This window comes from Pseudophryne corroboree, chromosome 7, assembly GCF_028390025.1.
Source record: "Pseudophryne corroboree isolate aPseCor3 chromosome 7, aPseCor3.hap2, whole genome shotgun sequence".
Classification (NCBI taxonomy): Eukaryota; Metazoa; Chordata; class Amphibia; order Anura; family Myobatrachidae; genus Pseudophryne; species Pseudophryne corroboree.
In genome coordinates, this window is record NC_086450.1 from 440,330,612 (window position 1) to 440,402,700 (window position 72,089).

Consider the following 72,089-nt stretch of genomic DNA (forward strand, 5'->3'; position numbering starts at 1 on the left):
AACATAGCAGCAGACAGCGTACACTTTTTACACATAACGGCAGACAGCGTGCCCTTTTTACACATAACGGCAGACAGCATACACTTTTTACAAATAACGGCAGACAGCGTGCCCTTGTTAAACATAGCGGCAGACAGCGTACCCTTTTTACACATAACGGGAGATAGCGTGCCCTTGTTACACATTACAGCAGACAGCGTGCCCTTGTTACACATTACAGCAGACAGCGTGTCCTTGTTACACATTACGGCAGGCAGATTCCCCCTTTTTACACATTACGGCAGGCAGATTCCCCCTTTTTACACATTGCGTCAGGCAGATTCCCCCTTTTTTCACATTGCGGCAGGCAGATTCCCCCTTTTTACACATCGCGGCAGGCAGATTCCCCCTTTTTACACATTGCGGTAGGCAGATTACCCCTTTTTACACATTGCGGCAGACAGTCCCCCTTTTTGAAGAAAGAAAGAAAGAAAGAAAGAAAGAAAGAAAGAAAGAAAGAAAGAAAGAAAGAAAGAAAGAAAGAAAGAAAGAAAGAAAGAATTATACTTACCCTCTCTGCTGGCTCAGGCTCCTCAGTGCAGCTTCTGGTCACGATTCCCGGGCAGGAGAGAAGGCGGAGGAGGGAGGTGGAGGAGGGAGCAGCAGCAGCGCTGTGTTATTGGTGGAGGCGCTGCTGCTGCTGTCCTTCTGCTTCACTATAGGCTGTTCTCGGAAGACAGCCTATAGTGAAGCAGAGGGACAGCAGCAGCAGCGCCTCAACCAGTAACAAAGCGCTGCTGCGGCTCCCTCCTCCACCTCCCTCCTCCTCCTTCTCCTCCGTACCGCTGCACTGTTCTTCTCTCCTGTCCGGGCGGCTGTGTGCTGCGGGCAGCGGTTGCCTGCAGCACACAGCGCATGTAATGAGTCAGTTTGACTCATTACATGCTTTGGGCCCCTGGACAGTGGCGGGCCCCAGTGCAACGCACTGGTTGCACTGGCGGTAGTTCCGCCGCTGAGTTGGATACCAAACACCACCTTATAACCTTGTTCTTTCCCCTCCTATCCTGTAAAGGTGAATCCCTTTGTTCTGATGCCATTTAAACTGTTGTAACTTGCTGGTGCGGTGCAAGGAGACTATGTGTACATTGTGCACTATTTGGATTAAATATGTAATGTGTTTTGATGGCTTTTCCATGCGTTCACAAACTCTACCGTAAATACTCATACCACGCGCTAATGCGCAGGATCGTGGGAGCGACCATACGCAAATTGCGAATATGCGCACGCACGGCAGAACAAGTACACGCACGGAGGCCATCTGTGTGTAGTTTGTACGTGATGTGTGTACTGCTAAATTTTTCGACTTTGACAGTATATATTACTGGCTTATATAAATGTCATTGGTGGGCAGTGGCGCCAGTAATACATACGTTGCTGGCCTGTGCCAGCAGTGTATATATTACTGGCTTATATAAATGTCATTGGTGGGCAGTGGTGCCAGTAATATATACATTGCTGGCCTGTGCCAGCAGTGTATATATTACTGGCTTATATAAATGTCATTGGTGGGCAGTGGTGCCAGTAATATATACATTGCTGGCCAGTGCCAGCAGTGTATATATTACTGGCTTATATAAATGTCATTGGTGGGCAGTGGTGCCAGTAATATATACATTGCTGGCCTGTGCCAGCAGTGTATATATTACTGGCTTATATAAACGTCATTGGTGGGCAGTGGCGCCAGTAATATATACATTGCGGGCCTGTGCCAGCAGTGTATATATTACTGGCTTATATAAACGTCATTGGTGGGCAGTGGCGCCAGTAATATATACGTTGCTGCGTTGCTGGCCTGTGCTAGCAGTGTATATATTACTGGCTTATATAAACGTCATTGGTGGGCAGTGGCGCCAGTCATATATACGTTGCTGCGTTGCTGGCCTGTGCCAGCAATGTATATATTATTGGCTTATATAAACGTCATTGGTGGGCAGTGGCGCCAGTCATATATACATTGCTGTCCTGTGCCAGCAATGTATATATTACTGGCTTATATAAACGTCATTGGTGGGCAGTGGCACCAGTAATATATACATTGCTGGCACAGGCCAGCAATGTATATATTACTGGCTTAAATAAAAAAGCATTAAATAAACATTGGTGGCCAGCTTCATGCAGCGACTCACTTCACTGCTGTAAATATAGGATCCGTACCGCTGCATCTCTGCGTCTCGCTGGAAGTAGCAGGCTTCGCTGGAGCAGGTGGGATTTCAGGCGAGAGCAGGGCGGGTCTACTGGGCAGATGATGGTTCATCTTCCAGCCATTATCGCTCACGGCCGTACACACTGAGCGATGATGGATGGAAAATGACCGTCATCTGCAAATATGCTGGTACAGTAAAACCAGCAGATGGCCCACCTCGCTAGCGATGATGCGGCAGCGTTCATCATCGCCAGTCCTTCGTCGCTAGCCCATACACACTGGGAGACTTTGACCTCAAAATCGTTCACAACGGCCAAAATGAATGATTTTGAGGCCAAAGTCGCCTAATGTGTATGGGCCTTTTGGGGAAAAAAATAGAATTGCCTACGCTGTAACAACATAAATTCCAGGTCAGCAGAACAATACATTAGCTCTCAATTAGGTTCACATCCGAACACCAGTTATTGTGGGTGTATATGTAAAGGCCGCCATCTTTTTTTGACAGACTCCAAAGTTCTATCGGCTTTAAACAAAGTCCTTCCAGGCAACTCAAAGGGACAAACTGGATCATTCCCCCACAAACAAGTCTGTAAATATCAGTAAATATCAGACATTGGCTAATGTCAGATTGCAGGCAATTATCAGCCTAGTCTCATCCATCTACGGGGGTAATTCCAAGTTGATCGCAGCAGGAAATTTTTTAGCAGTTGGGCAAAACCATGGTGGTCATTCCGAGTAGTTCGCTCGGTAATTTTCTTCGCAACGCAGCGATTTTCCGCTAATTGCGCATGCGCAATGTTCGCACTGCGCCAAGTAAATTTGCTATGCAGTTAGGAATTTTACTCACGGCATTACGAGGTTTTTTCTTCGTTCCTTTGATCGTAATGTGATTGACAGGAAGTGGGTGTTTTTGGGCGGAAACTGGACGTTTTATGGGTGTGTGTGAAAAAACGCTGCCGTTTCTGGGAAAAACGCGGGAATGTCTGAAGAAACGGGGGAGTGTCTGGGCGAACGCTGGGTGTGTTTGTGACTTCAAACCAGGAACGAAACTGACTGAACTGATCGTAATGGCTGAGTAAGTCTGGAGCTACTCAGAAACTGCTAAGAAGTGTCTATTCGCAATTCTGCTAATCTTTCGTTCGCAATTTTACTAAGCTAAGATTCACTCCCAGTAGGCGGCGGCTTAGCGTGTGCAATGCTGCTAAAAGCAGCTAGCGAGCGAACAACTCGGAATGAGGGCCCATGTGCACTGCAGGAGGGGCAGATATAACATGTGCAGAGAGTGTTAGATTTGGGTGGGGTGTGTTCAAACTGGAATCTAGATTGCAGTGTAAAAATAAAGCAACCAGTATTTACCCTGCACAGAAACAAAATAACCTACCCAAATCTAACTCTCTCTGCAAATGTTATATCTGTCCCCCCCTGCAGTGCACATGGTTTTGCCCAATTGCTAACAAACTTGGTGCTGCGATCAACTCAGAATTACCCCCTACATTTGCTAAAAACACACTGGGCAGAGAAGGTTTAAAATGGCTGATACCTCAGTCTTGCTAAAATGCCAACCTTCTTTCCCCTTTTTGGCTTTCTCAGCCTGCAGGGGTACCAAGGCCATACCTCCCAACTGTCACGATTTTCGCGGGACAGTCCCGTTTTTTGGGGACTGTCCCGCTGTCCCACCCGCGGGCCGCAGTGTCCCGCGGTGGGGGGGGGCAGTTGGGAGGCTCTGTCTCTCGCTGCCCTGCTTAGCAGAGCAGCGGTGAAAAGACGCTGTGCGCATGCGCACAGCGTCTATTCATTGGAGACAGAGGGAGAGGGGGCATGCCAGCAGCTCACAGAGCGCTGGGCATGCCCCCTCAGTGACTAAAAAAGGGCGTGGCTCACGATTGCGGGTCCTGCCGTGAAGCCACGCCCCTTTTCGTAGGCCACTCCCCCTTTTTGGGAGTGCGCGGCTTCGCCGCGTGTGTGTCCCTCTTCAGGTAGGGTAAAAGTTGGGAGGTATGCCAAGGCTGCTGGAGATCTTGCTGCCAACTTTGCCTCACCTCCCAGTGCCTGGCACGGCCCTGGCTCTGGTAGTCTCCATTTCTTCAGCAGCAGTGATGGAAACTTTCTCACAGAGCATGGCTGAAAGCTGCAGGAGGCGCGCCCACTGAAGCGGCCTCTGACACATCCAATGCTGCAGTGATCCTAAAAACTGACTGCTGCTGCGACCTCGGTGACCCCAGCATCGTCAGCTGGGGATGCGCCGCGCCCCCGGGCTGAGGGAACACAGCCTGGTGTCTCCAGTCCCCGCAAAAGCCAGTGCACTCAGTGCCAGAAGGACGCCATGGATATAAGCAAGAGCCAGAGTAGTAGTCCAAACTCCCGAAGCATGGGAACTGAAGCCGCTTCATGTGCACGCGTCACACATCAATGTGTGTGTGCATAATTATAGTGCTTGTACACATATATGTATTGTTACAAACACAGTAGAAATTGAATGTCCAAACAATTCTTTCTGAACCTACTTGCGGTTGCCTATTCAGGATTATGTCAGGATGGCACAGCGTCTGCATTGGTTCCAGTTTTATAATAGCAAAGTATTCCTGCATCCCTGTCACGGACTAGACATAATGGTTTCCTGACTAACTGGCATCAGTCACCCCACACCTAAAGAAAACAATCTACTTACCTTTTCGCAGGCACTCACTAGCTAATTAGTAACACCCATGTGGTGCAGTGACGTGCAGTGAGGTCAGTGGTTGGGGAGGTACCGGCAGCTAACCATCCGACAACAACCCCACCCCACGGGAAAAAAATAAAAGTGTAGCCCCCCCTACATCACTAAAACCAGCACTAGGCCGAACCAGCCAGGAGGGGTAATGCCATAGCAGGGGAGACACTCAGTGTGGGGTCCCCCTGCCATAATATTAATCAGCCCCCCTAGCCAGTGGGGACACCAAAAATTAAAATGGGGTCCCCCCTCCCGAGCAACAACCAGCACTGGGCTGATAGCCCAGTGCTATGCCCCACACCCCTGGTGGCGGTGGGTGCGGGGTTCATTGTATGCTAATATTGTTCTTTACAGGCAGCCTACAGGTGCCAGCAAGTCTGTCCCAGCATGCCGGCACTTGGAGAATCACAAGTGCCAGCATGCCCGGACATAAAGGGCCCGCTGGCACCTGTAGTCCGCCTTTTCATGGCCACCGCCCATCTAGGACTTCCACGGTGTCTTCTTTCTTCAGGAGCTCTTCACCGCTCCTCCTCCGCCGTCGGACTGACACCGCTGCCTTGCACTGATTTATATAAGTCAGCCAGAGGAGGAGGGACGATGACGCAGTGAGCCGTGACTGGCTCGCGGCGGCCATCTTGAATTTAAAAAATGACGCCCGGGCACCATTTTAGAAACTGGTACCGCTCCCCTGCCAAACTCTACCACTAATGCCCGCACTGCCGGTGCATCATTCCGTCTCTAACACAGGCACCTCAGCCATACCCCTCCGCCACCGCCACCCGCACCTCCGCCGCCACTGACGATCGCACCTCCGCCATCCTGCCCCACCCACACAGTGATGACAGCGGATCCAGTGACGGATCCGTTGGCCAATCACTGTGGCCTCACTGACAGGGGTGTGCTTTCATGGGTTGAAAGCACGTCCCTGTGTCACAGCGGCACTTCTAATGGTGCCGCTTTTCAATGTATTTTCATTTGGCTTTTACAACCCGTGGCATGGCCCAACCCGCACCTCCCCCCCCCCCCCCCCCCCCGCTCTGGCCCCTGTCCCATTGACAACGGGAGGCACCACGATCGGAGCCTCCCAAACACATTTTCAGTGAAATAACGATTAAATTAATATAAAGCAGATACTTATGACACAGAATATGTGTCATAAGTATCTTCTTTGTATTATTTTAATCATTAATGACAGGGGAGGCTCTGCCTCCCCTGACTGCACGTCCCTGATGTGGTCCACCTGTGAAGCTGATCTGTGTCTGCAGGGACATGTGAGGGATTCACTCTGTTTTTAACATATCTGCAGACCCCAACAGAAAGCATTAGTTTCTCTTATAAGAGGCTGGGACAAACTACCTTGTAACAGTATAGTATGTCCCAGTATATATAATGTGTGTATGTATGCATGCATAGTTATGTAGCTCTCAGTTGACAGATGTCATGTTGGTTGTCTCCAAGCCCCGGACAATGGCTTCTGTGAATCCATTGGCAGCCTCTGATAATCTTCAAGAGTTTTCCAGCTTACTTGAGTGGGTAGTGCAGGACCTGACAGCAGAGGAATGGGGACACCCGGAGATTGGGGTTGCCATCTCACGCTTGCGAGAGGTAAGTGAGATCTGTGAGGCTCTGGTCAGATAGCTTCCCTTGCCTTCCACATACCGTACCAATGTGAGTGTGTGCTCCGCAGGTCCTGGAGTACAATGTTCCTGGAGGAAGATGTACTCGAGGTATGATTGTAATGGCCTCCATCCAGAACTTGTTGCCGTTGGCCATGCAGGATGTGGAGACCAAAAAGAGGGCCCTGGTGGTGGGCTGGTGTGTAGAGCTGGTGAGGACCCAACTGTTTCTGTGATATCTATGTCACATCATTGTTATGAGCTGCTGTAGCTCACAACTTGTTTTCCAGGTCCCAGACTTTGCTAGGAGGCCGAAACGCTGATGTGCTGTGTCAGTACAGCATGGCATTCTGGTCCCGGCCATCACTAGGAGACCGGGGACACTGGCTGTGGACAGCGCTGCTGCATTGACAGCATCCCAGCTGGTTCTGATCAGCTGGGACACTCTATACTGCTCCCATAAGTTCAGCTCCACACCTGCAGATTTTTATTTAGTTTAAGGCCCTATCTCTGTGGTGGTACATTGTTTGGCCTTTGTGTGTTAAAAGGCAGTCAGGCTTTCACCTCCTGGTCAGTTTTAGCTTCATGTCCTGGTGTTTAGCTCGCTGATCCATGTCTGTTTATCCAACCTGAAACCCTGTCCTGCTGAATTCCTGAACCTTGTCTGTTTCTCCATCCTGAAACCGTGTCCGTCCGTAGTCTTGAAACCCTGTGTGTTATAGATGTGAGACCTCTAAGGTGGTTCCAAGGGTCTTATGCATATATTCAGGTGTATCACAACATTCATATAACTGGTTCCTCCCTTCCCTAGATGACATGCTCCTTCCTGGTTACTGATGACATTATGGATAGGTCTGAGAAACGTCGTGGGAAGACTTGCTGGTACAAGAAGGTAACATTGCACCAACCTGGCACTAGGCAGAAGTTATCTGGGATCACAGGGTGGTATCGGGTAGATCATTAGGAGGTACAGGTCAGAGCTGGATGGTGCAGGTACTGAGTGAGGACTGTCCTGACACAGGAGGGAATCGGCCTGGACGCTATCAATGACTCGTTCCTGCTTGAATCATGTGTATATCGGCTCCTGAGGAAACACTGCCGAGGACAGCCCTATTACCTGAACCTGTTGGAACTGTTTCTGGAGGTGAGAACTGTACTGGTATTCCGTACACCCAGATACATAGTGTTATGCCTTATACCCATCTCTTCTGTGTTACAGATCTCCTACCAGACCCAACTGGGGCAGGCACTAGATCTAATAGTTGCTCAACCAGGGAAGGTGGATCTAGCCCAGTACACGGAGACCATGTGAGTTCCCTGCATCTCAGACACTAGATCTAATCACTACTAAGTCAGGGAAGATGGATCTAGCCTGGTACATGGAGACAAGGTGCATTCCCTGCATCTCTACCCAAGGGCACTTTCTGCCTAAAGTGTCTATGTGTGAGTCCTGGGCTAACATGGGACTGCAGGGCTGAGCTCATAGGCATCATGGACCACTGGACCAGGAATGTACTTTGGTCCTGATATACAGGTGCATGCAAGCGACACGCTATGCAGATGTTACATAGTTACTTATAACAAACAATTGCGCTATTGCTTATGGGAGAGCTGGTAACAGTACTTGAGAGGCAAAGCAAGGAGCCTTCTTGGGAGTGTCTGGGAGTGTCTCGGAGGTGGCCTAAAGGCAGAGGGCGTGCTATGGGTGTATCACGGGCGTGTAAGTGCCAATGGTGGACTGCCTGGATGCAATGGTGGTGCTACTCTGTGAAGGGACACATAAAATGGGCGTCTTATTACTTGCACAATCAGGCGCAAGGGGAGGCAACTCCAGCAATGGGTGATAAAGTGGACGCAGCATCGGCCACCTCTAAATCAGGCCCTTTTGTGTTTTAAATAATATATAAGAGCTGTGAATTATCTTAGAGGGCCTGTCATAGACCACAAGGGCAATAAAAGAGACCCCTAAAACTTGGGTGCATTCTTCATTACTGCCCTTCTCTCTAACCATCGCTGCTGCATTACAGTGTACGGTGCGGGTTGGGTATGGGTGACCGGCAGTTGGGATACCTCCGGTCACCATACCGACGCTGGGATCCCGGTGTTTAGATTGCCGGTGGGTGGGAGGCGAGTGCAATGAAGCCCCTTGCAGGCTTGCTGCGTTCGTCACGCAACGGGCTTGGTGACTCGCTGCACTTGCCACAGGTTCCATTCCCACTCTATGGGTGTCGTGGACATCCACAAGTGGGAATAGTCCCTGCCAGTCGGCATGTCGACTGTCAGGCTTTCCACTAGATGGGATTCTGGCATCGGCATAGTGGCCGGCGGTCACATAACCACATCCTGTACGTATGTATGATTTGCTCATTGCTGACTCTTAGGACAGGATGTATCATGCATGCCATATTGCATATGATGCATCCCGCCACTTAAATTCCTCCCAACTTCTGATTACTTTAAGGAGCGACATCTGTGCGCGCCCGTCCAAAAAGGGGGCGTGGATTCGCGGGAGGGCCTGCAATCGCAAGCCCCACCCCAGTTTTTGTCACTGAGGGGGATTGCCCAGTGCTCTGTGAGCTGCTGGCATGCCCCCTCTCCTCCTTTCTCCACTGAATAGAAGCTGTGAGCATGAGTACAGCGTCTATTCACTGCTGCTCTGCTAAGCAGAGCAGCGAATGCAGGAGCCTCCCAACTGCCCTCCCCCCCCCACCGCAGTATACTGCGACCCACGGGTGGGACAGCGGGACAGTCCTCAAAAAACGGGACTGCCCCGCGAAAATCGGGACAGTTGGGAGGTATGCACTTATCGCATGCATAGCAGCATCATGCATACTGGGAAAGCAGCAAACCTCCAAAAACAAGTTATTAGAGCTTTAACCACTTTTACCACTTAGTTCATCCCGGCCTTACTGTGTTATTAAAAAGTGGGACCCTGAATGGTAATAAGTGCTATAAGTTGATCGCTATTGAGGCCGAGATAGCGATTTTCACAAATCTGCTCTTGTTAAAAATCGCAATGTGAAGAGCCGCCCTGAAAAGATAAAAGACACCCACCGATGCATTCGCAAAGCTGCGTACGCATCTTGCAATGCATACGCAAAAAATAAAAACCATTGATAGTTGATGCTGACCTCAGCACACTCAACTCAATGAAAACGCAATTGCAGTTAGTTAATAGTCTCATGTTGTCGCAGACCACTCTTTTAGTAGTAGAAGATCATGGGGGTAATTCAGAGTTGATTGCAGCAGCAAATTTGTTAGCAGTTGGGCAAAACCATGGGGGTCATTCCGAGTTGATCGCTTGCTGCCGTTTTTCGCAGCATAGCGATCAGGTTGTTCTGCGCATGCGTATGGGCTACAGGGCGCACGCGCCAAGTAATTTCACACAAAACTAAGCAATTTTACACAGGGGCGAGTGACGCTTTTCAATCGCTCTGCTGATCGGTGAGTGATTGACAAGAAGTGGGTGTTTCTGGGCGGAAACTGACCGTTTTCCGGGAGTGTGCTAAAAAACGCAGGCGTGTCAGGCTAAAACGCAGGAGTGGCTGGAGTAACGGGGGAGTGGCTGGGCGAACGCAGGGCGTGTTTGTGACGTCAAACCAGGAACTAAACAGTCTCCAGTGATCGCAATCTAGGAGTATGTCACAGGCCACCGGGTGGTGAAGTGGCGGTGTTTCGTACCTTAATTTCCCCTGATGATGTCGGTCCCAGTCTTCTTGGACTTTGCTTTCTTGTCACCTCTGGATACCCAGCAGAAGGATGAGGACCCCCAAACAGACCCCAGACAAACAAGTCACCACACTTTTGGACAGTGACTGGTATTTTATTATCACCAATAAGGTGTCACTGCTATTGGGTTAAACGGGTTAGTAGGGTAGAATTGAAATTAAGCAATGTCACTATATATACTGTAGGAATAGATCAATATGCAGATCAGCAGTTCGAGATCATATGGTATCACAGGTAATATAGTCAAGCATTAAACCTTTTAGTTACAGTACATATAACAAATTCACGGCTTTTAGGAGAACTCACAATTGCAAGTATTTCTTCAATATACTCGTAAATGAACTTCTCACAAATTATTTATCATATACTATTACGTCACTATTAACCATAACCTTAAATGTCTACCAATTGACTGGCAGCAAGTAACCAGGAACAGTGTCCAAATTAGTGTCCCAAGTGTCCACACAGTTGCTGTAGAATTACTATTAACCGTAGTGTTCCTTACAGTATCTCAAGTGTCCACTAGAGGGTGTAGGAGTAGAATCCGGCAGTGACTAGTAACTGGGTTTTGTATATTATCTCAGATATCTTATATGAAGGCTTTCAGTACAAATCCTGAGGTGAATACGGACTAAGATAACTGGATGCAATTCTATCAGATAGCCACTCACTATCTAGGGTAAGGGGGGATCAATACTGTTTGCACGGGCTGGTTCTGTCGGTACTAGTGCTAACTAATATCACCTTCTTTAAGGTAACTCCTAATAGGCAGTAACCTTTTTTCTCATTCCTTGAACACAACACTGTCGCTGTCCCCGGGTGACCTTGCGCAGATTAAAAGCATCAAATTCTCCCCCTGGGCTCTGCCTGTTGGACACGGCTGTGCTGCTGCTGTACTGGTTGGCTGATAGATGTCATATATCTTGGGGCTCTTCCCCTCTCTGTCTGTAGTAACAAATGGGAATATTGCTGCATGAGGGAAGCGCCTGGCTGAGTTGGCAAGGGTTGGATGGCTGTCAAGTTGAGCTGCTGCTGAAATGGCCTCACTGACTGACAACACCTCTGTCTGTCTGACCCTGGCAGCCTCAGTTGATGGGTGACAGGGGTCTTAGGCTGTGCTGACAGACTTAAACAGGGCTGACTGGAGAATGACACAAAAAGGGGTTCTGGCTGTTACTGGGGTATGGCTGGCTGTGCTGAGGCACTGTCACTGAGGTATGGCTGGCTGTGCTGAGGCACTGTCACTGAGGTATGGCTGGCTGTGCTGAGGCACTATCACTGAGGTATGGCTGGCTGTGCTGAGGCACTGTCTCTGAGGTATGGCTGGCTGTGCTGAGGCACTGTCACTGGGGTATCGCTGGCTGTGCTGAGGCACTGTCACTGAGGTATGGCTGGCTGTGCTGAGGTACTGTCACTGAGGTATGGCTGGCTGTGCTGAGGCACTGTCACAGACACAATGTGAAGGGGCAAGGTTACTCACTGCTCCCCGCAGCTGCATTCCACCCTCTCACTGTCAGGCAGCCTCTTCAGTGCTTCCCAGCTGTGATGACAGGGACTCCCCGCTGCTTCACTTGCGGCTCGCACGCTGATATGATTCCTGTCAGCACTTCTCTCTCAGCAGCTGCGACGCTTCCTTCCCTAGTGTCTCACTCAGTTGTCGGGCACAGACGGCTCCACTTGCGACCGCTCACCTTTCGCCGCTGGTCACCCCTTTTAAGGCTCTCTGGACGACAACTCTCCACACTGCAGCCTCACACACTCTCCTCAGAGCAGTAACCCTGCCTCCTCAGCTTCCTGCTCTGTAAAGGTCATGGGGTCAGCCAATCGCAGGGTACTTTTCTCCCAGCTCTCTTGCTGTGACAGTTGGGCTCCTCTGATTCTAGACTTGACTCCCCTGGGTCCTAGTGCCCCCCAAGCTAAGATACACTCCCAGAGGGTGGCGGCTTAGCGTTTGCACTGCTGCTAAAAGCAGCTAGTGAGCGATCAACTCGGAATGAGGGCCCATGTGCACTGCAGGGGGGGCAGATATAACATTTGCAGAGAGGGTTAGATTTGGGTGGGTTATTTTGTTTCTGTGCAGGGTAAATACTGGCTGCTTTATTTTTACACTGCAATTTAGATTTCAGTTTGATCACACCCCACCCAAATCTAATAGGCCCTACACACTAGCCGACATCAGCCAAAGATATGAACAATCTCGTTCATAAATGAACGAGAACTCGTTCATATCTTTCAGTGTGGAGGCTCCAGCGAGGAATGATGCGCGGCCCCGCGCTCGTTCATCGCTGGTCCCCCGTCAGCTGTACATGATGCAGGCCAATATGGACGATCTCGTCCATATTTGCCTGCACTGCAATGGAGCCGCGTGACGGGGGGAGTGAAGAAACTTCACTCCCCCGTCACTGCCCCCCCCGCCGCCGGGTCGCCCGTCGGCCGTATCCGCCGTCGGGCAGGTCGGCGGCGGATCGGCCAATGTGTAGGGCCCTTAACTCTCTCTGCAAATGTTATATCTGCCCCCCCTGCAGTGCACATTGGTGGTCATTCCGAGTTGTTCACTGTTTTTTACGTTCGCACAAGGCAAATGCAAAATTGCAAACGCGTTGCACAATAGCGACCATACGCCACCAACATTATTTTGCAATCTCGTACACAGCAATACACAAAGTAGGCGTATGCCAAATGACCGCAAGAATGCGCTCCTATCGCATTACCACAAACTCCATTGTTAAAATCTGAACTCGTCATATATTTGCACAATCTTCGCTAAATTGCACACGCTATGTACTTTTGCTAAGAAACGCACAGCATTTTTTTTTAACACCTTTGAGTTCTAATTCTTTACGCCTTCCTCAATTAAGATTCCAATTAGTGTAATGAATTATAATGGTCATGACCAATTAAGTCTACAAAGATTACCTGCAGAACACTTTGTAGGCATAATTGTCCATTAACATTTTGTTTTTAAAATAAGTGTTATAGATATTGAAACTGTGCCTGGCCTAATGTAAAATTCCTGCTTTTTGCGTAGAGGTGTAGTGTGTGTATAAATGTGTTTAGATGTAAAACAATCAGCTCCTAACTGTCATAAATCAGTCTTTTTTTTAAAGAAATTATTAATTAAGACTATTCTTAAGTAAGATGTGTGAAATGTTTAAGGTAACCAATTTCTGGACGCCAATCTGCTGTTCCTTTATTGCATTAATAAACACAACACCCGCTTAAAATGAAAAAAAAATCTTTTTATTTTCATAAAACTTTTTGATTTTTTTAATAAACTTTTTTGTTACGAACATAAAATATTTTAATCAAATTTTTTTTGCAGGTCCTCAATGTCTGCCAGCAAGGCCCTCATATTTCGTTTTATGCGGGCAAGAATGCCAGTAATAGTTGTGGGATCTCCAACTGCACCATCTGAAATGAAGGGAAAAAATAAAAATGAATAACTTACATTACCTATTATAGAAGCAAGGCACAAAGCACACTTTAATGGCAAAGTGACTACATCATGGTTGTTTTTTTCATAAAACAGTAGCAGGCCAACACATACAAGCATGCTCAGCAATGTTTTAATTTAAAAAAAAATATAAGATTTTACTCACCGGTAAATCTATTTCTCGTAGTCCGTAGTGGATGCTGGGAACTCCGTAAGGACCATGGGGAATAGACGGGCTCCGCAGGAGACTGGGTACTCTAAGAAAGAATTAGATCTACTGGTGTGCACTGGCTCCTCCCTCTATGCCCCTCCTCCAGACCTCAGTTAGGGAAACTGTGCCCGGAAGAGCTGACACAATAAGGAAAGGATTTGGAATCCCGGGTAAGACTCATACCAGCCACACCAATCACACCGTACAACTCGTGATACTATACCCAGTTAACAGTATGAATAACAACTGAGCCTCACGAACAGATGGCTCATAACAATAACCCTTTAGTTAGGCAATAACTATATACAAGTATTGCAGACAATCCGCACTTGGGATGGGCGCCCAGCATCCACTACGGACTACGAGAAATAGATTTACCGGTGAGTAAAATCTTATTTTCTCTGACGTCCTAGTGGATGCTGGGAACTCCGTAAGGACCATGGGGATTATACCAAAGCTCCCAAACGGGCGGGAGAGTGCGGATGACTCTGCAGCACCGAATGAGCAAACTCAAGGTCCTCCTCAGCCAGGGTATCAAACTTGTAGAATTTTGCAAACGTGTTTGATCCCGACCAGGTAGCAGCTCGGCAAAGTTGTAAAGCCGAGACCCCTCGGGCAGCCGCCCAAGAAGAGCTCACCTTCCTCGTGGAATGGTCTTTGACTGATTTAGGATGCGGCAGTCCAGCCGCAGAATGTGCAAGTTGAATCGTGGAGCAGATCCAGCGAGCAATAGTCTGCTTAGAAGCAGGAGCACCCAACTTGTTGGGTGCATGCAGGATAAACAGCGAGTCAGTCTTTCTGACTCTAGCCGTCCTGGAAACATAGATTTTCAGGGCCCGGACTACGTCCAGCAACTTGGAAGCCTCAAAGTCCTGAGTAGCCGCCGGCACCACAATAGGTTGATTCAAGTGAAACGCTGATACCACCTTAGGGAGGAATTGGGGACGCGTCCTCAATTCTGCTCTGTCCATATGGAAGATCAGATAGGGGCTTTTACAGGACAAAGCCGCCAATTCTGACACCCGCCTAGCCGAAGCCAAGGCCAAAAGCATGACCACTTTCCACGTGAGATACTTTAATTCCACGGTCTGAAGTGGCTCAAACCAATGTGATTTTAGGAAATCCAACACCACGTTGAGATCCCAAGGTGCCACTGGGGGCACAAAAGGGGGCTGAATATGCAGCACTCCCTTAACAAACGTCTGAACTTCAGGCAGTGAAGCCAGTTCTTTTTGAAAGAAAATAGACAGGGCCGAAATCTGGACTTTAATGGATCCCAATTTTAGGCCCATAGTCACTCCTGACTGTAGGAAGTGCAGAAATCGACCCAGCTGAAATTCTTCTGTGGGGGCCTTCATAGCCTCACACCAAGCAACATATTTTCGCCATATGCGGTGATAATGCTTTGCTGTCACCTCTTTCCTAGCCTTTATCAGCGTAGGAATGACTTCAACCGAAATGCCCTTTTCCATCAGGATCCGGCGTTCAACCGCCATGCCGTCAAACGCAGCCGCGGTAAGTCTTGGAACAGACAGGGCCCCTGCTGTAGCAGGTCCTGTCTGAGAGGCAGAGGCCAAGGGTCCTCTGAGATCATTTCTTGTAGTTCCGGGTACCAAGTCCTTCTTGGCCAATCCGGAACGATGAGTATAGTTCTTACTCCTCTTTTTCTTATTATCCTCAGCACCTTTGGTATGAGAGGAAGAGGAGGGAACACATAAACCGACTGGTACACCCACGGTGTCACTAGAGCGTCCACAGTTATCGCCTGAGGGTCCCTTGACCTGGCGCAATATCTTTTTAGCTTTTTGTTTAGGCGGGACGCCATCATGTCCACCTGTGGCCGTTCCCAACGGTTTACAATCAGTTGGAAGACTTCTGGATGAAGTCCCCACTCTCCCGGGTGGAGGTCGTGCCTGCTGAGGAAGTCTGCTTCCCAGTTGTCCACTCCCGGAATGAACACTGCTGACAGTGCTATCACGTGATTCTCCGCCCATCGGAGAATCCTTGTGGCTTCTGCCATCGCCATCCTGCTTCTTGTGCCGCCCTGTCGGTTTACATGGGCGACCGCCGTGATGTTGTCTGACTGAATCAGCACCGGCTGGTTTTGAAGCAGGGGTCTTGCCTGACTTAGGGCATTGTAAATGGCCCTTAGTTCCAGAATATTTATGTGTAGAGAAGCCTCCTGACTCGACCATTGTCCTTGGAAGTTTCTTCCCTGCGTGACTGCCCCCCAACCTCGGAGGCTTGCATCCGTGGTTACCAGGACCCAGTCCTGTATGCCGAATCTGCGGCCCTCTAGAAGATGAGCACTCTGCAGCCACCACAGCAGAGACACCCTGGCCCTCGGGGACAGGGTGATCAGCCGATGCATCTGAAGATGCGATCCGGACCACTTGTCTAACAGATCCCACTGAAAGATCCTTGCATGGAACCTGCCGAATGGAATTGCCTCGTAAGAAGCTACCATCTTTCCCAGGACTCGCGTGCAGTGATGCACCGACACCTGTTTTGGTTTCAGGAGGTCTCTGACCAGAGATGACAACTCCTTGGCCTTCTCCTCCGGGAGAAACACCTTCTTCTGTTCTGTGTCCAGAATCATACCCAGGAACAGCAGACGCGTCGTAGGAACCAGCTGCGACTTTGGAATATTCAGAATCCAGCCGTGCTGTTGTAGCACTTCCTGAGATAGTGCTACTCCGACCAACAACTGCTCCCTGGACCTCGCCTTTATAAGGAGATCGTCCAAGTATGGGATAATGAGAACTCCCTTCTTTCGAAGGAGTATCATCATTTCGGCCATTACCTTGGTAAATACCCTCGGTGCCGTGGACAGACCAAACGGCAACGTCTGGAATTGGTAATGGCAGTCTTGTACCACAAACCGGAGGTACACCTGGTGAGGTGGGTAAATGGGGACATGCAGGTACGCATCCTTGATGTCCAGTGATACCATGTAATCCCCTTCTTCCAGGCTTGCAATAACCGCCCTGAGCGATTCCATTTTGAACTTGAACCTTTTTATATAAGTGTTCAAGGATTTTAAATCTAGAATGGGTCTCACCGAACCGTCTGGTTTCGGTACCACAAACATTGTGGAATAGTAACCCCGTCCCTGTTGAAGGAGGGGAACTTTTATTATCACCTGCTGGAGGAACAGCTTGTGAATTGCCGCCAGCACCACCTCCCTGTCCGGGGGAGTAGCTGGCAAGGCTGATTTGAGGTAACGGCGAGGGGGAGACGTCTCGAATTCCAGCTTGTATCCCTGAGATACCACTTGTAGAACCCAGGGATCCACCTGTGAGCGAACCCACCGGTCGCTGAAGTTCCGGAGACGGGCCCCCACCGCACCTGGCTCCATCAGTGGAGCCCCAGCGTCATGCGGTGGATTTAGTGGAAGCAGGGGAGGATTTCTGTTCTTGGGAACTGGCTGTACGGTGCAGCTTTTTCCCTCTACCCCTGCCTCTGGGCAGAAAGGACGCGCCTTTAACCCGCTTGCCTTTCTGGGGCCGAAAGGACTGTACCTGATAATACGGTGCTTTCTTTGGCTGTGAGGGAACCTGGGGTAAAAATGTCGACTTCCCAGCTGTCGCTGTAGAAACGAGGTCCGAGAGACCATCCCCAAACAATTCCTCACCCTTGTAAGGCAAAACCTCCATGTGCCTTTTAGAATCCGCATCACCTGTCCACTGCCGAGTCCATAATACTCTCCTGGCAGAAATGGACATTGCATTTATTCTAGATGCCAGCCGGCAAATATCCCTCTGTGCATCTCTCATGTATAAGACTACGTCTTTAATATGCTCTATGGTTAGCAATATAGTGTCCCTGTCATGGGAATCAATATTATCAGACAGGGAATCAGACCACGCTGCTGCAGCACTGCACATCCATGCTGAAGCAATAGCAGGTCTCAGTATAGTACCTGAGTGTGTATATACAGACTTCAGGATAGCCTCCTGCTTTCTATCCGCAGGCTCCTTTAAGGCGGGCGTATCCTGAGACGGTAGTGCCACCTTTTTTGATAAGCGTGTGAGCGCTTTATCCACCCTCGGGGATGTCTCCCAACGTACCCTGTCCTCTGGCGTGAAAGGGTACGCCATTAGTAACTTTTTAGAAATCACTAATTTTTTATCGGGGGAAGCCCACGCTTCTTCACACACTTCATTTAACTCATCTGAAGGGGGAAAAACCACTGGTTGCTTTTTCTCCCCAAACATAATACCCTTTTTAGTGGTACCTGGGTTAATGTCAGAAATGTGCAACACATTTTTCATTGCCGTAATCATGCAACGGATAGCCTTAGTGGAATGTACATTAGTCTCGTCGTCGGCGACACTGGAGTCAGACTCCGTGTCGACATCTGTGTCTGCCATCTGAGGTAGCGGGCGTTTTTGAGCCCCTGATGGCCTTTGAGACGCCTGGGCAGGCACTGGCTGAGCCGGCTGTCCCACAGCTGTTATGTCATCAAACCTTTTATGTAAGGAGTTGACACTGTCGGTTAATACCTTCCACATATCCATCCACTCTGGTGTCGACCCCGCAGGGGGTGACATCACATTTATCGGCACCTGCTCTGCCTCCACATAAGCCTCCTCATCAAACATGTCGACACAGCCGTACCGACACACCGCACACACACAGGGAATGCTCTGACTGAGGACAGGACCCCACCAAGTCCTTTGGGGAGACAGAGAGAGAGTATGCCAGCACACACCACAGCGCTATATAACACAGGGATTTACACTACACAAAGTGATTTTCCCTATAGCAGCTATAATACACAGTATTGCGCCTAAATTTAGTGCCCCCCTCTCTTTTTTACCCTATTGAGCCTGGAAACTGCAGGGGAGAGCCTGGGGAGCTGTCTTCCAGCGGAACTGTGAAGAGAAAATGGCGCCAGTGTGCTGAGGGAGATAGCCCCGCCCCTTTCACGGCGGACTTCTCCCGCTCTTATTAATATTATGGCAGGGGATTTTTACACATATATAGTTTATTAGACTATATTATGTGTTTTTTGCCATTTTTAAGGTATTCTAATTGCAGCCCAGGGCGCCCCCCCCCAGCGCCCTGCACCCATCAGTGACCGGAGTATGTGGTGTGCATGGGGAGCAATGGCGCACAGCTGCAGTGCTGTGCGCTACCTTAATGAAGACCGGAGTCTTCAGCCGCCGATTTTCTCCTCGGAATCTTCCGTCTTCTGGCTCTGCAAGGGGGGCGGCGGCGCGGCTCCGGGACCGGACGACCGAGGCTGGGCCTGTGTTCGATCCCTCTGGAGCTAATGGTGTCCAGTAGCCTAGAAGCCCAAGCTAGCTGCAAGCAGGTAGGTTCGCTTCTCTCCCCTAAGTCCCTCGTAGCAGTGAGTCTGTTGCCAGCAGATCTCACTGAAAATAAAAAACCTAACAAATACTTTCTTTACTAAGAGCTCAGGAGAGCCCCTAGTGTGCAACCAGCTCGAGCCGGGCACAGATTCTAACTGAGGTCTGGAGGAGGGGCATAGAGGGAGGAGCCAGTGCACACCAGTAGATCTAATTCTTTCTTAGAGTGCCCAGTCTCCTGCGGAGCCCGTCTATTCCCCATGGTCCTTACGGAGTTCCCAGCATCCACTAGGACGTCAGAGAAAACATGTTAAAAGTGTAGCACACCATGCTGGGATTCATTCACATCTGGAGTGACCCAGACTTGCCTTTTTTGGCGTTGGCCCTGCCTCATCACACTGCATCTCAACATCTTCAGAAGTACTACATATACTAGCATGCCCACACTCCCTGAAAGCCTGCCTTACTACATAAGGTGAGACAGGTCTTGTTGTAATGTTTTGACAAACAACGTTTTTGAAGTGACACTTTAACAACACATGTCCCCAGACTTGGACTGTCACACAGGGGTACAGAGGAAAACACCAGTGGCCCTAATTTCATGCCTGAACAGCCTAAGGATCAGGTTCCAGACTGTGGTCTTGCCTGTTGCATTTTGGTGGTCCTAAACATTGTCGACCCACACACTGTCGATCTAAAGATCCACACCCCTTACATGTTACACTGTATATTTTATGTTTGTTTTTGGAACACACTATTGTTAGGCAGTCATTTTTTTGTTAGCTTTGGATGGGCGTCAGCCTCTGTAGGTCGACATGTGCTAGTTCTACATGTCACAAGATCAACATGTTATTTATGGATACATGACAAATGTTAAAGTTTATTTTCACTTTATGCGGCACGTGTACTCCAATTGCAATGGAAATTGCGTACGATGTAAGCGGTAGTGTAGCGACTCACCTTGTCCTAAGCCTGGCAAAGAAAGTGAAGCATGCGAGTTGACTGTGCAAATATTGGGATACCCAGGCACTCTAAGTTAAAAAGGACAACAACATACCAAAATACCCTTAGGTCTAACTTTTTACCTGACAACCTAGCACATATAAACCCTGTTGTCCTGGAAACCCTGTCGACCTAATGAGTGTCGACCTAGAGTGGACAGCCTAAACATTGTAGACCTAGACACTGTACATCTAATGACCCACACACAAATGTAAATGCAACATCCATACCATGATGAAGAAGTCAATCAATTTTCCTTGGGCCAAGATTGGCCCCAGTACAACACTGCATGTAATTGTAATTGAAGTTAAAGTAGCTAACAAACACAATTTAAATGTGTAAAAACTTATTATCATCTTCCACATGTCCAGCACCCTCAAACTCCTTGGGGGCCTCTGCTGCCCATTCAGTAGGTGAGGAAGGAGGCTGGATTGGGGAAGGAGGCTGGATTGGGGAAGGAGGCTGGATGGGTGAGTTGTTTAGAAAGGGTGGGTCTGATTGAGGGGGGAGGGGGGTTGAGAGGGGGTTTGGGCCAGAGAGGGGGAGTGGAGCTGAGAGGGGCTTTGGGGCTGAGAGGTGGGTTAGGCCAGAGAGGGGGAGGGGGGCTGAGAAGGGCTTTAGGCCAGAGAGGGGGAGGGGGGCTGAGAGGGGCTTTGGGCCAGAGAGGGGGAGTGGGGCTGAGAGGCGGGTTGGGCCAGAGAGGGGGAGGGGGGCTGAGTGGTGGATTGGGCCAGAGAGGGGGAGGGGGGCAGAGAGGTGGATTGGGCCAGAGAGGGGGAGGGGGGCTGAGAGGTGGGTTGGGCCAGAGAGGGGGATGGGGTTGGAAAGGGGGGTTGGGAAAGAGAGGGGGAGGGGGTTGGAGAGGGGGTGGTTGATGATGAGGAAGGGGAAGTTTGATTTTGGGGTTCAGGGTGTTGAGGGGGTGAGGGAGTTTGGGGTGGGGAGGAGGCTGGAGGTGATGAATGCGCTTGAGTAGCTTGCTGTTGTGCTTGCCCTAGAATCACATTTAAAAAAAATTAAAAAAATCAGTTCCATGTGCATTCACAAATAACATTGTTATGTTAATTTATTAATACAAATACAAAGTTAGTTATGTCTCCAGCCTACAGCCTGTGTGCCGACTCACCACACCACTAAACATTATCCCCTAAGCACTCTGCTCCCCAGTCTGTACTGCAAGCCCTAAGCACACACACTCTGTAAACTGGTTAAGTGTGGTATGTTTTGGGTACTATAGTTTAATAATAATGTCTGCTAATAATCTCACTTTATCACATCTAAGCACAATTTTTTTGTGCTAATTAAAAAAAAAAAATTGTTAGTGCTAATAAGGCGCTCATAACTTTATTGTGATTACATAAACCTTTTCTTTAAGCTAGCTTATCACTAAATTAAACCACACCACACACTGAAATAAAGACATGGACACAGTAGCTGGAGTTAAAGGTCAGACGATGTTTATTAATCGCTGACCAACTCTTTAAACTATAATTGTGATCGAATTAGAATTGATTTTGAATATAGATTTAAATTTAGTTTGGAGGATGGCAAACAGAAAGTCACTGCCAAACACCAGCACCAGTCACCTAGATGAAAACCACCAAACCAAGGAGGGGAGTACACATACCCCGCCTCCTTCCCGCATAACCCGCATTGTGCTGGCCTTACCCCTCTTTCTCTGGCAAACGTTCGGTTCCCGCAGGGGAACGTCTAAATGTCCAACCGCAAGAAAAGGACACACCTGCCGTCCTTCTAAAGAGGGAGCCCCACAATGACCACTTATGCCTGTGTGACAGCTGGTTGGCAGCGACTTCCCGCCAATCTGGCTTTCAATAGCCCACTGCAATAACAAAAAACGTAGCCGAAATCCGGGAGGGCGGGCGGGCATACAATGAATGGCAAGAGGAAGTCTAGGAAAATGGCCCCCACCTATATACTATCCTAAGACCCTCCTATTAATCTTGATGCACAACCTTCTAATCCAATGGGAAAAAACCAACAGGGAAAACTGATCTGCCTAGCAACTGCTTAGTCATTTAAACAACCAATCACAAAAACGTTGATCTCTTATATGGCCTCAGGCTTATGCAGCCTTCAGCTTTTCTAAGGCGCTCATAACATTATTGTGATTACATAAACCTTTTCTTTAAGCTAGCTTATCACTAAATTAAACCACACCACACACTGAAATAAAGACACGGACACAGTAGCTGGAGTTAAAGGTCAGACGATGTTTATTAATCGCTGACCAACTCTTTAAACTATAATTGTGATCGAATTAGAATTGATTTTGAATATAGATTTAAATTTAGTTTGGAGGATGGCAAACAGAAAGTCACTGCCAAACACCAGCACCAGTCACCTAGATGAAAACCACCAAACCAAGGAGGGGAGTACACATACCCCGCTTCCTTCCCGCATAACCCGCATTGTGCTGGCCTTACCCCTCTTTCTCTGGCAAACGTTCGGTTCCCGCAGGGGAACGTCTAAATGTCCAACCGCAAGAAAAGGACACACCTGCCGTCCTTCTAAAGAGGGAGCCCCACAATGACCACTTATGCCTTTGTGACAGCTGGTTGGCAGCGACTTCCCGCCACCAAGGTTTACCAAACCGCCACCGCCATCCGCAACCACGACATTAACCAACTAAGGAAACTAAATAGCCCTACCGAAAAAGACCAAAAATATCCTCCAGGAAAAACTGCACTCCCTCCGGAGAAAGATGAACCCCATCGTCCTTGTAAAACTGCCTGTTCCTTAGCACCAGTAGAGGATGCCTGATCGCCACTCCACCTATGGCCTTAACAAAAAGAGACACCGCCGAATTCACCTTTTTGCGTGCTTTCTCCAGCGCCGAGAAACGCACCGCACCACGCCAATGGAATTGGGGCACCATCTCCGACCAAACAATGCAGACTCCTGGCCAGTGACACCGGATCGCCACCAAATCCGCCTTAACGGACAGAATCAAATCTATGCCCTTAACTCGACCTAGATCATTACCACCCAAATGAATGACGATACAACTAGGGCGACCCCAGCGGCGCTCCCGAGAAAAAAGGACCCGCAACAAATCACCCCATAACATACCTCGCACACCTAACCATCTCAATTGCCTGGACCCAAAAACCTCAGTCGCCCTAGATGCCATGGGATGCTTTGCCGCCCAAAAAATATAGGAATGACCAACCAGCCATACTTGGTCCCCAAAATTGATGACAGCTGCAAAAGAAAATATCCTAACATCAGATTATGAACATAATCCATACATAAAGCACAACGTAACAAAATTGAACCCAAGTGAAGGAGAAAAATCAAAAAACCTCCCGTGGACCTTGATAGAACAGCCAATTGAAATTAGGCCCCCTCGGAGGAAAAATTTTAAAAATTCACTTCACACCCTCGATTCCTGAACGGTAAGCGTTCAAAAACCGACGAGTAAACACGTTTTTGGGTTAGCGCAACAGGCGCACCTATAACTTATCTAAACGGACATAGGACTTATAGGAGGCCGACTTCCAACGGCCCAGCTCCCTAATAGCCGCAGGTGATGAACCTGTAGCCGCCGCATGGGTAGCCGCCCCAATCCGAAAGGAATGGGTACCGAAGTCCGCCTCCTGCAAGCCCAACGCCGCTAAACATTTCTTGAACACAGAAGCAAATTGAAACTTTATCAGAGGGTCAACCTGCGCGTGCACCAGCAGCTGGGTGCCCCCCGGAGGCCTCAACCGCACATACTCTTGCGTCAACCTTAGCGGGCAAACACCCGATTCCTCCTGAACCTCCAAGGACAACCAGCGCCCCCGACCTGTTTGATCTGTCTTGGATCGCACAATCCTACAGAGCAACAGGCCCTCCTGCAATCGCACATTTTCGTAAAGCAAACCCGACTCCCGAGACGCCTTGCTGCATGCCACCAACTCGCTCACCCGGAAAGCCCCGAAAAAGGCCAGGGCATACGCACAGCTAAACAATGCGACCTCGAATTCCGAGGACGCAATTTGAGGCAGCACCCGCAGTAAATTCGTTAGAAGCTGCAACGTTATGGGCCTACGTGAGTCCGCAGGCGCCGGGCGCAACCTGGCCCAACCTTTCAGCGCTCTGGAAAGGACAAACGACCCCGTGGGGTCCGTCATCCCGTGGAGCCGCGAGTGAAAAGAAATGCCCGCAAGGGCAGTTGCCATGGCCGCTTTTGACCTACCGCTTTGGTAATGTTCCCAAACAAAGGTCAACAGGGCGTCGGCCGAGGACTCACCTGCTACCCCGTACCTACTCTGAAAGACCGACCAATCCCACCAGGCTGCATCATACGCTCGTAGAGTGGAGGGAGCCAGAGCACACCTGGCTAAAGCGGTTAACCCGACTCGACCATCTGCCAGACAGAAGTTGGGCACTGTAACCCCTCCGCCGCCGCTTCCGGAACCAACGTCCTGAATTTGTCAAACTGGAACCGGGACAATGCATCCGCAATTCCATTGTCAACTCCAGGAATGTGGCGGGCCCTGAAATTAATATTGCGTTGCAAGCAAACCAACACTAGATGCCGTAACAGCCTCAGCGCCTGCGGCGAGGAGGAACGCTGATTATTAATCGCATGTACCACCCCCAAGTTGTCGCAAAGAAACAAGATGTCCTTATTTGCGAACTGGCCGGCCCATAATTCAAGCGCCACTATGATCGGGAACAATTCCAGCAAAAGAAGGTTCTTGGTAAACCCACGCGTTACCCAAGAGGCCGGCCAAGCCGCAGCGCACCATGCGCCCGCAAAAAACGCGCCAAACCCTCGACTGCCTGAGGCATCCGTGAACAATTGCAGCTGCTTACTGGAACAACAAAGCGCGGGCCACAAAACTTCCTTGTTGAAGGACACCAGGAAAGAGACCCAGATCCGCAAATCATCTCTGATCTCGCGGGAAAGGTACACGGTGTGATTCTGCCGGACCGTCCCCGCCGTGGCCCGCTCGAGTTTGCGACAGAAAATCCTACCCATGGGGATAATCCGGCACGCAAAATTGAGAGAGCCCAGCAAGGACTGCACTTGCTTAAGCCGAACCCTGCGTTTGCCTAAACAGTCAGTAATTAAACCCAACAGCTTACGCACTTTATCCTCGGGCAGGCGACAGCAACCCCCCACCGTGTCAATTTCGATACCTAAATAGCTAAGACAAGTGCAAGGGCCCTCGCACTTGTCTTGCGCGACAGGCACCCCTAAAGCGCTGAATAATGCCCTGGCCACCGACAGAATGTCCCCACAGACCGAACTGTCCCCCGGCCCCACAAAGAGAAAGTCGTCCAGGTAGTGAGCCACCCCCGGTTGGCCGGAGGCGGTCTGGACGCACCAGTGCAAAAATGTGCTAAAACACTCAAAGTAGGCACAGGAGACAGAGCAACCCATGGGGAGACACCGATCCACGTAAAATTCTCCCCCTAGTTTGAAACCAAGAAACCGCAAGGAATCTGGGTGCAGCGGGAGTAGGCGAAAGGCCGACTCCACGTCTAATTTTGCCAACAGACCCCCCGGACCACAATCCTGCACCAAGCGCAGCGCGTCATCAAAAGACTGATAACGTACCCTGCACTTTGCCTCCGGAATAGCGTCGTTGACCGACGCACCCGGAGGGTGTGACAAGTGCTGTATTAAGCGAAACTTGCCCGCGGCCTTCTTGGGCACCACCCCTACTGGGGAAATGCACAAGGAGAGCAGCGGGGGAAAGGCGTAGGGCCCAGCCATGCGCCCCAGGCCAATCTCCCCGTCCACTTTCCGCTGGACCTCCTGCGGGAATTCGCGAGCCGATCTCAAATTCTGGCGCGCCACCACATGCACCGAATCCGAAATGGGTAAACGAAAACCGTGCCGAAAGCCCTCCAAGAGGAACGACGCCGCCGCCTCATCGGGGTACAAGCTAAGCCAGCGCTGCAATTCGGGAACTAGAATCGGGGAGAAGGCCTTACTTGCCAACTCCCCCGGCCTCGGCGGAAGTGGCGGGCTTACCGCTTGCCGCCGAGGTGCAATCCTTGGCCGGGTGACTCGCCCCGCACAGCTTACATGAGTGGCGAAAACGACAACTCGCTCCTTTGACGCATTTGCCGTCATTATAGGCAAAGCACTTGCCTTTCCCTAACAAGCGGGACCCCGCAGCCCCGGCCGCCCCGGGCTTCTTGACCGTGACGTCCGGGGTGGGCTTGACCTGCTGCGTGACCTCCAACCACACCTCGACATCCTTAAAACCCGCGGGCAGGATGGGGTTACCATCCTGATTGCGATGGAACTTCTCGTCGTAATCCCGCCAAGCGGAACCCTTGGATTTTAAGTACATGTCGTGTACCAAAAACAAATATTTAACTAAGTTGGCATACTCTGAGGGACGCGATTCCACTGGTGAAAATTGCGAAACGCATTTTCCCCAATACCACCCGGCTTCTTGGCTGCGTCAAAACCCTGTCGCATTTCCTCCGTAAGGGTGAATATGTCTACGTACTTCCCCTTCCGGATTTTTTCTCGCATGCGCTTACGAACCCCCCGTGTAACTGCAGTGTTGGCACAATGTACCATCTCCTCATAACGGGGGGGGTCAAGAGGGACCACCGGCGCAGGCGCGGCCGCCTTATGTGCTTCCTTTGCCATACGCCAATGAGTCTAGCCAATTTACGCGGGCGCCGCGGAGAACCGGACGAAACACTGCTGGAGGATGAGGAACTACAGGTTGAAATGTGTAAAGGAAGGGTCAGCTCACCTGTGTTAGAAGGACCCGGAACCGCGTCGTCCGCTGCACCCGCCTCCGCTGGTGGCCGCACCTCCCCCGTCGACGCCGCGGCCGTCCGCGACTCTCGCCTCCTGCCGGGCGTAGCCCCGGAACTAGCCGGAACCTGTAAGGGAGAAACAGAGGGGACAACAGGCGCAGAGGAGACCAAAACATCATTAACCATGGGTTGAACCTGCGGGGGAGGAGGCCCCGCCCAGCCGCTCCGCGGCGACGGGCCGGCGGGAAGCTGCAGGGGGGGACCCCCAACCGAGGCGTACCCGACTGATTGCGTGCAGGCAGCCCCGCCCCAGGCACCGAAACCCGCGGGGTAAGAAGGCCGCCATGCAGTATGCGGCGTGTAGCCACTCGCCCCCGCCCATCCGGATGACATCGGAAGGAACTGAGGGGGTGCCGGGAGGGGTGGCCAACCCTGCGCTACCTGACTCCCACCGACCAGTGACTGCCCCGATTGCAAGCCTGCAAAGGCAGGGAGGGGCACCGTGACTCGGGGGCCGCCGACCGACCATGTGGTCTGTACGCCGGCGCCCGTGCCGGCTATGTGCGGGGAAAATTGTGGACCGGACGCCACCGTGAAGCCCATGGAGGGCATGCTGGCCGCTAAGGAGAACGCCGGCGCCAGAGGACACGGAAAACCCCCGGGGAAGGACTGGCTCCCCGTGAAGCCTTGCTGAGCTGTGAAAGAAGGAGCAGAGCCGGGTGTATGGTACGACGCCGCGATGGACGCCTGTGTCGCCACTAACTGCAATGCCCCCGGCAGTACGGGGGGGGGGGGTTTGAAACCCGACGAATGGGGATGCCGCCACGGGCGGCGGCGCGCCTGACGACCAGGGGCCCATAAACCAGGCCCCCGGTGCCGGGTTCACATCCGTGAAATCTCGTCCCGTCACCGAAGCCGGGGCGGGCGCAGCAGCAGTCACTGCTACGTCCCCCGCCCCAGCCACACCAGGGTTAGACGACCCCCCATCCCCAATTAAATACCTGGGCGCTATAGGCCCCACGACTGATAGGGGAGCAATTGGGTCCTGCAGCGTTCTGGGTACAGCGGGGACCTCTCCCCGCTGTCCCAGTCTCATAACCCCCACCTGCGCACCGCCCCCCCCCTCACCGCTTGCAGCCCGGCCGCGGCCGCCCGGCACCACGTGGGCACCCGAGCTGCCGCCGAGAGCCGCTCGCGGGGAAGGCAGAGGAGGCCCGGCGCTGATCAGCGCGCCGTGTGATGGAGGCGGCGCCGAAGACTGGGCTGCTGGGAGCGCCGACGACCGCGGCCCGGCCGGGCCGTGCGTCCCGGCGCCACGTGCAGAGCGCCCGCTGGCCGCCCGTCTCCGGCTGGCCGGGCAGCGGGTCGTCACTGCCCGCCCCCGCCGCCCGTCCGCAGCAGCAGGAAACAGTCCCCGGGGCCCAGCACTAGGGGAACGGGAGCGGGGGGTGCCCCCAGCCTCCACGAGGCGTCGAGGGGGAGGGGCAGAACGCCTAGGCCGCGGCATGCTAGGAGGGGGGGAGACACAGCCGCAAATACCCTGGCACCTAACAGGCAAAATCAGCAGCAAAAAGGGGGGAGCAAAGGGGGTAAAATGCACTGCAATGAATAAACAATGAATAACAACAATGAATAAACAAATTATATAAGTAATGATATACTTATCCTTCCTGGGCCATACAATGAATGGCAAGAGGAAGTCTAGGAAAATGGCCCCCACCTATATACTATCCTAAGACCCTCCTATTAATCTTGATGCACAACCTTCTAATCCAATGGGAAAAAACCAACAGGGAAAACTGATCTGCCTAGCAACTGCTTAGTCATTTAAACAACCAATCACAAAAACGTTGATCTCTTATATGGCCTCAGGCTTATGCAGCCTTCAGCTTATCTAATCACAGTTAAATAGTCATGTGAACACATTGTAATGCATTTAACTTACTGCGTCTGCGGATTTGCTGGCACAGCCGTGCCAGCAACTCGGGCTGTAGGCGGTGGAGGTCGCTCCACCGCCGCTCCAATTGCACTATGGACCGGCGTGTCCATGTCCGCAATATGCGGCGAACCTCCACGTAGGCCGCTCGCTTGACGCGATTTGGGACATACGGTCCCGCGCGGCCTACGTGGTGGTCCATTACCGCGGTGAGCACCCGCAGCTCGCGGTGGGTGAACGCGGATGCTCGCATGGTGCCTATGGTGTTTTCCTTACATGGGCATATATTTATAGTGTGTGGTTGCATTGCAATGGTTGAAATATCATGGTGTCATCTTTATTTAACTTTATTGATCTGTGTGCAATATTTTACAAACAACATTTGATGTGCTCCCATTAGTTAGCATCAGCAATTACTCGCAGCAGACACAGCATCAAATAATAAATAAGAAATATCTATTTCACACTACAAATCCTGCTTCTCAATTTGCTTTCTTTTTGGTTTTAGATTAAAGTACAAATGATCATAACTTTCCAATGATTATATATATATATCTCTGTCTATATACATATATGTGTGTGTGTATATATATATATATATATATATATATATATATAGATATATATATATAGATGGTTTTTTTTATTTAAATGTGTATATATATCTATCTATCTATCTATCTATCTATCTATCTATCTATCTATCTATCTATCTATCTATCTATATACTCATATATACACTGCTCAAAAAAATAAAGGGAACACTAAAATAACACATCCTAGATCTGAATGAATGAAATATTCTTATTAAATACTTTGTTCTTTACATAGTTGAATGTGCTGACAACAAAATCACACAAAAATTATCAATGGATATCAAATTTATAAACCCATGGAGGTCTGGATTTGGAGTCACCCTCAAAATTAAAGTGGAAAAACACACTACAGGCTGATCCAACTTTGATGTAATGCCCTTAAAACAAGTCAAAATGAGGCTCAATAGTGTGTGTGGCCTCCACGTGCCTGTATGACCTCCCTACAACCCACACAAGTGGCTCAGGTAGTGCAGCTCATCCAGGATGGCACATCAATGCGAGCTGTGGCAAGAAGGTTTGCTGTGTCTGTCAGCGTAGTGTCCAGAACATGGAGGCGCTACCAGGAGACAGGCCAGTACATCAGGAGACGTGGAGGAGGCCGTAGGAGGGCAACAACCCAGCAGCAGGACCGCTACCTCTGCCTTTGTGCAAGGAGGAACAGGAGGAGCACTGCCAAAGCCCTGCAAAATGACCTCCAGCAAGCCACAAATGTGCATGTGTCTACTCAAACGATCAGAAACAGACTCCATGAGGGTGGTATGAGGGCCCGCCGCCCACAGGTGGGGGTTGTGCTTACAGCCCAACACCGTGCAGGACGTTTGGCATTTGCCAGAGAACACCAAGATTGTCAAATTCGCCACTGGCGCCCTGTGCTCTTCACAGATGAAAGCAGGTTCTCACTGAGCACGTGACAGACGTGACAGAGTCTGGAGATGCCAAGGAGAACGTTCTGCTGCCTGCAACATCCTCCAGCATGACCAGTTTGGCAGTGGGTCAGTAATGGTGTGGGGTGGCATTTCTTTGGGGGGCTGCACAGCCCTCCATGTGCTCGCCAGAGGTTGCCTGACTGCCATTAGGTACCTTCAGACCCCTTGTGAGACCATATGCTGGTGCGGTTAGCCCTGGGTTCCTCCTAATGCAAGACAATGCTAGACCTCATGTGGCTGGAATGTGTCAAGATGAAGGCATTGATGCTATGGACTGGCCCGCCCGTTCCCCAGACCTGAATCCAATTGAGCACATCTAGGACATCATGTCTCGCTCCATCCACCAATGCCACGTTGCACCACAGACTGTCCAGGAGTTGGCGGATGCTTTAGTCCAGGTCTGGGAGGAGATCCCTCAGGAGACCATCCGCCACCTCATCAGGAGCATGCCCAGGCATTGTAGGGAGGTCATACAGGCACGAGGAGGCCACAGACACTACTGAGCCTAATTTTGACTTGTTTTAAGGACATTACATCAAAGTTGGATCAGCCTGTAGTGTGTTTTTACACTTTAATTTTGGGGGTGACTCCAAATCCAGACCTCCATGGGTTAATAAATTTGATTTCCATTGATAATTTTTGTGTGATTTTGTTGTCAGCACATTCAACTATGTAAAGAACAAAGTATTTAATAAGAATATTTCATTCATTCAGATCTAGGATGTGTTATTTTAGTGTTCCCTTTATTTTTTTGAGCAGTGTATATATATATATATATATATATATATATATATATATATATATATAAAAAATATAATTGTTAAAAAAACAATGTATATATATATATATATATATATATATATAGCAAACTGGAATGGTTGGCACTCCCTTTCAATAGAACAACTGCCCCGTTGCCGTCCTTATGCTGTATAGAAATCAGTGGTCTTCTAGAGAGGGGTTAGCAACGGCCCACTCCCAATCAGTACAAACCGGGCGGCACTCCAGGGACTTGTGAAATCAGGTAAAGTGTATTCTCAAATCAAAAAGCAATAATGAAAGGCATATCTTGCCGACGTTTCAGCGCCTCGCAGGATGCTTTTTTCAAGGCTATGGCCCTCATTCCGAGTTGTTCGCTCTGTAATTTTCTTCGCATCGCAGCGATTTTCCGCTAATTGCGCATGCGCAATGTTCGCACTGCGACTGCGCCAAGTAAATTTGCTATGCAGGTAGGTATTTTACTCACGGCATTACGAGGTTTTTTCTTCGTTCTGGTGATCGTAATGTGATTGACAGGAAGTGGGTGTTTCTGGGCGGAAACTGGCCATTTTATGGGTGTGTGTGAAAAAACGCTGCCGTTTCTGGGAAAAACGCGGGAGTGTCTGGGCGAACGCTGGGTGTGTTTGTGCTCAAGGCGACTCCTTACAGCAATGTTATGTAGTATAGCGCACAGGACCACAATTTTACTTACCATCTCCGGCGAATACATGATGTCGCCACCAGTGTGGTGGAGCACATGAAACCGCCCTTTAAGAACCACAATCGTGCGCTCCACCAGCTGTCTAGTGGCAGTAAGCGCGGAATTAAATGCCGACTGTGGTCCTGGCCTGGGTTTGCTGTAAGGAATCATGAGCCAGGGGGTGCAAGGATATCCACGATCTCCTGTTTTAGAATTTGGACTTCTTTGGTGTGCAGTGCTGCTTATGGGACTCCTTCAAACTCGATCGCACGTTGCATTTTTTTTGCAGCCGTGTGATCGGGTCTGTACTGCGCATGCGTATGACCCACACCGCGCAGGCGCGTCAGCCGGCGTCGGCGGGCAGCGAAGAAACGAACGAAGAAAGCGATTGCACCGTCGATCGCAAGACGATTGACAGACAGAAGGCGTTCGTGGGCGGCAACTCGCCGTTTTCAAGGTGTGTTTGGAGAAACCCAGGCATGCCCCACCGTTTCCAGGGAAGGTTCCTGATGTTAGCTTCTTCCTGGATCATCGCAGCGGGTGAGTAAGTCCTGGGCTGTGCAGAAACTAAATGTTTGTGCAGCTCACTGCACAGCCAAACGCATCCCTGCAAAGCCCTAACCCCCTCCCCTGTATGTGGCGATTAGCTGGTCGCACAGTGCAAAAAATAGCCTGCGTGCGGCCAGGTCTGAATTAGGCCCTATATACGGTTTTGTGCCTTGACATTTCACAAGAACTTTAGACAGAGATTACAGATCGCAGCCAGACAATCAGATTGTGGGTCTAATTCAGATCTGATCACAGCAGCAGCAAATTTGTTAGCTAATGGACAAAACCATGGCCCTCATTCCGAGTTATTCGCTCTTTAATTTTTTTCGCTACGGAGTGATTAGTCGCAAACTGCGCATGCGCAATGTTCGCAGTGCGCCTGCGCCAAGTAAATTTGCACAAAAGTTTGTTTTTTTACTCACGGCCTAACAAGGTTTTTTCATAGTTCTGCTGATCGTAGTGTGATTGACAGGAAGTGGGTGTTTCTGGGCGGAAACTGACCGTTTTCTGGGAGTGTGCGAAAAAACGCAGGCGTGTCAGGGAAAAACGCGGGAGTGTCTGGAGAAACGGGAGAGTGGCTGGGCGAATGCTGGGTGTGTTTGTGACGTCAAACCAGGAACGAAACTGACTGAACTGATCGCAGTGTAGGAGTAAGTCTCGAGCTACTCAGAAACTGCTAAGAAATTTCTATTCGCAATTCTGCTAATCTTTCGTTCGCAATTCTGCTAAGCTAAGATTCACTCCCAGAGGGCGGCGGCTTAGCGTGTGCAAAGCTGCTAAAAGCAGCTAGCGAGCGAACAACTCGGAATGAGGGCCCATGTGCACTGCATGGGGGGGGGGGGGAGATATATGTGCAGAGAGAGTTAGATATTGGTGGGGTGTGTTCAACCTGAAATCTAAATTGCAGTGTAAAAATAAAGCAGCCAGTATTTACCCTGCACAGAAACCGTATAGGGGCCAATTTAGTAAGGATAGCAAATTCTGCTAATCAGCAGAATTTGCTATCCTTTTGCACGCATGCTGGGGGCCGCTCAGTGCTGGGCAAGGCCGCCCAGCATGCTGACCGCCACCTCCCCTCCTGCTACAAGTAGAAATTGCGATCGTCTGGAGCCCCAGCGCCATCTTACATGTCACAGCGGCTTTGCACATGTTATATCTGCCCCCCCCTGTAGTGCACAGTGGTGGTCATTCCGAGTTGTTCGCTCTGTAATTTTGTTCGCATCGCAGCGATTTTCCGCTAATTGCACATGCGCAATGTTCGCACTGCGACTGCGCCAAGTAAATTTGCTATGCAGTTAGGAATTTTACTCACGGCATTACGAGGTTTTTTCTTCGTTCTGGTGATCGTAATGTGATTGACAGGAAGTGGGTGTTTCTGGGCGGAAACTGGACGTTTTATGGGAGTGTGCGAAAAAACGCTACAGTTTCTGGGAAAAAACGCGGGAGTGTCTGAAGAAACGGGGGAGTGTCTGGGCGAACGCTGAGAGTGTTTGTGACGTCAAACCAGGAACAAAACTGACTGAACTGATCGCAGATGCCGAGTAAGTGTGGAGCTACTCAGAAACTGCTAAGAAGTGTCTATTCGCAATTCTGCTAATCTTTCGTTCGCAATTTTACTATGCTAAGATTCACTCCCAGTAGGCGGCGGCTTAGCTTGTGCAAAGCTGCTAAAAGCAGCTTGCGAGCGAACAACTCGGAATGAGGGCCATGGTTTTGCCCATTAGCTAACAAATTTGCTGCTGCGATCAGATCTGAATTAGGCCCTGTGTCTACTCTAGCTATGCACTGCACATCCAGAAATGTATTGCCCATCCCTCATATGTTTGGAATGACCTAATGCCTGGCCCTCTGTTTGCAGGTATAAATCTATTCTGAAATACAAGTCAGCTTTCCCGTGCTTCTACCTGCCCATCGCTGCTGCCATGTTGATGGTGAGTTCTGTTCAATAGAGCTAATAATCTAGTTATTTTCTTTATAACCTTGTAAAAGAATGAAGAGCTGGCAGCTGTGTATACACCACCATATTAAAATCGTGGAGAAAGCAATTGCATTTTACAGTAACCTACACAACAAGCGAATGAGCCCCCCTCACGCCACCTGAGTAACCCATCCATGTATCCACTTCCTAGGCTAGAATACACCAGGAGGAAGATTACAGAAATGCCAAAACAATCCTGCTGGAAATGGGGGTGTTATTCCAGGTGCAGGTGAGAAAGGGGATAATGGGAGTGGGGGGAAATTGGGAGAGTCAGAGTTTTATCACACAGCGTAAGTTAAGTTCTGTGCCCCCATTTCCCAATTTACTGCTAGAATGACTACCTGGACTGTTATGGAGACCCCAGTGTCATAGGAAAGATTGGAACTGACATCCAGGATAGGAAGTGTACGTGGCTGGTGGTAGAGGCACTAAAGAGGGTGACCCCTGAGCAAAGAAAAATCCTGGAGGTAAGTGTAATAGTGGGACAGTTTCCCTTCCAGTTACAACTTACAAAGAGCTCTGCCCCCTGCATTTACATCTTCCCCAACAGCTCCTCCTCCTACTGCCCTTACACCTTCCCAACTGCTCCTACTCCAGCAATTACACCACCAACAGCTCCACCTCCTGTAATTACACCTTCTCGGAAAGCTCCATCTTCTGTGCTTACATATTTTTAAACATTCCTCCTCCATTCCGCAATTATAGCTTCCTGGTCAGCTTCTCATCCTGTGTTTGCACCTTCCCTGACAGCTTCTCCTGTGCTCCCACCTTCCCCAACAGCTTCTCCTCCTGTGCTTATACCTTCTTCAACAGGTCCTGCTCCTATAGTTACACTGACCCAGACGGCTTCTCCTATTGTGCTTACACATTCCTCAACAGGGTCTTCTCCTCCTGCGCTTACACCTTCCCCAACAGCTCCCCCTCTTGTGCTTATACCTTCCGACAGAAGCTCCTCCTGCATTTACTCCTTCCCTTAATGCGCCTCCTCCTGTGTGTACACCTTTCCTGACAGCTACTCCTCCTGCACTTTCACCTTCATAGACAGCTCCTCCATCTGTGCTTACACCTTCCCTGACAGCTGTGCCTCCTGTAGTTGCGCTGCCCCACAGCACCAACTCCCGTGTTTATACGTTGCTTGGCAGGACTTCCGCCTACTGAACTTACACCTTCCCCAACAGCTCGTCCTCCTGCACTTACACCTTCCCCAATAGCTCCTCCTCCTGCACTTACACTTTCCCCAACAGCTCCCCCTCCTGTGCTTACACATATCCCGACAGCAGCTCCTTCTGCATTTACGCCTTGCCTTAAAGCGCCTTCTCCTGTGTGTACACCTGCCCTGACAGCTTCTCCTCCTGCACTTTAACCTTCCTAGACAGCCCCTCCATCAGGAGGTATGCTTACACCTTCCCTGGCAGCTGTTCCTTCTGTAGTTGTGCTGCCCCAGACAGCACCTCCTCCTGTGTTTATATTTTGCTTGACAGCGCCTCCTCCTGATGAACTTCCACCTTCCACCAACAGCTTCTCCTCCTGCACTTACACATTCCCTGATAGCTCCTCCTGCTGAGCTTACACCTATCCTGACAGCTCCTCCTCCTGCACTTATACCTTCCCTGACAGCTCCTCCTCCTATGCTTCCAACTTCCCTAACAGCTCTTCCTTTGCTTTCACTTTTACTGAAAGCTCCTCCTCCTGAACTAACACATTCCTGACAGCTCCTCCTTCTGTCTACACCTTTCCTGACAGCTCCTCCTCCTGTGCTTACACCTTCCCCAACTGCTACTCCTCTGGTGTTTACACTTTTCTGATTGCTCCTTTTCTTGAGCTTTAACTTTCCCAGACAGCTACTCCTCCTGCAGTTGCAACATCCCTGATAGCTTCTCCTCCTGTGCTTACACCTTCCTGACAGCTTCTACTCCTGCAATCACACCTTCCCTGACAATTGCTCCTCCTGCAGTCACTCCTTTCCTATTAGCTTCTCATTCTGTGCTTACACCTTAATGACAGCTGCTCCCCCTGCAGTCACACCCTTCCCAACATCTCCTGCTGCGTAGCTTCCAACTTCCTTGATGGCTACTCCTCCTGCAGTTACACCTTCCCAACAGCTCCTTTTCCTGTGCTTACATCTTCCCCGACAGCTTCTCAACTTTCTGCAAATACAGTTTCCCTAACAGCTTCTTCTACTGCACTTACACCTTCCTGACAGCTTCTCCTTCTACAGCTACACCTTCCCTGACAGTTCCTCCTGTTGCATTTACACCTTCTCCAACAGCTCCTTCTCCTCCTTCTGTGGTTATACCTTCCCCAACAGCTCCTCCTCCTGTGGTTTCACCTTCCTTGACAGTTCCTCCTCAGGTTACACATTTGCCAACAGCTCTTCATCCTACAGTAGGAATGGCCATTGGTGTGTTTTTTATCGATGGTTGCCATTGATGGTGAAGCTGTGCATGGCCATCAATTGTTACCAACTTGGGTATGGGAGACAATTGATGGTTTAACCCAGACATGGTCATCCCCATTTTTTCAGTGACTACCCCGTGGGACAATCACAGCCTGGGAGCAGGGCTTAGCAGATGTCGAGAGTGGAGCTATGCTCCATGTCCAGGCACCTTGTAGAAAAAAATATTTGGTTATACTGTGCCATCGACGGACCGAAACCATCTGGTTCTCTCCCATCAATGGCAAAGTATTCTACATTGACCATAAACCATCGATGATTATAAATCATTGATGGTCATCCCTATCCTACAGTTACACCTTCCCTGATAGCTGTTCCTCCTATATCAGAGGTTCCCAAATATGGTCCTCAAGGTACCCCAACGGTCCTAGTTTTAAATGTATCCATGCTTGGCCACAGGTGACTTAATTAGCACCTTCGTCAATTTGATTTAACCATCTGTGCTGAGCCATGGATATACCTAAATCCTGGACTAAAAGCCCCACCTTTTAAACCTGGGGTATTTGGAACTTAATCCCCGAGACTAGCTGCTAACTACTTTGAGGAGAGTGGCGCCAGGTGTGTATATATATTTTTGTGTAAATCCTGGACTGTTGGGGTGCCTTGAGGACTGCATTTGGGAACCTCTGTCCTATATTTTAACATTCCCTGGCAGCACCTACTCTTCCTGTGGTTACACCTTCCCCGACAGCTCCTCATCCTGCATTTACACCTTCCCTGAAAGCCTCTTCACCTCCTGCAGTTACATGTTCTTTATAAATCAATGGTTATACATATCTTAGAGGAACCTACTCTTTATGAGCCATTGCTTACACATGTCCTAATGGTATGCCTCAACTAGGCTGTACACTATCTGCGGTATTAACCGTAGCATTGCTGTAACACACAGGAGAACTACGGGTATGACGATGTGGACAAGGTGCAGAGGGTAAAGCATCTGTACGACGATCTAGACCTGACCACTGTGTACAGACAATATAAGGAGGAGATTTACCAGAGAGTACAGATTCTTATCTCCCAGCATGCAAATGGACTGTTCAAGGAGATCTTCCTGAAACTGGCACTCAAGAGTTGCAAGAAAGATGTGTATTCTCCTTCCTTACCAGTTGTCTGAGAAAGAATCTCTGCACATTAAAGATTGAAAGCAGGCTGTGCATTCCTGTAATCTATAGTATATAAATGGTTGCCTGTAATCTTTTTGAGACTCTTCTGCAAACTTTCTTTGCACACATGGGTGGTCATTCTGAGTTGTTCGCTCGTTGACGATTTCTCTTACGTCCTAGAGGATGCTGGGGACTCCGTAAGGTCCATGGGGTATAGAGGGCTCCGCAGGAGACATGGGCACTGTAAAGCTTTAGAATGGGTGTTCACTGGCTCCTCCCTCTATGCCCCTCCTCCAGACCTCAGTTAGTTCCTGTGCCCAGTGGAGACTGGATGCACTGCAGGGGAGCTCTCCTGAGTTTCTCTGAAAAAGCTTTTGTTAGGTTTATTATTTTCAAGGGAGCACTGCTGGCAACAGGCTCCCTGCTTCGTGGGACTGAGGGGAGATAAGCAGACCTACTTAAATGATAGGCTCTGCTTCTTAGGCTACTGGACACCATTAGCTCCAGAGGGAGTCGGAACGCAGATCTCACCCTCGCCGTTCGTCCCGGAGCCGTGCCGCCGTCCTCCTCACAGAGCCGGAAGATAGAGGCCGGGTGAGTAATGTGCACCGGAAATTTTTTGTGGTTTGGTTTTGGATTCGGTTCCGCGGCCGTGTTTTGGATTCGGACGTGTTTTGACAAAACCTCCCTGAAATTTTTTTGTCGGATTCGGGTGTGTTTTGGATTCTGGTGTTTTTTTACAAAAAACTCTCAAAAACAGCTTAAATCATAGAATTTGGGGGTCATTTTGATCCCATTAAATTATTAACCTCAATAACCATAATTTACACTCATTTTCAGTCTATTCTGAACACCTCACAATATTATTTTTAGTCCTAAAATTTGCACCGAGGTCGCTGGATGGCTAAGCTAAGCGACACAAGTGGCCGACACAAACACCTGGCCCATCTAGGAGTGGCACTGCAGTGTCAGACAGGATGGCACTTCAAAAAAAATGTACCCAAACAGCACATGATGCAAAGAAAAAAAGAGGCGCACCAAGGTCGCTGTGTGACTAAGCTAAGCGACACAAGTGGCCGACACAAACACCTGGCCCATCTAGGAGTGGCACTGCAGTGTCAGACAGGATGGCACTTCAAAAAAATTGTCCCCAAACAGCACATGATGCAAAGAAAAATGAAAGAAAAAAGAGGTGCAAGATGGAATTGTCCTTGGGCCCTCCCACCCACCCTTGTGTTGTATAAACAGGACATGCACACTTTAACGAACCCATCATTTCAGCGACAGGGTCTGCCACACGACTGTGACTGAAATTACTGGTTGGTTTGGGCCCCCGCCAAAAAAGAAGCAATCAATCTCTCCTTGCACAAACTGGCTCTACAGAGGCAAGATGTCCACCTCATCATCATCCTCCGATTCCTTACCCCTTTCACTGTGTACATCCCCCTCCTCACAGATTATTAATTCGTCCCCACTGGAATCCACCATCTCAGATCCCTGTGTACTTTCTGGAGGCAATTGCTGGTGAATGTCTCCACGGAGAAATTGATTATAATTCATTTTGATGAACATCATCTTCTCCACATTTTCTGGAAGTAACCTCGTACGCCGATTGCTGACAAGGTGAGTGGCTGCACTAAACACTCTTTCGGAGTACACACTGGAGGGAGGGCAACTTAGGTAGAATAAAGCCAGTTTGTGCAAGGGCCTCCAAATTGCCTCTTTTTCCTGCCAGTATACGTACGGACTGTCTGACATGCCTACTTGGATGCGGTCACTCATATAATCCTCCACCATTCTTTCAATGGTGACAGAATCATATGCAGTGACAGTAGACGACATGTCAGTAATCGTTGGCAGGTCCTTCAGCCCGGACCAGATGTCAGCACTCGCTCCAGACTGCTCTGCATCACAGCCAGCGGGTGGGCTCGGAATTCTTAGCCTTTTCCTCGCACCCCCAGTTGCAGGAGAATGTGAAGGAGATGTTGACAGGTCACGTTCCGCTTGACTTGACAATTTTCTCACCAGCAGGTCTTTGAACCTCTGCAGACTTGTGTCTGCTGGAAAGAGAGATACAACGTAGGTTTTAAATCTAGGATCGAGCACGGTGGCCAAAATGTAGTGCTCTGATTTCAACAGATTGACCACCCGTGAATCCTGGTTATGCAAATTAAGGGCTCCATCCACAAGTCCCACATGCCTAGCGGAATCGCTCTGTTTTAGCTCCTCCTTCAATGTCTCCAGCTTCTTCCTCAAAAGCCTGATGAGGGGAATGACCTGACTCAGGCTGGCAGTGTCTGAACTGACTTCACGTGTGGCAAGTTCAAAGGGTTGCAGAACCTTGCACAATGTTGAAATCATTCTCCACTGCGCTTGAGTCAGGTGCATTCCCCCTCCTTTGCCTATATCGTGGGCAGATGTATAGGCTTGAATGGCCTTTTGCTGCTCCTCCATCCTCTGAAGCATATAGAGGGTTGAATTCCACCTCGTTACCACCTCTTGCTTCAGATGATGGCAGGGCAGGTTCAGGACTGTTTGCTGGTGCTCCAGTCTTCGGCACGCGGTGGCTGAATGCCGAAAGTGGCCCGCAATTCTTCGGGCCACCGACAGCATCTCTTGCACGCCCCTGTCGTTTTTTAAATAATTCTGCACCACCAAATTCAATGTATGTTCAAAACATGGGACGTGCTGGAATTTGCCCAGATGTAATGTACGCACAATATTGCTGGCGTTGTCCGATGTCACAAATCCCCAGGAGAGTCCAATTGGGGTAAGCCATTCTGCGATGATGTTCCTCAGTTTCTGTAAGAGGTTGTCAGCTGTGTGCCTCTTATGGAAAACGGTGATACAAAGCGTAGCCTGCCTAGGAACGAGTTGGCATTTGTGAGATGCTGCTACTGGTGCCGCCGCTGCTGTTCTTGCTGCGGGAGGCAATACATCTACCCAGTGGGCTGTCACAGTCATATAGTCCTGAGTCTGCTCTGCTCCACTTGTCCACATGTCCGTGGACATTGGGTACAACTGCATTTTTTAGGACACTGGTGACTCTTTTTCTGACGTCTGCATACATTTTCGGTATCGCCTGCCTAGAGAAATGGAACCTAGATGGTATTTGGTACCGGGGACACAGTACCTCAATCAAGTCTCTAGTTGCCTGTGAATTAACGGTGGATACCGGACACACGTTTCTCACCACCCAGGCTGACAAGACCTGAGTTATCCGCTTTGCAGCAGGATGACTGCTGTGATATTTCATCTTCCTCGCAAAGGACTGTTGGACAGTCAATTGCTTACTGGAAGTAGTACAAGTTGTCTTCCGACTTACCCTCTGGGATGACGATCGACTCCCAGCAGCTACAACAGCAGCGCCAGCAGCAGTAGGCGTTACACTCAAGGATGCATCGGAGGAATCCCAGGCAGGAGAGGACTCGTCAGAATTGCCAGTGACATGGCCTGCAGGACTATTGGCTTTCCTGTGTAAGGTGGAAATTGACACTGAGGGAGTTGGTGGTGTGGTTTGCAGGAGCTTGGTTACAAGAGGAAGGGATTTAGTGGTCAGTGTACTGCTTCCGATGTCATCCAAAGTTTTTGAACTTGTCACTGACTTCTGATGAATGCAGTCCAGGTGACGTATAAGGGAGGATGTTCCTAGGTGGTTAACGTCCTTACCCCTACTTATTACAGCTTGACAAAGGCAACACACGGCTTGACACCTGTTGTCCGCATTTGTGTTGAAATAATTCCACACCGAAGAGGTGATTTTTTTTTGTATTTTGACCAGGCATGTCAATGGCCATATTCGTCCCACGGACAACAGGTGTCTCCCCGGGTGCCTGACTTAAACAAACCACCTCACCATCAGAATCCTCCGTGTCAATTTCCTCCCCAGCGCCAGCAACACCCATATCCTCATCCTGGTGTACTTCAACAGTGACATCTTCAATTTGACTATCAGGAACTGGACTGCGGGTGCTCCTTCCAGCACTTGCAATGGGCGTGCAAATGGTGGAAGGCGCAAGCTCTTCCCGTCCAGTGTTGGGAAGGTCAGGCATCGCAACCGACACAATTGGACTCTCCTTGGGGATTTGTGATTTAGAAGAACGCACAGTTCTTTGCTGTGCTTTTGCCAGCTTAAGTCTTTTCATTTTTCTAGCGAGAGGATGAGTGCTTCCATCCTCATGTGAATCTGAACCACTAGCCATGAACATAGGCCAGGGCCTCAGCCGTTTCTTGCCACTCTGTGTCGTAAATGGCATATTGGCAAGTTTACACTTCCCATCAGACGCTTTCAATTTTGATTTTTGGGTCATTTTACTGAACTTTTGTTTTTTGGATTTTACATGCTCTCTACTATGACATTTGGCATCGGCCTTGGCAGACGACGTTGATGGCATTTCATCATCTAGGCCATGACTAGTGGCAGCAGCTTCAGCACGAGGTGGAAGTGGATCTTGATCTTTCCCTATTTTAACCTCCACATTTTTGTTCTCCATTTTTTAATGTTGGAATTATATGCCAGTATCAATAGCAATGGCCTACGACTATATATACTGCGCACAACTAAAATGCACCACAGGTATGGATGGATAGTATACTTGACGACACAGAGGTAGGTAGAGCAGTGGCCTTCCGTACCGTACTGCTATATATACTGTTGGTCACTGTCAGCAAACTGCAAAACTAAAATGCACCACAGGTATAGAATCTAGATGGATAGTATATTGACGACACAGAGGTAGGTAGAGCAGTGGCCTTCCGTACCGTACTGATATATATACTGGTGGTCACTGTCAGCAAACTGCAAAACTAAAATGCACCACAGGTATAGAATCTAGATGGATAGTATACTTGATGACACAGAGGTAGGTAGAGCAGTGGCCTTCCATACTGTACTGCTATATATACTGGTGGTCACTGTCAGCAAAACTCTGCACTGTACTCCTCCTATATAATACTGCTGGTCCCCAGTCCCCACAATAAAGCAGTGTGAGCACAGATATGGAGCGTTTTTCAGGCAGAGAACGGATAAAACTGGTGGTCACTGATCAGCAAAACTCTGCACTGTACTCCTCCTATATAATACAGCTGCTCCCCAGTCCCCACAATTAAGCAATAAGCACAAATATTTGCAGCAACATTAATAAACGGAGAGGACGCCAGCCACGTCCTCTCCCTAACATTTCCAATGCACGAGTGAAAATGGCGGCGACGCGCGGCTCCTTATATAGAATCCGAATCTCGCGAGAATCCGACAGCGGAATGATGACGTTCGGGCGCGCTCGGGTTAACCGAGCCATACGGGAGAATCCGAGTATGCCTCGGACCCGTGTAAAATGGGTGTAGTTCGGGGGGGTTCGGTTTCCGAGGAACCGAACCCGCTCATCACTAGTGAGTATAAGAAGAAAGAAGACTTCAAACGCGGCAGAAGACTTCAGATCTTCATGAGGTAACGCGCAGTGGTAACGCTGTGCGCCATTGCTCCCAGCTCACACACACAGGCGCCACAATAAGGGTGCAGGGCGCAGCGGGGGCACCCTGGGCAGCATAAATATACCTCAGATAAGACTGGCAGAGTATTTATATATACTGTAGAGGCTATATAATTCCAAATCCGCCGCCAGTATAAAGATTGAGAGCGGGACCGAAGCCCGCCGTCGGGGGGCGGAGCTTGATCCTCCAGCACTAACCAGCACCATTTTCTCCTCAGCATGCTGCAGAGAAGCGGCCCCGGACTCTCCCCTGCTGTTAGCTAGTACAGAGGGCCAAAACGGGGGGGGGGGGCACATTATTTGGCGCAAAAATTTGGTGTTTTTACACATATATATAATAAGAATTTACTTACCGATAATTCTATTTCTCGTAGTCCGTAGTGGATGCTGGGAACTCCGTAAGGACCATGGGGAATAGCGGCTCCGCAGGAGACTGGGCACAAAAGTAAAAGCTTTAGGACTACCTGGTGTGCACTGGCTCCTCCCCCTATGACCCTCCTCCAAGCCTCAGTTAGGATACTGTGCCCGGACGAGCGTACACAATAAGGAAGGATTTTGAATCCCGGGTAAGACTCATACCAGCCACACCAATCACACCGTACAACCTGTGATCTGAACCCAGTTAACAGCATGATAACAGAGGAGCCTCTGAAAAGATGGCTCACAACAATAATAACCCGATTTTTGTAACAATAACTATGTACAAGTATTGCAGACAATCCACACTTGGGATGGGCGCCCAGCATCCACTACGGACTACGAGAAATAGAATTATCGGTAAGTAAATTCTTATTTTCTCTGATGTCCTAGTGGATGCTGGGAACTCCGTAAGGACCATGGGGATTATACCAAAGCTCCCAAACGGGCGGGAGAGTGCGGATGACTCTGCAGCACCGAATGAGAGAACTCCAGGTCCTCCTCAGCCAGGGTATCAAATTTGTAGAATTTAGCAAACGTGTTTGCTAGAGATGAGCGGGTTCGATTTCTCTGAATCCGAACCCGCACGAACTTCATGTTTTTTTTCACGGGTCCGAGCGACTCGGATCTTCCCGCCTTGCTCGGTTAACCCGAGCGCGCCCGAACGTCATCATGACGCTGTCGGATTCTCGCGAGACTCGGATTCTATATAAGGAGCCGCGCGTCGCCGCCATTTTCACACGTGCATTGAGATTGATAGGGAGAGGACGTGGCTGGCGTCCTCTCCATTTAGATTAGAAGAGAGAGAGAGAGAGATTGACCTGATTTACTGGAGCTTAGGAGTACTGTAGAACTGTAGAGAGTGCAGAGTTTACTAGTGACTGACCACAGTGACCACCAGACAGTGCAGTTTTATTTAATATATCCGTTCTCTGCCTGAAAAAAACGATACACAGTGACTCAGTCACATACCATATCTGTGTGCACTGCTCAGCCCAGTGTGCTGCATCATCTATGTATATATCTGACTGTGCTCAGCTCACACATCTTATAATTGTGGGGGAGACTGGGGAGCACTGCAGTGCCAGTTATAGGTTATAGCAGGAGCCAGGAGTACATATTATTATTAAAATTAAACAGTGCACACTTTTGCTGCAGGAGTGCCACTGCCAGTGTGACTGACCGGTGACCTGACCACACTGACCACCAGTATAGTTAGTAGTATAGTATACTATATTGTGATTGCCTGAAAAAGTTAAACACTCGTATCTGACTGTGCTCAGCTCACACATCTTATAATTGTGGGGGAGACTGGGGAGCACTGCAGTGCCAGTTATAGGTTATAGCAGGAGCCAGGAGTACATATTATTATTAAAATTAAACAGTGCACACTTTTGCTGCAGGAGTGCCACTGCCAGTGTGACTGACCAGTGACCTGACCACACTGACCACCAGTATAGTTAGTAGTATAGTATACTATATTGTGATTGCCTGAAAAAGTTAAACACTCGTCGTGTGACTTCACTTGTGTGGTGTTTTTTTTTTTATTCTATAAAAAACTCATTCTGCTGACAGACAGTGTCCAGCAGGTCCGTCATTATATAATATATACCTGTCCGGCTGCAGTAGTGATATATATATATTTTTTATATCATTATTTATCATCCAGTCGCAGCAGACACAGTACGGTAGTTCACGGCTGTAGCTACCTCTGTGTCGGCACTCGGCAGTCCGTCCATAATTGTATACCACCTACCCGTGGTTTTTTTTTCTTTCTTCTTTATACATACATACATACATACTACTACTACATCTCTTTATCAACCAGTCTATATTAGCAGCAGACACAGTACAGTACGGTAGTCCACGGCTGTAGCTACCTCTGTGTCGGCACTCGGCAGTCCGTCCATAATTGTATACCACCTACCCGTGGTTTTTTTTTCTTTCTTCTTTATACATACATACTACTACTACTACATCTCTTTATCAACCAGTCTATATTAGCAGCAGACACAGTACAGTACGGTAGTCCACGGCTGTAGCTACCTCTGTGTCGGCACTGGGCAGTCCGTCCATAATTGTATACCACCTACCCGTGGTTTTTTTTTCTTTCTTCTTTATACATACATACTACTACTACATCTCTTTATCAACCAGTCTATATTAGCAGCAGACACAGTACAGTACGGTAGTCCACGGCTGTAGCTACCTCTGTGTCGGCACTCGGCAGTCCGTCCATAATTGTATACCACCTACCCGTGGTTTTTTTTTTCTTTCTTCTTTATACATACATACTACTACTACATCTCTTTATCAACCAGTCTATATTAGCAGCAGACACAGTACAGTACGGTAGTCCACGGCTGTAGCTACCTCTGTGTCGGCACTGGGCAGTCCGTCCATAATTGTATACCACCTACCCGTGGTTTTTTCTTCTTTCTTCTTTATACATACATACTACTACTACATCTCTTTATCAACCAGTCTATATTAGCAGCAGACACAGTACAGTACGGTAGTCCACGGCTGTAGCTACCTCTGTGTCGGCACTCGGCAGTCCATCCATAATTGTATACCACCTACCCGTGGTTTTTTTTTCTTTCTTCTTTATACATACATACTACTACTACATCTCTTTATCAACCAGTCTATATTAGCAGCAGACACAGTACAGTACGGTAGTCCACGGCTGTAGCTACCTCTGTGTCGGCACTCGGCAGTCCATCCATAATTGTATACTAGTATCCATCCATCTCCATTGTTTACCTGAGGTGCCTTTTAGTTGTGCCTATTAAAATATGGAGAACAAAAATGTTGAGGTTCCAAAATTAGGGAAAGATCAAGATCCACTTCCACCTTGTGCTGAAGCTGCTGCCACTAGTCATGGCCGAGACGATGAAATGCCAGCAACGTCGTCTGCCAAGGCCGATGCCCAATGTCATAGTACAGAGCATGTCAAATCCAAAACACCAAATATCAGTAAAAAAAGGACTCCAAAACCTAAAATAAAATTGTCGGAGGAGAAGCGTAAACTTGCCAATATGCCATTTACCACACGGAGTGGCAAGGAACGGCTGAGGCCCTGGCCTATGTTCATGGCTAGTGGTTCAGCTTCACATGAGGATGGAGGCACTCAGCCTCTCGCTAGAAAAATGAAAAGACTCAAGCTGGCAAAAGCAGTAGCACCGCAAAGAACTGTGCGTTCTTCGAAATCCCAAATCCACAAGGAGAGTCCAATTGTGTCGGTTGCGATGCCTGACCTTCCCAACACTGGACGTGAAGAGCATGCGCCTTCCACCATTTGCACGCCCCCTGCAAGTGCTGGAAGGAGCACCCGCAGTCCAGTTCCTGATAGTCAGATTGAAGATGTCAGTGTTGAAGTACACCAGGATGAGGAGGATATGGGTGTTGCTGGCGCTGGGGAGGAAATTGACCAGGAGGATTCTGATGGTGAGGTGGTTTGTTTAAGTCAGGCACCCGGGGAGACACCTGTTGTCCGTGGGAGGAATATGGCCGTTGACATGCCTGGTGAAAATACCAAAAAAATCAACTCTTCGGTGTGGAAGTATTTCACCAGAAATGCGGACAACAGGTGTCAAGCCGTGTGTTCCCTTTGTCAAGCTGTAATAAGTAGGGGTAAGGACGTTAACCACCTCGGAACATCCTCCCTTATACGTCACCTGCAGCGCATTCATAATAAGTCAGTGACAAGTTCAAAAACTTGGGCCGACAGCGGAAGCAGTCCACTGACCAGTAAATCCCTTCCTCTTGTAACCAAGCTCACGCAAACCACCCCACCAACTCCCTCAGTGTCAATTTCCTCCTTCCCCAGGAATGCCAATAGTCCTGCAGGCCATGTCACTGGCAATTCTGACGAGTCCTCTCCTGCCTGGGATTCCTCCGATGCATCCTTGCGTGTAACGCCTACTGCTGCTGGCGCTGCTGTTGTTGCTGCTGGGAGTCGATGGTCATCCCAGAGGGGAAGTCGTAAGCCCACTTGTACTACTTCCAGTAAGCAATTGACTGTCCAACAGTCCTTTGCGAGGAAGATGAAATATCACAGCAGTCATCCTGTTGCAAAGCGGATAACTGAGTCCTTGACAACTATGTTGTGTTAGACGTGCGTCCGGTATCCGCCGTTAGTTCACAGGGAACTAGACAATTTATTGAGGCAGTGTGCCCCCGTTACCAAATACCATCTAGGTTCCACTTCTGTAGGCAGGCGATACCGAGAATGTACACGGACGTCAGAAAAAGACTCACCAGTGTCCTAAAAAATGCAGTTGTACCCAATGTCCACTTAACCACGGACATGTGGACAAGTGGAGCAGGGCAGGGTCAGGACTATATGACTGTGACAGCCCACTGGGTAGATGTATGGACTCCCGCCGCAAGAACAGCAGCGGCGGCACCAGTAGCAGCATCTCGCAAACGCCAACTCTTTCCTAGGCAGGCTACGCTTTGTATCACCGCTTTCCAGAATACGCACACAGCTAAAAACCTCTTACGGCAACTGAGGAAGATCATCGCAGAATGGCTTACCCCAATTGGACTCTCCTGTGGATTTGTGGCATCGGACAACGCCAGCAATATTGTGTGTGCATTAAATATGGGCAAATTCCAGCACGTCCCATGTTTTGCACATACCTTGAATTTGGTGGTGCAGAATTTTTTTAAAAACGACAGGGGCGTGCAAGAGATGCTGTCGGTGGCCAGAAGAATTGCGGGACACTTTCGGCGTACAGGCACCACGTACAGAAGACTGGAGCACCACCAAAAACTACTGAACCTGCCCTGCCATCATCTGAAGCAAGAAGTGGTAACGAGGTGGAATTCAACCCTCTATATGCTTCAGAGGTTGGAGGAGCAGCAAAAGGCCATTCAAGCCTATACAATTGAGCACGATATAGGAGGTGGAATGCACCTGTCTCAAGTGCAGTGGAGAATGATTTCAACGTTGTGCAAGGTTCCGATGCCCTTTGAACTTGCCACACGTGAAGTCAGTTCAGACACTGCCAGCCTGAGTCAGATCATTCCCCTCATCAGGCTTTTGCAGAAGAAGCTGGAGGCATTGAAGAAGGAGCTAAAAGGGAGCGATTCCGCTAGGCATGTGGGACTTGTGGATGCAGCCCTTAATTCGCTTAACAAGGATTCACGGGTGGTCAATCTGTTGAAATCAGAGCACTACATTTTGGCCACCGTGCTCGATCCTAGATTTAAAACCTACCTTGGATCTCTCTTTCCGGCAGACACAAGTCTGCTGGGGTGCAAAGACCTGCTGGTGACAAAATTGTCAAGTCAAGCGGAACGCGACCTGTCAACATCTCCTCCTTCACATTCTCCCGCAACTGGGGGTGCGAGGAAAAGGCTCAGAATTCCGAGCCCACCCGCTGGCGGTGATGCAGGGCAGTCTGGAGCGACTGCTGATGCTGACATCTGGTCCGGACTGAAGGACCTGACAACGATTACGGACATGTCGTCTACTGTCACTGCATATGATTCTCTCAACATTGAAAGAATGGTGGAGGATTATATGAGTGACCGCATCCAAGTAGGCACGTCAGACAGTCCGTACTTATACTGGCAGGAAAAAGAGGCAATTTGGAGGCCCTTGCACAAACTGGCTTTATTCTACCTAAGTTGCCCTCCCACAAGTGTGTACTCCGAAAGAGTGTTTAGTGCCGCCGCTCACCTTGTCAGCAATCGGCGTACGAGGTTACATCCAGAAAATGTGGAGAAGATGATGTTCATTAAAATGAATTATAATCAATTCCACCGCGGAGACATTGACCAGCAGCAATTGCCTCCACAAAGTACACAGGGAGCTGAGATGGTGGATTCCAGTGGGGACGAATTGATAATCTGTGAGGAGGGGGATGTACACGGTGATATATCGGAGGATGATGATGAGGTGGACATCTTGCCTCTGTAGAGCCAGTTTGTGCAAGGAGAGATTAATTGCTTCTTTTTTGGTGGGGGTCCAAACCAACCCGTCATATCAGTCACAGTCGTGTGGCAGACCCTGTCACTGAAATGATGGGTTGGTTAAAGTGTGCATGTCCTGTTTATACAACATAAGGGTGGGTGGGAGGGCCCAAGGACAATTCCATCTTGCACCTCTTTATTCTTTTATTTTTCTTTGCGTCATGTGCTGTTTGGGGAGGGTTTTTTGGAAGGGACATCCTGCGTGACACTGCAGTGCCACTCCTAGATGGGCCCGGTGTTTGTGTCGGCCACTAGGGTCGCTAATCTTACTCACACAGCTACCTCATTGCGCCTCTTTTTTTCTTTGCGTCATGTGCTGTTTGGGGAGGGTTTTTTGGAAGGGACATCCTGCTTGACACTGCAGTGCCACTCCTAGATGGGCCAGGTGTTTGTGTCGGGCACTTGGGTCGCTGAGCTTAGTCACACAGCTACCTCATTGCACCTCTTTTTTTCTTTGCGTCATGTGCTGTTTGGGGAGTGTTTTTTGGAAGGGCCATCCTGCGTGACACTGCAGTGCCACTCCTAGATGGGCCAGGTGTTTGTGTCGGCCACTAGGGTCGCTTAGCTTAGTCATCCAGCGACCTCGGTGCAAATTTTAGGACTAAAAATAATATTGTGAGGTGTGAGGTATTCAGAATAGACTGAAAATGAGTGGAAATTATGGTTTTTGAGGTTAATAATAATATGGGATCAAAATGACCCCCAAATTCTATGTTTTAAGCTGTTTTTTAGGGTTTTTTGAAAAAAACACCCGAATCCAAAACACACCCGAATCCGACAAAAAAAATTCGGTGAGGTTTTGCCAAAACGCGGTCGAACCCAAAACACGGCCGCGGAACCGAACCCAAAACACAAAACCCGAAAAATTTCAGGCGCTCATCTCTAGTGTTTGCCCCTGACCAAGTAGCTGCTCGGCAAAGTTGTAAAGCCGAGACCCCTCGGGCAGCCGCCCAAGATGAGCCCACTTTCCTTGTGGAATGGGCTTTTACAGATTTTGGCTGTGGCAGGCCTGCCACAGAATGTGCAAGCTGAATTGTACTACAAATCCAACGAGCAATAGTCTGCTTAGAAGCAGGAGCACCCAGCTTGTTGGGTGCATACAGGATAAACAGCGAGTCAGATTTTCTGACTCCAGCCGTCCTGGAAACATATATTTTCAGGGCCCTGACTACGTCCAGCAACTTGGAGTCCTCCAAGTCCCTAGTAGCCGCAGGTACCACAATAGGCTGGTTCAAGTGAAACGCTGAAACCACCTTAGGGAGAAATTGAGGACGAGTCCTCAATTCTGCCCTGTCCGTATGAAAAATTAGGTAAGGGCTTTTATAGGATAAAGCCGCCAATTCTGAGACACGCCTGGCTGAAGCCAGGGCTAACAGCATTACCACTTTCCATGTGAGATATTTTAAGTCCACAGTGGTGAGTGGTTCAAACCAATGTGATTTTAGGAACCCCAAAACTACATTGAGATCCCAAGGTGCCACTGGAGGCACAAAAGGAGGCTGTATATGCAGTACCCCCTTGACAAACGTCTGAACTTCAGGAACTGAAGCCAGTTCTTTCTGGAAGAAAATCGACAGGGCCGAAATTTGAACCTTAATGGACCCTAATTTTAGGCCCATAGACAGTCCTGTTTGCAGGAAATGCAGGAAACGACCCAGTTGAAATTCCTCTGTAGGGGCCTTCCTGGCCTCACACCACGCAACATATTTACGCCAAATACGGTGATAATGTTGCACGGTTACATCCTTCCTGGCTTTGATCAGGGTAGGGATGACTTCATCCGGAATGCCTTTTTCCTTCAGGATCCGGCGTTCAACCGCCATGCCGTCAAACGCAGCCGCGGTAAGTCTTGGAACAGACAGGGTCCCTGCTGGAGCAGGTCCTTTCTCAGAGGTAGAGGCCACGGGTCCTCCGTGAGCATCTCTTGAAGTTCCGGGTACCAAGTCCTTCTTGGCCAATCCGGAGCCACGAGTATAGTCCTTACTCCTCTCCTTCTTATGATTCTCAGTACCTTGGGTATGAGAGGCAGAGGAATGAACACATACACTGACTGGTACACCCACGGTGTTACCAGAGCGTCCACAGCTATTGCCTGAGGGTCCCTTGACCTGGCGCAATATCTGTCTAGTTTTTTGTTGAGGCGGGACGCCATCATGTCCACCTTTGGTTTTTCCCAACGGTTCACAATCATGTGGAAGACTTCTGGGTGAAGTCCCCACTCCCCCTGGTGGAGGTCGTGTCTGCTGAGGAAGTCTGCTTCCCAGTTGTCCACTCCCGGAATGAACACTGCTGACAGTGCTATCACATGATTTTCCGCCCAGCGAAGAATCCTTGCAACTTCTGCCATTGCCCTCCTGCTTCTTGTGCCGCCCTGTCTGTTTACGTGGGCGACTGCCGTGATGTTGTCCGACTGGATCAACACCGGCTGACCCTGAAGCAGAGGCCTTGCTTGACTTAGGGCATTGTAAATGGCCCTTAGTTCCAGGATATTTATGTGAAATGACGTTTCCATGCTTGACCACAAGCCCTGGAAATTTCTTCTCTGTGTGACTGCTCCCCAGCCTCTCAGGCTGGCATCCGTGGTCACCAGGACCCAGTCCTGAATGCCGAATCTGCGGCCCTCTAGAAGATGAGCACTCTGCAACCACCACAGGAGAGACACCCTTGTCCTTGGAGACAGGGTTATCCGCTGATGCATCTGAAGATACGATCCGGACCATTTGTCCAGCAGATCCCACTGAAAAGTTCTTGCGTGGAATCTGCCGTATGGAATCGCTTCGTAAGAAGCCACCATTTTTCCCAGTACCCTTGTGCATTGATGCACTGACACTTGGCCTGGTTTTAGGAGGTTCCTGACTAGCTCGGATAACTCCCTGGCTTTCTCCTCTGGGAGAAACACCTTTTTCTGGACTGTGTCCAGAATCATCCCTAGGAACAGCAGACGTGTCGTCGGAATCAGCTGCGATTTTGGAATATTTAGAATCCACCCGTGCTGTCGTAGTACTACTTGAGATAGTGCTACTCCGACCTCTAACTGTTCCCTGGACCTTGCCCTTATCAGGAGATCGTCCAAGTAAGGGATAATTAAGACGCCTTTTCTTCGAAGAAGAATCATCATTTCGGCCATTACCTTGGTAAAGACCCGGGGTGCCGTGGACAATCCAAACGGCAGCGTCTGAAACTGATAGTGACAGTTCTGTACCACAAACCTGAGGTACCCTTGGTGAGAAGGGCAAATTGGGACATGGAGGTAAGCATCCTTGATGTCCAGAGACACCATATAGTCCCCTTCTTCCAGGTTCGCTATCACTGCTCTGAGTGACTCCATCTTGAATTTGAACCTTTGTATGTAAGTGTTCAAGGATTTCAGATTTAAAATAGGTCTCACCGAGCCGTCCGGCTTCGGTACCACAAACAGCGTGGAATAATACCCCTTTCCCTGTTGTAGGAGGGGTACCTTGATTATCACCTGCTGGGAATACAGCTTGTGAATGGCTTCCAAAACCGCCTCCCTGTCGGAGGGAGACGTTGGTAAAGCAGACTTCAGGAACCGGCGAGGGGGAGACGTCTCGAATTCCAATTTGTACCCCTGAGATACTACCTGCAGGATCCAGGGGTCCACTTGCGAGTGAGCCCACTGCGCGCTGAAATTCTTGAGACGACCCCCCACCGTACCTGAGTCCGCTTGTAAGGCCCCAGCGTCATGCTGAGGACTTGGCAGAAGCGGGGGAGGGCTTCTGTTCCTGGGAAGAGGCTGCCTGCTGCAGTCTTTTTCCCCTTCCTCTGCCCCGGGGCAGATATGAGTGGCCTTTTGCCCGCTTGCCCTTATGGGGACAAAAGGACTGAGCCTGAAAAGACGGTGTCTTTTTCTGCTGAGAGGTGACCTGGGGTAAAAAGGTGGATTTCCCAGCCGTTGCCGTGGCCACCAGGTCCGATAGACCGACCCCAAATAACTCCTCCCCTTTATACGGCAATACTTCCATATGCCATTTGGAATCCGCATCACCTGACCACTGCCGCGTCCATAACCCTCTTCTGGCAGAAATGGACAGCGCACTTACTCTTGATGCCAGAGTGCAAATATCCCTCTGTGCATCTCGCATATATAGAAATGCATCCTTTAAATGCTCTATAGTCAATAATATACTGTCCCTGTCCAGGGTATCAATATTTTCAGTCAGGGAATCCGACCAAGCCACCCCAGCACTGCACATCCAGGCTGAGGCGATTGCTGGTCGCAGTATAACACCAGTATGTGTGTATATACTTTTTAGGATATTTTCCAGCTTCCTATCAGCTGGCTCCTTGAGGGCGGCCGTATCAGGAGACGGTAACGCCACTTGTTTTGATAAGCGTGTGAGCGCCTTATCTACCCTAGGGGGTGTTTCCCAATGCGCCCTAACCTCTGGCGGGAAAGGGTATAATGCCAATAATTTTTTAGAAATTAGCAGTTTTTTATCGGGGGAAACCCACGCTTCATCACACACCTCATTTAATTCATCTGATTCAGGAAAAACTACGGGTAGTTTTTTCACACCCCACATAATACCCTTTTTTGTGGTACTTGTAGTATCAGAAATGTTCAAAACCTCCTTCATTGCCGTGATCATGTAACGTGTGGCCCTACTGGAAAACACGTTTGTTTCCTCACCGTCGACACTGGAGTCAGTGTCCGTGTCTGGGTCTGTGTCGACCAACTGAGGTAACGTGCGCTTTAGAGCCCCTGACGGTGTTTGAGACGCCTGGACAGGTAATAACTGATTTGCCGGCTGTCTCATGTCGTCAACAGTCTTTTGTAAAGTGCTGACGCTATCACAGAATTCCTTCCATAAGACCATCCAGTCAGGTGTCGACTCCCTATTACAGGCAATTGCTCCGCCTCCATACCATTTTCCTCCTCATACATGTCGACACAACGTACCGACACACAGCACACACACAGGGAATGCTCTGATAGAGGACAGGACCCCACTAGCCCTTTGGGGAGACAGAGGGAGAGTTTGCCAGCACACACCAGAGCGCTATTTATATACAGGGATAACCTTATATAAGTGTTTTTCCCTTATATAGCTGCTGTATTGATTAATCTGCCAAATTAGTGCCCCCCCTCTCTTGTTTTACCCTGTTTCTGTAGTGCAGGACTGCAGGGGAGAGTCAGGGAGACGTCCTTCCAGCGGAGCTGTGAGGGAAAATGGCGCTTGTGTGCTGAGGAGATAGGCTCCGCCCCCTTCTCAGCGGCCTTTCTCCCGCTTTTTTAAGGAAAAACTGGCAGGGGTTAAATGCATCCATATAGCCCAGGAGCTATATGTGATGTATTTTTCGCCATCTAAGGTGTTTTTATTGCGTCTCAGGGCGCCCCCCCCCCAGCGCCCTGCACCCTCAGTGACCGGAGTGTGAAGTGTGCTCAGAGCAATGGCGCACAGCTGCGGTGCTGTGCGCTACCTTATTGAAGACAGGACGTCTTCTGCCGCCGATTTCCCTGACCTCTTCTGTCTTCTGGCTCTGTAAGGGGGCCGGCGGCGCGGCTCTGGGACCCATCCATGGCTGGGCCTGTGATCGTCCCTCTGGAGCTAATGTCCAGTAGCCTAAGAAGCCCAATCCACTCTGCACGCAGGCAGAGCCGGATTAAGGGGGGGGCTCTGGGGATAAGTACCCCTGGGCCCCACGCTGTAAGAGGGCCCCCCGCCACCCACCGCAGATCGGCTCTCTATTACCGATCCGATCTGCGGCTTGCGCTCCCTGCTCACCCCATCAAGCAGCCGCCGGCGCCGCCAGTGCTGCAGACTTTTAGTGGGCAGCCGAGCCGAATGACGGCACTGCTGTCCAATGATAAGTGAATCTGCAGCCTGCGGCTCCGTGACTGGTTGGAGCGCAGGCTGCAGGGGAGGAAGGAGGCGGGATCCCGAACATGCAGAGCCTCGCGCGAGTGGACCCGCTAATGTGGACTGGAGGTTATTGTAATAACTGGCGGAGGAGAGAGGAACATGGTCTCCTCCTATTCTCTGTGTGTCTGTCACTCATCACAGCCTGTCTCCCATCAGAACAGCAGTGTAAAAGTAAGACAGGCTGCATTACCTTTTTGTTGTTATTAAAATGTAAGTTAATGTTATGGGTATATATATATATATATATATATATATATTATATATATTACATATATATATATATATTATATATGTTTATATATGTATATGTGTTTGTATGTATATATATATATATATAATAGTGTGTCCGTGTATTTATATATATATATATATATATATATATATATATATATTATAAACTACCCGATCCTCCCCTAGTTGAAATTGTAGTGTGTGTCATTATATATATATATATATATATATATATATAATCACCAGTATGTTACGTATAAGAATGAGGCGACACTCCAGGGTAAGTCAAGAATCCTGTGTATTAATAATTCAGCATAATTCCAAACATGCCAACGTTTCAAGGTCCGCAGACCTTTTCGTCAGGACGTACAGAAAAGGTCTGCGGACCTTGAAACGTTGACATGTTTGGAATTATGCTGAATTATTAATACACAGGATTCTTGATTTACCCTGGAGTGTCGCCTCATTCTTATACGTAACATACTGGTGATTATTAATTTCTTTGGGAAGGCACCCTACATTTTGCAGTTTTGTCCTGAGTGCCAAGCTATTCTGCTGTGTGTGTGTATATATATATATATATATATATATATATAAATCTTAGACCTTAGGGCCCCCTTGTTTTAAGTACCCCGGGCCCCCCGAAGCCTTAATCCGGCACTGCACGCAGGTGAGTTTGCTTCTTCTCCCCTTAGTCCCTCGGTGCAGTGAACCTGTTGCCAGCAGGACTCACTGAAAATAAAAAACCTATACTTAAACTTTTTTACTAAGCAGCTCAGGAGATCCACCTAGTGTGCACCCTTCTCGTTCGGGCACAAAAATCTAACTGAGGCTTGGAGGAGGGTCATAGGGGGAGGAGCCAGTGCACACCAGGTAGTCCTAAAGCTTTTACTTTTGTGCCCAGTCTCCTGCGGAGCCGCTATTCCCCATGGTCCTTACGGAGTTCCCAGCATCCACTAGGACGTCAGAGAAATATATATATAAAAGCGCTGACAGCCTGGGATTTTTGTCTCAGTGCACAGTGGCACTGGGTGTGTGCTGGCATACTCTCTCTCTCTGTCTCTCCTAAGGGCCTTATTGTGGGTCAGTCCCCATAATATTAGGTATCCCAGTGTGTGTGGGGGTGTCAGTACGTGTGTGTTGACATGTCTGAGGTGGAAGGCTCATCTAGGGAGGAGGCAGAGCAGATGATTGTGGTGTCTCCGTCGGCACCGCCGACACCTGATTGGATGAATATGTGGAATGTTTTAAATGCTAATGTGACTTTATTACAACATACGGGTGCCCTACTAAGGCCGGCAGTAGCGTCGGCATGGGTGGGTAGCGCAGTTGCAGTGTGGGCAGATACCTTGTCACCTGACAAGGCTACCAAATTCCTGACCCACACACATAACCTTCAATGCTTCCCTATCCAGTTACATTCCCTCTGCACAGTCCCCATAACCTCACATTTTGTCTTCCAACATTGCTGGGTGATTATATCATACAACCCACTAAGAACCTAGCAATCTGGGGAAACATTATGTAACAGGTTGCATCTATCCTTGTGTATCAATACCTATTTCCCTATAGATTGTAAGCTTGCGAGCAGGGCCTTCCTACCGCTATGTCTGTCTTTGCCCTGTTTTGTTCTATAACTGTTGTTCTAATTGTAAAGCGCAACGGAATATGCTGCGCTATATAAGAAACTGCAAATAAATAAATAAATAAATCTGACATTGACACCCTAGATAAAGATACCATTTTGTTGACCTTGGGTCACATTAAAGACGCAGCATAAATATATGAGAGAAGCTGCGAGAGATATTGGGCTGTTGGGTTCAAGAGCCAATGCCATGGCAATTTCTGCTAGACGGTCCCTGTGGACCCGCCAATGGATGGGTGATGCTGATTCAAAAAGACATATTGAGACTTTGCCTTACAAAGGTGAAGTTTTATTTGGGGAGGGCCTCGCGGATCTGGTTACCACAGCTACCGCGGGTAAATCTTCTTTTTTGCCTTATGTTCCCCCACAGCAAAAGAAAACACCTCAATATCAGATGCAGTCCTTTTGGTCGCATAAGTTCAGAAAGGGTCGGGGCTCTTCCTTCCTCACCAGAGGTGGAGGTAGAGGGAAAAGAGCGCCTGCTATGGCTAGTTCCCAGGGACAAAAGTCCTCCCCGTCCTCTACAAAATCCATTGCCAGTTTCCTCCCTAGAGAGGGAAACAGTGGCAGCTGCCATACAGAAACTGTATCATCAGTAAGTGATTATCAAGGTTCCCCTTCTTCAACAGGGGAAGGGTTTTTATTCAAGCCTTTTTGTGGTCCCGAAACCGGATGGCTCGGTCAGGCCCATTATGAATCTAAAATCCCTGAAGCTATATCTGAAAAGGTTCAAATTAAAGATGGAATCTCTCCGGGCAGTGATCTCCAGCCTGGAAGGGGGGGGTTTTATGGTGTCACTAGACATAAAGGATGCATACCTTCATGTCCCCATTTATCCTCCTCATCAGGCGTTCCTGAGATTCGCTGTACAGGATTGTTATTACCAATTTCAGACGTTGCCGTTTGAGTTTTCCACGGCCCCGACAAGTTAATGGCGGAAGTGATGGTGCTCCTGCGCTGGCAGGGCGTCGCAGTTGTCCCGTACTTGGACGATCTCCTGATAAAGGCGAGTTCAATGGAAAAATTGTTACAAAGCGTATCTCTCTCCCTGAGAATACTACAACAACACGGCTGGGTCCTAAATCTACCAAAGTCGCAGTTGGTTCCAACAACTCGACTGTCGTTTTTGGGCATAATTCTGGACACAGAAAAATGAAAGGTCTTTCTCCCAGAAGAAAAAGCCCAAGTACTCCAGAACATGGTCAGAGACCTGTTAAAGCCAAAAAAAGAGTGTCAGTTCATCAATGCACTCATGTATTAGGAAAGATGATGGCGGCCTTAGAGGCCATTCCACACGGACTTTTCAGTGGGACCTTCTGTACAAGTGGTCAGGGTCCCACCTGCACATGCATCGGAAGATTGCCCTGTCCCCCCGGGCCAGGGTCTCTCTCTCCTGTGGTGGCTCCAGAGTGCTCACCTTCTAGAGGGTCGCAGGTTCGGCTTTCAAGATTGAGTTCTTGTGACCACGGACGCGAGCCTCCGAGGATGGGGAGCAGTCACACAGGGAAACAATTTTAAGGGTATAGGGTCAAGCCAAGAGGCTTGCCTACACATAATTTTTCTGAAATTGAGGGCCATTTACAACGGCCTCAAACAAGCGGAGAATTTTCTTCGCAACCTACCTGTTCTGATCCAGTCAGACAACGTCACGGCCGTGGCGCATGTGAACCGCCAGGGCAGGACAAAAAACAGAGTAGAAATGGCAGAAGCCACCAGGATTCTTCGCTGGGCGGAAAATCATGTAAGTGCTCTGTCAGCGGTCTTCATTCCAGAGTGGACAACTGGGAAGCAGACTTCCTCAGCAGACACGATCTCCATCCAGGAGAGTGGGGACTTCATCAGGAAGTCTTTATAGAGGTGACAAGTCGTTGAGGACTTCCTCAAATAGACATGATGGCATCACGCCTCAACAGGAAGATTCGGACGTATTGTTCCAGGTTGAGGGACCCTCAGGCAGTGGCGGTGGATGCCCTGGTGACACCGTGGGTGTTTCAGTCGGTCTATGTGTTCCCTCCACTTCCTCTCATCTCAAAAATATTGAGAATCATAAGACGAACAAGAGTGCAGACGATACTCATTGTTCCAGATTGGCCTCGAAGGGCCTGGTATGCAGATCTTCAGGGACTGCTCTCAGAAGATCGGTGGCCCCTTCCTCTCAGGGAGGACCTGCTACTACAGGGGCCGTGCGTGTTTCAAGACTTACCGCGGTTACGTTTAACGGCATGGCGGTTGAACACCAAATCCTAGCTAAAAAGTGTATTCCAGAGGAGGTCATTCCTACTCTTATTAAAGCTAGAAAAGATGTTACGGCGATACACTATCACCGTATCTGGAGAAAATATGTGTCTTGGTGTGAAGCCAAGGATGCTCCTACTGAGGATTTCCAACTAGGATGTTTTCTCCATTTTCTACAGACAGGAGTGGATATGGGCCTAAAGTTAGGCTCAATTAAGGTGCAGATTTCTGCCTTATCCATATTCTTTCAGAAGGAATTGGCTTCTCTCACAGAAGTCCAGACTTTGGTAAAAGGAGTGTTGCACATCCAACCTCTTTTTGTGCCCCCAGTGGCACCATTGGACCTTAACGTGGTGTTAAGTTTCCTTGAGTCACACTGGTTTGAACCGCTTCAAACAGTTGAATTGAAGTTTCTCACTTGGAAAGTGGTCATGTTATTGGCCTTGGCATCTGCGAGGCAGGTGTCAGAATTGGCGGACTTGTCTTTCAAGAGCCCCTATCTGATTTTCCATGCGGATCGAGCAGAATTGAGGACTCGTCCTCAATTTCTGCCTAAAGTGGTTTCGTCATTTCATATGAACCAACCTATTGTGGTGCCTGTGGCTACGGGATCCTTGGAGAATTCCAAGTCCCTTGATGTAGTCAGGGCCTTAAAAATGTATTTAGCCAGAACGGCTACGGTTAGGAAAACAGATGCACTGTTTGTCCTGTATGCAGCTAACAAGGTTGGCACTCATGCATCTAAGCAAACTATTGCTCGCTGGATCTGTAACTTGATTCAGCAGGCTCATTCTACGGCTGGACTGCCGGTACCAAATTCAGTAAAGGCCCATTCCACTAGGAAGGTGGGCTCTTCTTGGGCGGATGCCCGAGGCGTCTCAGCATTACAGCTTTGCCGAGCAGCTACTTGGTCGGGGTCAAACACTTTTGCTAAGTGCTACAAGTTGATACCCTGGCTGATGAGGACCTTGTGTTTGCTCAGTCGGTGCTGCAGAGTCATCCGCACTCTCCCGCCCGTTCTGGAGTTTTGGTATAAACCCCATGGTCCTTACGGAGTCCCCAGCATCCTCTAGGACGTAAGAGAAAATAAGATTTTAAACCTACCGGTAAATCTTTTTCTCCTAGTCTGTAGAAGATGCTGGGCGCCCGTCCCAGTGCGGAAACATTCTGCAAGACTTGTATATAGTTATTGCATACTTAAGGGTTAAGTTACAGTTGAGATCGGCCTCTGGCTGATGCTGTTTTGTTCATACTGTTAACTGATTAGTGTATACCATGTTGTACGGTGTGTATGGTGTGGGCTGGTGTGTATCTCGCCCTTAGATAACAAAATCCTTTTCCTCGTACTGTCAGTCTCCTCTGGGCACAGTCCTAGCTGAGGTCTGGAGGAGGGGCAGAGGGAGGAGCTAGTGCACACCCATTCTAAAGCTTTACAGTGCCCATGTCTCCTGCGGAGCCATCTATACCCCATGGTCCTTACAGAGTCCCCAGCATCCTCTACGGACTAGGAGAAAAAGATTTACCGGTAGGTTTAAAATGCGCATGCGCATGGTACGCAGCGCGCATGCGCTTAGTTATTTAACTAAAAACTTAGCAGTTTTGCTGTTGCTCGTGCAGCGCTTTTCAGTCGCACTGCTGATCGGTGAGTGATTGACAGGAAAGGGACGTTTCTGGGTGGTAACTGAGCATTTTCCGGGAGTGTGGCAGGCATATCAGGCTAAAACGCAGGAGTGGCTGGAGAAACGGGGGAGTGGCTGGCCGAACGCAGGGCGTGTTTGTGATGTCAAACCTGGAACTAAACAGACTGAGGTGATCGCAATCTAGGAGTAGGTCTGGAGCTACTCAGAAACTGCAGGAAATTATTTAGTAGCAGTTCTGCTAATCTTTTGTTCGCTATTCTGCTAAGCTAAGATACACTCCCAGAGGGCGGCGGCCTAGCGTTTGCAATGCTGCTAAAAGCAGCTAGTGAGCGAACAACTCGGAATGAGGGCCATAATGCTAAGTCATATCCTGGTTCAAATAGAGACTTCCTTCTAGCCCGAAGCATGGCGAGCGAAGCGAGCCATGCAAGGGGACACGGTGCACTAATTGGGGTTCAAGGTCACTTTACGAAGAAAACGACACCAAAAAAAAGAAAAAAGAACTCATATCGACCTTTTTCCATGTTGACCTTGTCATTGTCAACCCAACGACCATGTCGACCTATTTCAGGCATCGACCTAGTCACTGTCGACTAATAGTGGTCGACTTAGATACAGTCGACCCTATGCTCCACACCCGTAAATACATTCAGAAAAAAAAAGTTCACAGATCTCTATTCACAAACAAATGGAACAATCCAAAGGGAGAAAGGTCTCAGACATTTCACAAAATAAAATAAAATACCATAGGCAATGTGGCATGTAGGAGCATATTCCAATACAAACGCAACTTCCGGGAGAGTAGGCAAGTATGCATTAATAGCGTTTTGCATACTATATTTATCAAGAACATCCTCCTCAAAAGCCACTAGGCAACAGAATTTTGGTGAGAGAACACTTGCGATCACCCGGATCACTTGGCTCTAAAAGAATTGCACCTCAGAACATTCCCAGATCAGATGCCAGAAAGTGCTGGAAGCTGGCTTACAGTGGGGGCATGTATCCGACCTCCTTCCCAAAAATCTCCCTAACCTGACCAGAGTACGGGAGGTTCTTTGTAAGAATTTGTGACTGCTGAAAACTAACAAATGCTGTAGTCACATGGGGACATGGAAGAGCACTGCTCCATTCATCCTCACCCTGCCCAACTCTAATTCCCACTTTTGCTGCAAATTAGACATTTCAGAGGCATAATGAAATAACATAAGGAGGAGTATAAACAGGACCCTAAATGTAAAAGAAAGGTTTTTAGTGGGGAGTGCATAGTATTAGGACAGCCCCGAGAGAACTGAGAAGACAATGCATGATAGAGTTGAAGGAATGTAAAAAAAAATCTTAGCAGGGAGATCAAAGTTGGCTGATAACTGAGTAAAAGGCTTAGGGACTAGATCTTGATATAACTGTCCTAACGTTTGATGCCCCTTCTACCCCATACCAGTGTAGAGGAAAGAGAGCGGAGTTCAGACAACTGACGAGAGCTCCAGAGTGAAGTGTCTGGAGCAATACCTTGACACCGTAACAAACTATAAACTGCATGCTAGATCCTCAGGGCCTGTATGAGTAAGGGAGGTCTGATACTTGAAACAATATCAATTAACAGGTCCTGTAAAGACATATGGCCCGGCAACACTTGAGAAACCAGGAGGACTGGAAGGGAGTCAAAGAAATTGTCCTGCACCCACAACCGCAAATGCACCAACTGAGCCGCATAATAGTAGAATTGGAAGTGAGGAAGCACTAAACAACCAGAGGCTTTGGGCCTAGTGAGTACATTCAGCTGTATGTGTGGCCTTCTGTGCGACCAAATCAAAGAAGAAATCATACTACTGAGTTTACTAAAGAGTGAGGCAAGGAGATAAATAAGATTGTTGGAAGATATAGAGGTACTTAGACTGTACTATCATTTTAACTAAATTATCCCTCCCAGACACCGTAAAGGGAAGTTGATGCCATGACCTAAGTCTTTCCCTCAAATATGAAAATAGTGGATCAATATTTAGGATAATAAAATCTTGCATAATGTTGGACACAGGTATATCTAAGCATTTAAATGATTCATAGCAGGATAGGGGTAAGTAAAGTAAATGGTGTGGTAGGAGGTTTCCCACAGAGAGGGAGAATAGAGGATTTGTCCCAGTTAATACAAAGACCAGAGTGTTTCCCAAAAGTATCTATCACTTGAAGAACCATCGGCATGGCAACCACATATTCACTGAGAAACAATGTGCTTGTAAAAGACATGCCAATGGTTCTATTGCCAGAGCAAAAGGGTCTAGTTCTATGAGAAAGGGAAAAAAGGAGGAGAAACAAAACCATTCACAGATAAACAGGCAGTAGGCCTAGAATATAACGACTGGACACAATTCAGAAAAACAGGCCCCACACACATAACCTCCCATAGGAAGGGCCGATCAAAGGCTTTTGCCGTATCAAGGAAAACTATAACAAATGAAAGAGAAAATGGGGAAGGATAAACTGCTGCGCTAATAGGGTAGCTGCAGTGGGTGTGTATAGGAAGATGTCACTCTATCTCCAGTGCATAATAGGGGAAAGAAAAATACAACCTTCCTCTGCGCTACCCAAAAAAAACAATACACGTGAGGTATACAGTAATGGGGTAATGTTCATAGGTCCACCAATAGTCCAATCTCATGAAGTGATGGAATCCACAAGAATAGACTTAGAAGGTAAAAGTTCCACAGTTCTCAAAATTTGTTTAACATCAAAGGTATCCTATTAATCAATCACCATTCATGCAAATGGTCACACCATCAAGTGGTTTCTGAAGTAAATGGTTTATTATCCAGAGCTACGTACCGTACTCATGTGAAAAACGTGTAGGAGATGCTTATAAAGGTGTCTTTTCCCATCCTGTTTTCATATAAGTTGCCTGCTTATGGGAGAGACAGTTAGTCCAAGGGGACAACGCACAGGTCTATTAAATAATGTGAAGGAATTTAAATCATAACCAACCAATATAGAATATCATCAGAAGTTATCTGTCTGCAAATTAATAATTTATAGACGGTTGGAGGTGCGCCCCTACGTTTTATGGAACGTGTGGGGGAGAAAAGGATCGGTGAAAACCACTAGTGGGTTAGACACCTGTAGAGACTTAGTGTGTGGCGCACTCTTTTAGATATTCAAATTAATTAGTTAAAACTTAACTTTTATTCATATAGTCTTAAAAAGTTATTTTCAAAGCAGGCATAGAAACAGTGATCTGGCTGACTGGTGGTATAAATAATAGATTATTATTACCCTATTATCATCTCATAAATTTAACACATTCAAACTATTATTGTTCCTGGTTGCTCATGGAGTAAGGGTAAAAAGTATGTGAATATAGCGAAAATATATTAAATATATGAAAGCTTAATAATAAACGAATGAAATGGCAATGTTTATTACCCAATAACGATAACTTCGAGATCTTTCCATAAATTCTGATCTCTTTGAGTAATGTGTTGCCTGTGGCTCCCTGCAGGATATTCCTCCTAAAAAAAGGGCACTGATAACAATATTACTGTTAGCTAGAGTAGTTGAGCTGATACAAATCTATTGCTATGTCCCTAGAGTTAAACCGTAGCTGGTAGCTTTAACTAAACAAAAGATTGATGACAATAGCTATTTTTTAATTCTTGTATAAATACAGACGTATTTGATATTATTATACAAATAGCATGTATCAAAGGTGCGCTGTGATCGATAGATAATTACCCAAATAACAGCTTAACAAAGTAGCGGCTGTTGCTAAAATGCTTATACAGTATATGTGTTATAGTGTTTGATATTACTGAATAAATAGCATATTTCAACAGTATAATTTGATTGTAGTGTAGATACTCCTCTAGAATTATCTGTTCTTGCGAGAAGATATACACCTGTCTGCAATAACCTACTACGAGAAGATTAATATCTATCTGCAACAGCCGCTGTTTTATGCAATATAGCTGTTTGGCTGGGAGTAACTAAACTGAAACAAATTTGTTACTTTGTCCCAGGGATTATAAAGTAGCTACATATGTAACATTGATAATAATAACTGGAGCTGAAATTCTTGTGTAAATACAATAGTATTCAATGTTATTCAACCTGTAGCGTGCATCAATAGCACAATCTGACCATCAGCCAGCCAACAGTATAATATGCACATAAAGAGCAATCCACAATTTAGTGCCTCAGTCAAAATTTATCTACTATTCATTCAATCGCAATTATGTGATTATGTGATTATGAAGCTACACGACGTGAAATTGGAGGATGATCACTTCCTGCTAGCCTCGATGTCGACTCTTTATACAGCAGCATAGATCACACAAAAGGTATCACTGTAGTAGAATACTTTCTGAAAATGGAAGGTCCGAGTGAGTTCAATTCCTTTTTGTTACAATTACTACATTTTGTTCTTCATAAGAACACATTTACATTTGCAGATATGTTCTTTGCCCAGACACGGGGAACAGCTATGGGCGCAGCATGTGCGCCAACATATGCCAAACTCTATCTGGGATGGTGGGAGAAAGATGGAGTATTCACTGAAGAGAATGAGATCTTTACCAACAGGATAGTGACATGGATGCATTATATAGACAACATCTTTGTCATCTGGGAAGGAGATGAAAAATTGCTGAAAAGGTTTATTCAGAAGTAGAGATGAGCGGATTCGGTTTTACTCAGATTTACTCGGTTCTCAAAATGGCATCTTATTGGCTCAAGGATGTCACGTGTTTTGGATAGCCAATCAGATGCAGTTTTGAGAACCGAGTAAATCCGAGTAAAACCGAATCCGCTCATCTCTATTCAGAAGTTGAACAACAACAATCTCAACTTAAAACTGACATATGAAATCAGTAGGGATGAAATTACCTTTTTGGATCTTAAAATCTATAGGGGTGCCAATGGAATGGTGGCTACGGAACTCTATAGAAAAAAGACAGCGACAAACAGCTTACTTCTCAGCTCCAGCTCACATCTACCAGCTACAGTTCAAAACATACTGAGGGGGAAAGGCGGAACTGTGCCGATGATGAAGTATACAAGATCAAAAGCAATGAACTAGCAGAGAGACTCAAGGAAAGAGGATACAGTATGCGATGTATCAAAAAAGCTAGTAGAGCTTTGCTTCGGACAAATAGTCAATCACTGATCTTTCAGGAAAGCAAAAGAACAAAACAACTGAGAGAAAATAAGAAGCCAGAACTGAGATTCGTAGGCAGCTTTTGCCAAGAATGGAGAGAGATTAAAAATACCATTAATAAACACTGGCCGATATTGCTCAATGACCACGATCTGGCTAATAACCTTGGACCCTCAGTGGCAATGAACCAGACGTATAAATGATTTAAGTTCCCCCGGCCTAACAATGCCGCATGGCTACTTACTACCTAGGAAAAGAGCCGTAGATCTGTTTCAGGAATCACAGTGGTTGACTCTATAACGTATAACTAATGTATGTTGATGTATGTTGATTTTTTTAAAAATATATATTTTTTTGTACCTTAGAGTTTGTGTGATTATTTTGTACCATGATATGTTTTGTAGTATTACTAAATTATGTCAAGAAATCCACATATTTGTAGTTTTTACGTGTAGGAATGTAAATAAATGACATATTAACTTTATGATCCAATAAAATTTGTTTATGATTTAGAAAGAACACAGTTTTTTTTTATTCTAATCAGGGTATTTGAAAGAAACTTACAAACACACAACAGCATAAAGATTAAAAACATTAATGCAGATGTATTAACCTGGAGAAGGCATAAGGAAGTGATAAACCAGTGATATGTGTAAGGTGCTAAAGGCACCAGCCAATCAGATCCTAACTGTTAATTTACATATTGGAACTGATTGGCTGGTGCCTTTAACACCTTGCACATATCACTGGTTTATCACTTCCTTATGCCTCCTCCAGGTTAATACATCTGCCCCAATGTTCTTTATTTTAAAATCATCATAGTTATGTCACATTGTACATAAAATGCATCAAACACATTGGTTATTACAACCAGTTACACAATTCTGTATATATTTATCCGTATAATGACTCAAACAATGGCTTCTTGGCATGCGTCTTACAAAATTTGAAACTAGATGATCATTACGTTTTGTATCATTACTAAACTGTGTCAACAAATCCATATATTTGTAGTTTTTACACATAAAAAATATAAAGTAAATACAATATTGACTGCACACATCGCTTGAAAAGTCTTGCAACTGGAGTTTTTGGTGATAAATAGTTTTTGAATTAAAATGTAAAAAATTGATTATAGTCTTTGGGAAAATGTCACTGTCCGGTGAGAGACCGTAAGAATCAATAAAATAACAAATGCCGTGTTCAGTAAAATAAACGGCTAACCAGTGTTCGCCCGGCTGATCGCTACTATGCGTATTGATTACATACGCGCAAGGGTATTGTGTCAGTTTACCAGCCGGCAACATATCACACGTATAAGCGCCTTTAAAAATATGCCTCATGCTTGGCGCAGCATACAGAATACAGTTTATTTGTAATGTGTTCATTTTTCAGCAGCGTAGTGTTAGTTTATTTAATTTATAGATAATCGTACAGCACATTGCGCCTTTGAATAATCTTGATGATGTTATCAAATAGATTGTATATTATCACACTGACTTTCCGGTCCAGCTCTTCTGCAAAGCGGAATTCGGCAGGTAGATTGCCCGTTCTTATCAGGGAAAGGTGTTCTCCACACTCCTGCTACAGCAACAGATCAAAAGCAAATAGCGTGTAGCCGTTGAGGTACTCTTCATGGTCAATCAGTATTCTGGCATCAGATTTCTGTTTATTTGTGATCTGTATGAGCGACATATACTCTCTTACAGCATTACCATGTTCAAAGTCTGGTTGAAATGGTTTTGCAGGGTGCGGCGTACCATCCAGGTAAAGGGATGTAAAGCTTACATTTTTATGTTCAAAACAAAGGGGGTTCCAATTAAGGGGTTCCTGAAAATGCTTTATTGTCCACAAAGCCGGATATGACCGTTTTCGGCACTTGACCTAAAAATAGATTTTCTAGATTAAAAACTCTACTGCCTGCGGGTACGCTGCAGATTTTCATCCCGACGCGGTCAATTGCGTATTTTGCATTGCCATTCAGCAGGGCCTGTGCATGCCCAATCAGCATGGCCGGTGACACCTGTACTCTTTTCACAAACAAGGACGCGGCGGTGATCTGTATTTTAAAGGCATCCGCTTCAGCCGACATTAAGCAGAATGAATCTTTGTTTCTGGTGAGCTTAATCTTCAGGTCAACGGCGTTTAAAATTAGCTCATGTTGGTGGAAAAGGTAGCAATGAACAAGTCCTAGCAATTCAACCGTGCGACTGTGCGCTTTTGCTCCTGCTCGTTTTATGAACCCCGTATTTGGGACGTCCAGCGCCCTGTTGTTATGTTCTCCAGCCACATCTTTGTAAAATAATCCTGTGGTGTGTTTTGTTGACAAAGCATCCGAGCTATAATTCAATATAGTCTCAATGTACGCACGGTAAGCGTAAAGGTTGTTGGATTGTGAGATGAGCCTGTCGCCCAAAGTTACATCCACTTGGCTGAATAAAGTCGCTATGGGGTAATTAATAAGGGTGACCAGAGCCCCTTGGTCCATCTGTGTGTTATCGGTTCATATGATTTTGCACGTCACGTACAGCAGAGTGTTGTTTAGATCATAGTAGTGTTCGCCGGTGGGCGCTATATAGAATTCAAGCGGTGCTGTGACGTATAATGCCGCTAAAGGTTGAACTTCGACGTATAGACATATATGCCCTATATGTGCCAAAGAAAAAGCAGACCTCTATCACTGTCTTTCGGAGTGACCAGCTGTACAAGGCTTCTGGAGGGTAAGACAAGAGGCCAAGACATATCTGGCTAATTTTGTGCCTTTTACCCCAGAGTGGGCTGTTCTTCCCATTTTTCCAAAGGGACAGAGACTTACTCCCGGGCAGTTGGAAGTTATTGCTTTCTATAAGTGCTGCGTCAAAAAAGACCATTCTACAAGATTGAATACACCCAACACCTATTAGTTTTTTATTATATGGAGAGAAACTTACTTTTATATTTCGAATGGACTGGGTTGAGATGCTGTTTGATAAGGAGAAGGCCCCTTCCTTTTTTAATATGTGGAAAAGATTTATTGCAACTTTGCCAACTTCAACTTAATCCCAGAGTTATCATATTGTTTGCATCTGACACACTGGTATAACGAGTGAATGCCAGACACCTCTTTCTTTTACTTTGGTTCCCCCCCCCCCCCCACACTTTTTTTTTTCTTTAATTGTCCTAAGTTACATTTCTGCTCAAGAATTATGTACGCGCTTGTTTCTTACACAAGTCTTGAGTTATATAGACATCTGTAAGTAGAGAGAGAACCGCTTTTAGTCAAACTTTGACAGGTACCACGCCTCCTTTTATAGCCCCGCCCCCTTTTAATTTTGTTTGATATAAAACTGATATCATATGATGTAAAACTGATATCAAAAGATCACTGATTTGCTATTGAGAAAAAATTTCAACCCTTAGACAATCAGTGCATAAATTAAATGGCTGATGAAAAAAGCATATTACACTGTGTTAAACCCCGGAAGTTATTGCAGCGTTGATAAATATTATAAGGTGAATAAAGACGTGTTTAAAAGAAGCGAGGTTAAAAAATGGTTACAACAAGAAGATGTTTATACGCTGCATAAGCCGGCGCAAAAAACCTATAAAAAGGAACATAATATGCGTATTGGATATAAATCAGCAGTGGCAATGTGATCTGGTCTCGTTCATAGACCTCACGAAGTACAACGACGGCTTTAAATATATATTAACCATTATCGATATTTTCAGTAAGAGAGCGTGGGTTGACGGTCTAACACCAAGAATGCTACAACAGTCGCTAGCGCTTTTGAAAAAATATTCCAACAGGGTTGCGAACTAAAGAAGTTGCAAACTGATCGTGGTAAAGAGTTTCTAAACAAAATCCTAAAAAAAGTGTTAGAAAAATACGACATACAACATTTCACAACCAATAACGATGTGAATGCAGCTGTTACAGAAGGCTTCAATAGGACTTTAGAAACACGGATGTGTCGCTATTTCACAGCACAGAACACTTACAGATATACTGTATAGATGTTTTACAAGATTTCATATACAGCTATAATACACATACCATAGAACGATTAAGTGCTCTCCATGTGAAGTGAACCTCTCTAACGCTTTGAGAATCTTCAAGGCAACGTACGGAGAATAATTTAAGACTGAAAAAACCACGCCGTGTTTGGCCGTTGGTGAATACGTACGCATTTCCAAATATAAGGATATATTTCAGAAAGGGTATGAACAGAATTTTTCTGAAGAAATATTTGTAATAAAGGACGTGAACACTAAAGGACTTAAGCCGCTTTACACGTTGGTGGATCTCTACGGTGAAACCATTACAGGTAATTTTTACTCCGAAGAACTTCAAAGCATCCCCAAAATCTATAACAGAGTTTACAAAGTGGAAAAGATTTAAAAGAATAAGACAGTCAGAGGTCGAAAATCCGCATTAGTCAAGTGGCGTGGGTACCCTACAAAATTTAACAGTTGGGTCAACGCATCGAGATAAAAGATATATAAAACAAGATGAGCTCTAAACAAAGGTGAGCGATCGCTGTCAAATCGTTCTACATAACCTTGCCGAGTAACGCCTCAGTGGAAACATTTCCACTAAATAAGATTTCTAACTACACAACAAAACTTGCAAAGGCGATAGATGTAAATGGTGGGTGGGAAGTCACTCTTACAGAGACACAATACCCGCACACGTGGAATACTTTGGATATACAAGATTGTAGGTTACAAATAACACAGGACTACATGCTTTCAAAGCCAGTTGTGGATTTCACAACCGTGTGCGTTAAACCCGGTTTTTTTAAACAATTGATGCGCTACTGGACGTAATCAACGCGGAAAATGGGCGGCATAAACTGGTTGGTGGTTTAAGACTAACGTACGATCCGCTTGAACGCATTGTAACATGCGACAGCAAGCAGATGTATCAACTTACAACCGGTGATAAACTGACAAGGATTCTTGGTTTGCAACCTAAAACTCTGTTTTCTAAACCATGCGCCGACATCAAAGGCAGCCAATATACGCTGTACATGTACACAGACATTATCGAACACCAGAGGGTCAGGGATAGTTATGTACCGCTACTTCGCACTGTTGAAATTAAGGGCTATAACAATGAGGTGATCACAATACGGTATGAGAAGCCCGATTACGTACCTATGTGCAAAGACCATTTTGACACCATATCCATAGAGATAAAGAACGACCAGAATGAGAACATCGCATTTACGTTTGGGAAAGCGATCATGAAACTGCACTTTAGATGTCGCAAAATCGATTTTTATTAACTAAACAGAATGGTTGCTGTTAAAAATTACGGCGATCCGGCTCTCTAGAACTGCTATATGTGCCAGTATTGCTTGTTGCCATCGTCATTGTTAGTATAATCGATAACCTCCTTGGAGGGTGGTTCTAGTTTTGGTGTTTCCCTATTTGTATTTACATGTCCTCTCTTCTTCTTCTGTTGTAGGGACAGCATTTTAGTATTTTCTTTTCATTAAT

At 47.8% G+C, this 72,089-nt stretch overlaps 1 protein-coding gene across 1 annotated transcript; it reads left to right on the top strand.

Moving 5' to 3' along the window:
• Nucleotides 1–6,359: 6,359 nt before the first annotated feature.
• LOC134944259 (farnesyl pyrophosphate synthase-like) lies at nt 6,360–37,949 on the top strand. The gene is made up of 9 exons (XM_063932841.1): nt 6,360–6,497; nt 6,580–6,720; nt 7,320–7,400; nt 7,530–7,652; nt 7,728–7,816; nt 34,261–34,333; nt 34,532–34,609; nt 34,713–34,847; nt 37,725–37,949. The coding sequence occupies exons 1-9, from the start codon at nt 6,360–6,362 to the stop codon at nt 37,947–37,949; spliced, it is 1,083 nt and encodes a 360-aa protein (XP_063788911.1).
• The last annotated feature ends 34,140 nt before the right edge of the window (nt 37,950–72,089 follow it).

Excerpts from the sequence above, each read along its gene's own strand:
- LOC134944259 (XM_063932841.1), top strand. The coding sequence starts at position 6,360 with ATGGCTTCTGTGAATCCATTGGCAGCCTCTGATAATCTTCAAGAGTTT. Across the intron at positions 6,498-6,579 it reads CCATCTCACGCTTGCGAGAG|GTCCTGGAGTACAATGTTCC; the intron begins GTAAGTGAGATC and ends TGTGCTCCGCAG. Across the intron at positions 34,334-34,531 it reads TCGCTGCTGCCATGTTGATG|GCTAGAATACACCAGGAGGA; the intron begins GTGAGTTCTGTT and ends TCCACTTCCTAG.